At 44.9% G+C, this 71,914-nt stretch overlaps 1 protein-coding gene and 1 pseudogene across 1 annotated transcript; one reads left to right on the top strand and one right to left on the bottom strand.

The window, feature by feature from the left end:
* Positions 1-15,331: 15,331 nt before the first annotated feature.
* Resf1 (retroelement silencing factor 1) lies at positions 15,332-44,087 on the bottom strand. Its single transcript, XM_051155631.1, has 5 exons — positions 43,634-44,087; positions 43,181-43,222; positions 20,279-24,655; positions 17,923-18,006; positions 15,332-15,493 (listed from the first exon to the last, which is right to left on the bottom strand). Exons 3-5 carry the CDS (start codon positions 24,597-24,599, stop codon positions 15,336-15,338), a joined length of 4,563 nt encoding a protein of 1,520 aa, XP_051011588.1. The 5' UTR covers positions 24,600-24,655; positions 43,181-43,222; positions 43,634-44,087; the 3' UTR covers positions 15,332-15,335.
* A 19,851-nt stretch (positions 44,088-63,938) lies between these two features.
* LOC127197758 (EARP and GARP complex-interacting protein 1-like) lies at positions 63,939-67,963 on the top strand (annotated as a pseudogene).
* The last annotated feature ends 3,951 nt before the right edge of the window (positions 67,964-71,914 follow it).

Raw genomic sequence — 71,914 nt, 5'->3', positions numbered from 1 at the left:
TCGATATGCTGGGGTGGGTGGATAAAGGTGGGCTCCCCTTCTCTGGGGAGTAGGGGAGAGAGGACAGGGGAAACAGGGAGGGAGGGTGGGAGAGAACTATGACCGATATGTAAAATGAATAAATCATCATCATCATCATCATCCCTCACCTCGCATTGTAGACCAGGCTAACCTCAAACTCACAGAGATCCTCCTGCCTCTCCTCCCCCCGCCCCCAGCACTGGGATTGCAGGTGTGCGACAGGCTTGTAAAACAGGGTTGTTTTCCTTTTGTTTTGGGAACAGAGCCTAACTGGAGGTCATTCTTGGTGAAGAGACATTAGCAGAAACTTCTCAGCAACCCTAAATTTCAACTACAGTACAACAGGGTTATCCCGATAGTTTCTAACAAGCCTGGTTAGTACACTACTTACCTTGTTAATCCCACTGGTGGAAAGCTGAACTAGTACCACAACTTTGAGCCAAACTGAGCAAGCTTTACTCCGTACCCAGAGCTGGCCGGAGACCCTAGCCCTAGGCTGGGTTAGAGAGAATAATCCTGAGTCTGTTTTCCCAGAGCCCTTTTAAGGAAGTGTAAAACCACAAGTATTTGTAAGCATGTTTACAGAAGTGAGACAATAGCAGTTAGGAAAGCACAGAAAAAAATTTAAAAACAGTCATCATGTGGGTTGTGGTCACTGGTTAGAAAAGATTCTTAAAAACAGGTCAGGTTCCAGGAAACAGAAACTCAGCTCCTACAGTAAATGGAAGTTTATTTAACAAAACAGCTGTGATGGTTGTTCTTGGTTTTCAACTGACTAAATCTGGAGTGAATTACAATCTGGAAAGGGAAGACACACCCGCAACGTAGATTTTGAGACAGGAAGACAACAGGCCATTGATCTGGCTCTTGAGGCTGGAAGACACAGCTTTTAATCTCGATCTTGAGCTGGGATAACTCACACTCTTAATTCAGATTGACACACACCTTTAATCCAGATCTTGAGGCACATCTTTAGTCTGGGCCACACCTTCTGCTGGAGGCCTATGTGAGGAAAATGGAAGAAGGAAGGGTTCCTTTCTTTGCTCTTCGCCTGCCTGCACTCACTTTGCCAGAACATCCACTGGAGCCTACTTCTTCAGGGCTCTATCTGACGCAGAAGGCCAGTGGACCCGCCCAGCCTTGTAGGGCTGAGCAACTAATAGATTCTTGGGCTTTCCACTCACAGCTTGCCATTGGTGGCTTAGTTGGACGGCAGCCTGTAAGTCACTCATCCCAATAAACTCCCTGCGTCTATATAAACTCATTCCCTAAGTTCTGTGACTCTAGAGAACATAACTAATACAGAAGTTGGTACCAGAAGTGGTCAGAGGAACGGAAGTATAAGGGTGAATCTTTTACAACTTCCCTTTCTCTCTGGAATTTCTCTCTTCTGCAATTATGGCAGCTGTAAAGGTAGACACCTGCTGGAGCATTCCAGAGTTAGGTATCCATAGCAACCCTTGCTTATACAAATATCCATGCCTCTGTGCCTATAAAAACTCTGTGAAATTTTTCAATAAATGGGGTTTGATCAGACTTGCCCCCTTCTTCATGTCTTGTGTTCTGTCCCTATACAGGAAAATTCTCCTCCCGAGCATTACCAGACTCAAGGCAAAAGCAGGCTCTTAGAGAGGAGGTAGGAGGTAGGAGAAAGTGTGCTACACTAATAAGGAGTTTAATGATATTGTTGACGCATTTAAGCAGGCGTCTGGGGAATATGTGCGGGAGTAATTTTAAAGGTGTGGGATAATGGCGGAAGGAATAAAACCAGATCAGGCTGAGTTTATTGATATAGGCCCCCTGAATGGAGATCCTATGTTTAATATGGAAGCTTGCACAGTTTAAAAAAAAAATAGGGTATCAAAGGTTTGTTTGAGTGATTGGCTGAAGCACGTGTCAAAAGATAGCCTACTGACAAGGAGCTGCAGATGCCTGCTGTCCCTTGGCTTAGTGTTGGTGAAGGGATTGTAAGGCTCAGAGAAATTGCAATGCTAAAGTAGGTACTCTGTGTAAAACCTAACCCTGCACAGTGGGAAGGCCCAGGAGATGTGCCCTTCAGGAACCCTGCACAATGGGAAGCCGGGAACCAGCACGTGTGAAGAGTTTCGTTTGTCGCTCTTTTCCTTGTGCCAGACCTTAGGGTTGAAGATGCTGCTGCTCAGTTAGACAAATTAAACGCAATGGGTATAATTGGGCACTGAGGTAGCAGAGGCCAGGTGCCTTGGTTGGACTGCCAGAGGCAATTCACGTTAATCACAATGGAGACCGTAGACAAAACAATGTTCACAACGACCTAACCCATAATGGTCAGCACAGGTGAGGTGAATATTATAATGACATGACTTGTGTGGACCTTTGGTACTGGCTAATCAAGCCTGGTGTTTCCCGGCATGAAATAGATAAGAAGTCTACTGCATTTCTGTTTGATCTGTAGAAGCAGAAAAATTCCCAAACAAACAAATAAAAGGCTACATTGGATCCTGGCAAAAAGCAATCTCAGTCAGGGAATCAATTTCCAGACTTGAGCCAGTTTACAGACCCAGAACCCCTTGAATGAAGGGGTGGCCAGGTTCCCCTGAGGAAGGACCTTGATAAAAGTTTTGTGGAAAAAACTTAGAGATGTAGATTGTTAGCAACGATGGCTGTGGGGAGCTGTGCTAAATTCTGCCACGTCAGAAATCCCATGCTTAGGCTGCATGCTGTGACCTTCCAGTTGCTGAGCTCTGCTGGTGAGGTCTTTGTGTTCCAGGCCATCCTTGGACTATTTACCTTTGAAAGAAGTAGGGAAGTCCCTACTGAGAAACACCCAGAGGATTAAGGAAATCCTTTCAGAGAGCTACTTAGAAATAGGAAGTTCTTACAGGGAGCTATTCAGGCCATTGTGTTCTTTTTGCCTGGAAGCTAGGGAGAGAGGGATCAGAATAGATCCTATTGACCTTGCTATATAAAGTCTTACTTGTCAGCATTAAAGAGAGTCTTGATCAGAAATTTCCAGACCTGACTTGTTATTTCTCGTGTCTCTGTACCCTACTTTCAATTCCCACTCCATCTTTCACGTGAACCCTGGTTCGATTCATCCCGCAGGCCGGACACGTCAGATGACCACCCTTAGAAAGACTTTGGAGAAGTACACTGTTAATGAGGTTAAGATGTTTTTGTAAGTGGCTCTGATGTAGAAATCATAGGGAACAATTTGAAGTGCAGAAAGGGGCACTCTTAGTAGTTGAGCTAGGGACTTTCTGAGGTTAGGGAGCAATAACAGCGGCAGCCCTACTGGTGTTGACTGACATGATTCACCAAAGCTGTTATAAGGTGACAATTTCGGGCTGGTGATCATAAGGTGATGATTTCAGGCTGGTGACCATAAGGTGACGATTTCAGGCTGGTAACTATAAAGTGACGATTTTGGGCTGGTGACCATAAAGTGATGATTTCAGGCTGGTGATCATAAGGTGATGATTTCGGGTTGGTGACCATAAAGTGATGATGAATTTCTTGAACTCATTTTGTTCTCAGCTTCCTGGTACCATTTATTAAGAACTGCTAAGAAGCAGATGTGCATCTTGAGGATTTAAAGTAGAAATGGTGATTGTTTTTTTATATAAAAGTTTAGATTTATGGTTCTTTTAAGATTTTTATAATATTACTCTTTAAGATAATTGATTCTTTGTAACCATAAATTGCAGCCTGCCAGTAAAAGAGGAAGTTGCTGAAAAAAACTACCTTGCTTTCTTACAACTTTGTTAATCTGTAACGGGTTGCTTAGTTACAAATGTATGTGGGTTACTAGGAATAATTTGTTCTTCACATTTGTTTTCTTTACCTGTAATATGTTTTTCATGTAAAGGTATTGGGGAACATACTGTTTGTTCACAATCATTCACTAAAAGAAAAACAGGATAATTACTTTGTGATTTTTATACTGCTTGAAATATTTTTCTGAGATATATAAGCTCTGGGAGGAAAAAAGTTGTTGAACCTTGTTGAAGCTTGCTTCATCCATCAATTCTGTGTGTGTGTGCACGCGCGCGTGTGTGTGCACGTGTGTGTGCATACAATGCTGAAGATCAAAAGACAACTCCATGGAGTTGGTTCTCTCCTTCCACCTTTACTGGGCTCCAGGGATTGAACTCAGGTCATTATGCTTAAAAGTAAGTGAGATACCAGAAGAACTAAAATTGGATTTCTGGGTAATTGGGGCAAAGATTAAGAAATAGACCTACAGGAAATAATCTGGCCAGCTGCAAAGAGCAGCCCCCACTAGAGATAGCAATGCCTAGTGACTGACCCAAAGGGTCCCACCGGAGATAGAGCTGATAACAGCCCCAGTTTTATGGCCACATTCCTTCCTGCCCATCAGAGATAGCATTACCTAGCAACCGACCCATCCCATTGGGGAGAAAAGAAGTTAAGCCATGGGTGGACTTGGCACCCTTTTCTGCTTAAAGGACGTCCAAAGGATAAAAGGACCTCAGATCATGAGCTTGAGCTCACTCCCAAGACCTAGCATTTGGGGGGTTGGGTGTAACCCAGTTCAGAGCTGAATTAAAGATTCCTCTTGCATTTTACAGTGGTTTTGTGTGTTTTCTGGTTCTTTTTTGAGGATCGGTCTGGGCGCAACAGAAAGCACCCTTACCCAATGAACCATCCACTTCGTCCCCTTATTCCCCTTATTTTCACTGTTAATGAGACCCCTCTCCTTCCGTTTTAAGCTCTCTTTGGGACTTTTAGTATACTCTACCATTTTCTATCAAATGTTCTCTTTCCCTTGGTCATGGCCTTGAGGCCCCTTCTTATAACAAACCCCATTTCTGATGGAAAGTCAGCTTCCTTTCCATAACAACCACTGCTGAACTTCTTTTATCTAATGCGTTGTGATAGAAATGGCTCCACCGACCTGTCATGTGACCTTAAGGGAGCAATAGGCAGAGAACTTCCTAATGTCTCAAGAACCTCAGCTTGGCGTGGTCCCTACTGTTCATATTATTGACTCTGATTTCTCATTTGCCCATTAATTTGTTTGGACTCAGTCCTGACCTTTGCCTCTGTAACTTCGACTGTTGGTTAGCTCAAAGCTTGTGATTGGACCAACACGACTCCATCTTAAGATCAGAAGCCATCTTGTTACAAGGTCAAATTAAATTCATTTCTGCTTCCTGTAAAACTTAAATTTCTGGATTATGTCATGTCCCACACCCTTAGTTAGGGTTCCTATTGCTGTAATGAGACACCATAACCATGGCAACTCTTATCAGGAAAACGTTTAATTGGGGCTGGCTTACAGTTAGGTCAGAGGTTTAGTTCATTACATTAAGCCAGAGATTTGGGGACAAAGGCAAGATAGCCTGGTCCAAGAGGCCCCTGCCCTTCTCTTCTGACCAGGAGCCAGTGCTTTCAAAAGCCTGCATAAAACACTGGGCAAAGCCAGCTCCTAGTTCCAGATTCCAAAGTGACCACTGGACCAAGATTCACCTACAGAGCCCTGAACTCACCAAATAAGGCTATAACCCTAGTACCTCGCCTTTACAGCACAGCTCCCCCTATCAGCCCAACCTTTCACCTTCACTATGCTCTCCTGTGCGGTCAGTGAACCTGCCCAAGAGCTGCCTCAATAAACCTTCCTTTTTACTATAAATTCGGCTAAGTTTAATTTAGTATGTCAGTGGAGACGCCATTCAATCATCATAGGGGAAAGCATAGTGGCGTGCAAGCAGACATGATTCTGGAGAGGTACCTGAGAGTTCTACATCTAAATCGGCAGGCAGCGGGAAGAGAGTGACACTGCTCTTGAACTGAGCTTCTGAGACCTCAAAGATTACTTGATCCAGCCAGGCCACACCTCCAATAGTGGCAATCCCTGTGACTCTATAGGGGCCATTTTCATTCAAATAACCACAGTCCACTCCCTGGCCCCTAGGCTTGTAGCCATGTCTTTTTCTTTCTTTCTTTCTTTCTTTTCTTTTTTTTTTCTTTTTTCTTTTTTTTTTTTGTAGCCATATCATAATACAAAATGCGTTTAATACAACTTCAAAAGACCCATAGTCTTTAACAGGCTCAACTTTGTTTTAAAAGCACAAAATTCTCTTCAGAGACTCATCACAATCACATAACTATAAGCCCAACTGTAAAATCAAAATAAAGCAGATCACACATTTCCAAGATACAATGGCACAGAATATGCATTACCATTGGAACAGGGAGGAAACAGCACAGTGAGGAAAAAATGGACCAAAGGAAGACCTAAACCTAGCAGGGCAAACTCCAGGCTCTGCTTCTCCATGTCTGATGCCAAAGCACTCTTCAGATCTCCACTTCCTTTCAGCTTTGTTGACTGCAACGCACTTCTCTCCTGAGCTGGTTCCACTCCATAACGACTTTCCTCCACAGGTCTCCCATGGTTCTGGCATTTCCAACATTTTGAGGTCTCTGAAGAAACCAGATGAGGCCTAAGACCCTCCATTAAAGCTAGGTAAGCCAAAGTCTGTAAAATTCCACTGCTACAGACTGCCCCACCTGCGCCTCCCTACCAGAAACTAAGATTGTTAAAAACAGCTTCACATACCCCTCCCATCCAGGAACTGTGAAGTTTCCACAGCCTCACCTGCTCCTCTCTGCCAGGAAAACCCACAAATGTTAACAGCCCAGGCCACCTATCAAGGCGTAAAGTCCCAAGTCAAAAACAAAAACACTGTGGCACTCACCTGTTCTGAATTTACCAACCAGTTTAAAGCTCTACTTTTTTCTCGCCAATCCTGAAGTGTATAACTGCTGTTGTCTAAGCGGCCGAGTTACGGATGTATAAAAACCCGCCAAATTTGCTGTTTGGCACCACCTCCCTTCAGGTGCAGCGCATTGGATCAATCAAGCCTCTTTTGCAGGCTTGTGTCTCTCAGTTGGAACCTCCCACTAGTAGGATCCTTCCTCGGGTCTACAGTCTCCAAGACAACACAAGCTTCACACAATGGCCTCTCTGGGTCTCCATGCAGGGACTCCTCTGCCACATGCCTGGCCTCAGAGGCTTTCCTTAGGCATGGAGGAAGACTCCACAACTCTAAAGCCAGAGCCATGTGGGCAAAGCTGCTAAATTCTGATGCTTGCTGGGGCTAGGACATGGTGCCTTGTTTAATTACATCTTCGACAGCTTTCTGTGTTCGATGGTTTCCTTCACTTCCTAAGCTTGGCTGCCTTGGAACTTTATCTATAGACTAGGCTGGCCACAACTCAGAAAGATACCTACCTCTACCTCCTGAGTTCTGGGATTAAAGGCCTTTACCACCACTACCCCCTAAAAAACACCTAAGCTTAATCCCCTTTCACAAGTTGGAAGTTTAGTTAGGTGGGATCTTGTCCTATGGTCACCACTCTTTGTTCCACTCAGCATCAGGTTCTTTTTAGCCCGTTTATCTCCTTGTGAAAGAGAAAAAAAAATTCTTTTTCTTTTTTTTTGGTTTTTCGAGACAGGGTCTCTCTGTGTAGCCTTGGCCATCCTGGACTCACTTTGTAGACCAGGGCTGGCCTCGAACTCACAGCGATCCGCCTGCCTCTGCCTCCTGAGTGCTGGGATTAAAGGCGTGCGCCACCACGCCCGGCTCAAAGAGAAAATTTTTAATTAGCATTAAAACAACCAGAACAGCAGAGCTCTCAGCTCTCTGACTCATTAAGAGTGCAGGTCAGCGGGTTTGCTAGCCCAAGGCCCCAGATGATAAGTCACAAAGAATGCAGAGCTAGGAGACAAAGGCCTATTGAGTGCTCCAGGGACCTGCTGGCCATAAAAGATAGGGAGGATACACAAGGACAAATTCCTGAGAGAAACAGGTACCAGACATGGTCGAGTAATGAGCCAAGACCCCTCATCCGATCTTATGGTGTTTGCCTAATCCCCCCTTGAGGCCGGCACACAATGTTCCAGGTTTGAGTTTAACCAGACGTTTCGTTAGCTCAGATAAACATTCGCCCTCGGGTTCTGAGAGAAACAGGAACCAAGGACTGTTCCTGTGAGATGGAGTCTGACCTTACCCCAGATCTGCTTACACAATTTGCTGATGTTCGAAACAACCAATCGTCTGTGGCTGCACCAAAACTTCCCACTCCCCCCGGCCTTTGTCCATGTAAACCCCAAGCCCCTGGGCTTCTGGGTCAACCCCTCTGTCTCCTGCGTGAGATACGTGTCGACCCAGAGCTCCACCAATAAACTGCCTCATGTGTTTACAGCAAAACAGTCATTTGTGTGTCTTTGGGTGCGCACCATCCCGAGGCTTGAGTGAGGGTCTCCCTTCGGGGGTCTTTCACTTGAACACAAGACTTAGCTCCATTCCACTTCCTGGTGCCCCCTTTTTCCTCAAATTGTACTGTTGGACCCTAGAGTCCAATTCAGGAAGGGGGTCGCCACGAGAGACCACTCAAGTCACACAGGCTGGATATATAGGTAAAATTTATTACTGACACATCAGAAGTCCCAATTGTTGATATGTCAGGGTCCCTCAGCACTCGTGAGGTGAAGGACCTCGAGTAGCTGTTACAGGCTAGTTTTTAAAGGCTAAAACCACAAAGCAGGGGGGGTTGCTTATCAAGTTAGACCATATGGACATTGGCGTTGGGAGACCTCTTGTGGGGACTTGGGTGTGGGTCTCTAGGGCGGTTACTAGAAACTGTATGAGACCTTTGATAGTGGGGAGCTCGCATGTAGCTATTCTGGGAACTAGGGTGGAACTCCTGAGGCTAGCAGTAACAAGAACTGGGAGAAGCCTCGGGTCTTATATTTTATAATTTTACAATTTTATAGTTTCTCAGTACATTATGTATTTATTCTTGTTCAGTTTGCTCCTTTCCATTGCAGACCTACGTAAGAGTGAACACTAGTAACCATGTGACAAGCATGGCGGCAAGCAGGCAGTCATGGTTCTGGAGTGACACTGGGCCTGGCTTGACCTTCTGAAACCCCAAAGCCCACCCCTATGACTTACTTCCTCCAGCCAGGCCGCACCTATTCCAAAAAGGCCACACCTCCAATAATGTCACTCCCTATGAGTCTATGGGGGCCATTTCCATTCAGACCACCACACAAGGCCTTGACCCATTTTGTGAAATTTGACATATCTCGCACCCAATTAATTTGACTCACATTCTGACCTTACCCTGACCTCAACCCTTATAAGAGATTTGGTAAAGAAATCTTAAATTGTTATCAGCTTCTGTATTTTTACTTAACAAATTCTTACATTGCCAAGTTCCTTTGAAAATCCAACCTTCAGTTGGGAACTAACAGCCAGACCCTAGTACATACCACATGGCTTCCTGCAGACCTCTGGCAGGGTTATTTATCTAACTCTCATACACACAAGATACAATATCAAGATTCTTTTGTGGGTACTGGAGAGACGGCTCAGTGGTTAAGGGCATTGACTGCTCTTCCAAAGGACCCAGGTTCAATTCCCAGTACACCCACCTGGCAGCTCACAACTGCCTGTAACTGCAAGATCTGGCACTCTCACATAGGCATACATGCAGGCAAAACACCAATGCACATAAAAAAAAAAAAAAAGGTGAATAAAATGTTTTTTAATTTTTTAAAAATTTTCAAAAAAAAATTTTTTTTTCTTTTGCATGCCTGTTAGGTTTACCAACTGCCTCTGGGCCTTGATACAACTCCTTTAGACTTTAAATCCTTGGTAGCCTGAAAACTCATATTTATAGCTGTAGCCAGTACTGAGCTAGAACTTAGTGAACTACTGTCACGTGACTCCCTGGGCAACCAGTTCTATTCACCCCAGTAACACAGCAAAGAAAGGACCCTATGCGAGTCCAGCTGTCAGTGAGCTCCTTGTGGTTGCTTACAGGAACACAGGCGACTCAGTGACAAGCTATACATAGAGGAGTCTCCTCTTAGCAAGGGTTCGTCACCTGCATGTCCTTAGAGGGGAGCAGTCTCACGAGCCTGCCTCTTGCTCCAGATGGGAATGTTAAGAGGCCCAACGTAGATAGTAACACATGTGACGTTTCAAGATGACATCAACCACCCCCAACCCAGAGAAAGGGGCCTAACAGCAGCCATAGAAGCAGAATCTAGACAGAATTGGAGTAGCCTAGTCACATTTTAAGTACCTGTCAAGTTCCTAAAACAAGCTTTATGTTTTAAAAACTCGTGTGTGTGAGTGTGTAGTTGTTTGAGTTTCAGTTGTTCTTTTTAGCTTTTTTTCTGTGTTAGGGTGTATTTCCTGTGCACTACATTAGGTGTCACATCCATGCACATATACATGGAGACCATAGAAGGCTGGTTTATCAGTCTCCACATTTTTGGTTAAGACATGGCCTCTTACTGAACCTGAACCTCACCATTTTTCCTTGAACTACCAGAATATGCCATCTCCACCCCTCAACAACGGGGTTAGAGGCACATGCAGCCATACTGCCTCTTGCTTTCATACCAGGCTCCCCTCTTGCCACTAAGCCACTTCCTCAGCCCCTTTCTCCTTTGTTTTATCATACAGAGACAGCCATGTAACCAAAGCTGGCCTCAAACTCAAGATCTTGTTTCAGACTGAGCTACACAACACTGTATCTAACTGTATCTAGCTTTTTTACCCCCCCCCCCCCCACCTTTCAACAACTACAAATTGGCACTGTGCAGAAAGGCAAAAAACCAACAGTAAACGACCAGCAAATCATGAGGAAAGGCCAGATGTTATGATATTTCCCGGCCCGCGGGTCCAGTTATTAGGAGGGCGAGCGAGGAGGGTCACGACCTATGGATAAAGAATGGCAAGAGAGAGACAGGGCTCAGGAAAACTTTGCTTGTCAAGAGCCGTTTATTGTAAGGGGGTATTCAAATTTAAAGTAAGCTTCAGGGAGGGCGGGGGTAGGAAGGAATGCAGTGGAAAGTTACAAAATCTTCTGGGCCAGGCCCCAAGGGCAGCAAATGGGGAGGGGGCAATTATTCAGAAGTCACGATACACCGAACATTCTCTTTCTCAAGGTCAGGCTGGATCTTCTGTGGTTGCCAGGCAGAATAATTATCTCAAGTATGCAGACAGCTGTGGCTTTCAGCCAGCAGGGCCTCTCGGCCAGCTGGGGCAGGTCAGGCAAGGTCCTACGCCTCCTGACAATGATATATATAGTCCCAGCACTCAGAATGCTTAAGCAGGAGGACTGTCAGTGCAAAAAAAAAAAAAAAAAAAAAAAAAAAAAAAAAAAAAAAAGCAAAACTAGTTGTTTTGGGGGTTTTAGTTGTTCTTTTTAGCTTTTTTTTTTTTTTTTTTTTTTTTTTTGAGTCGGGGTATATTCCCTGTGTACTCCACAAACAGAAGCCAAAGCCATGGCTCAGTGGATAATGGCACTTGAAGCCAACTCTGACAACCTTAGAATTCACATGGTAGAAGGAGAACAAACTCCCTAACCCTGTGCTCTGAGCTCCATAGGCCATCATATGGGTGGGTACACGCACATAAGTGCAAAATTTCTTAAGGCAAACAAACATTTTTAAAAAGGATCAGCCAGACATAAAAAGTTAAAGATGAGCTACACAGTTAGTTCCAGGTCAGCAAGGTCTGAGTGAAACTCTGAAGAGGGAAGCAGGGAGGAATACAAGGTGGAAATGAGTGCATAATGGTGAAAGAACTGTTTTCTTTTCGACATTTAAGATAGTGACACCTACATGTTGAGGTTAAGTGAAACAAGGACCAAGCAATTAATTGACATAGCACTTGACAAACTAAACCAAGCCAAAAATCCCCACAAACACTGAACATTTCTTTTATCCTATAGCTAATGGAGCCCTTTTGTAGTGGTGGTGCTGTGGTTAGAACCCACGGCTTTACACACACTAGGCAAGCATGGGTTTACACACACTATGACCCAAATCCTCAGGCCACTTGAGCACTTCTTTATGTACGTACTGGCCCATGTTGTCCCATTTAGTAGTCACCAGTCACAAATAACTGAGTATCTGAAATGATTATACAAACAAGTGCTTGGAATTGGTCAGGTATGGTGGAATGCCACACCTTTCATCTTAGCACTCAGGATCTCTTGTGCAATTCAGGACAGAACATGAACTCCTAAGGTTCAGATCACAGAACAGGGTCAGATGAGAATCAGTTGTAACTACATAGTTCAAAAGTTTGCTTCCAACAGCTTCAGGAGCTTCGGGGCCCAAAAGCCTGAGAGTGGAAGGAAATTGGACACAACTTTACTTTCCAAGGATATGTGTTCCAATATGGGAATAGACTCACTTACTGAACACTCACTTAACAAGTTCCAGGTTGGCTAGGGCTAAACAGTGAGACACTGTCTTAACAAGACAATCACACACAAAAACAAAAAAATTAACTCCCCCTCCCCAACTTTATGTGCAGAAGCAAAGGAGAAATTAGGCATATTAGAGCTCCAACAGGCCATTTACTGTGGCACTCATGAACCTAACCTAGGTACCCTTAGAGGTGAGAAAAATGTAACAATGAAGATTTTGGGGGGAGGGGTGCTCGAGACAGGGTTTCCTTGTAGCCTTGGCTGTCCTAGACACACTTTGTAGACCAGGCTGGCCTCGAACTCACAGCCATCCTCCTGCCTCTGCTTCCCAAGGGCTAGGATTAAAGGCATGTGCCACCACACCAGGCCTACAATGAAGATGAAAACCCGGCCAACTGCAACAAAATGGTGGAACCAGAATGTTTAATGAGTTAAGCCTGACACTTAAACAAGTAGCACATGTGCAAAGTTTTAAAAAGCCAAACAATAGTCTTAGAATAGCAATTGCTTAAGACTGCTTGATGGGAGGAAGATGGATTTGTTCAGTACGCATGTGGAATATCTCAGCATAGCCAAAGTACAGATTCATCTTAATATTTTAACATTTTTTGTTTTCCCCATAAATTTCAACATGTTTTTGTTTTGCTAAGAATCTGTCAGGGGCAGGAGAGACGGCTCAGAGGTTAAGGGCACTGACTGCTCCTCCAGAGGTCCTGAGTTCAATTCCCAGCAACCACATGGTGGCTCACAGCCATCTATAATGAGATCTGATGCCCTCTTCCGGCCTGCAGGTGTACGTGCAGGCAGAGCACTGTATATTTAATAAATAAATACATTTTTAAAAGATCTGTCATATTAGAGAAGGAATATTCTAAATAACTACTGCCCAGAATTGCAAACATGGGAATTAACAGATCTCTTACTAATAGTCAACACAAGAATTATTCTCTTTCATTTTTTCTTGAAATTGATTCAAACTTCAATTTGCTACAAAAACATCCATTGGCACTTAACAAATCAGGCTCTAAACTTAACATGTAAAAGTCACTTCTAAAACAAAAACATTAACAATTAAACAACAATGCTAACAGCAATGTAACTGTTAAAAACAGGATTTTAAAAATTAACCTTATGGAGAAATGGCTCTACAGTTAAGAGCACTTACTAAGCTGTCAGGGGACCCAACTTGAGGTCCCAGAATCCACACCTGGCATCTCACAGCTGCCTATAATCCCAGGTCTAAGGGGGTCTAATCATCCTCTGACCTCTGCAGGGACCGGCAAACACATGCACATTCACAAGTGGCCACATAATTAAAATGAATAAATCTTAAAATGAGAGATGGGAAGTTGGCTCAGCAGTTAAGAATATTTGTTGTTGTTGCAGAAGACCCAGGTTCAATTTACATCACCCACCTAGCAACTCAGAACCACCAGCTGACTGCAGACCCAGGGGCTCCATAACCTCTTATAACCTCAAGGACCAGGGATCTATATGGCGCCCTTACATACATGCCAAAGTAACACTCACACACATAAAATAAAATAGAAAAACACGGTTCAGACTGAGGAATGGCGGAGAATGTTTTGTTTCTGCATCTCTTCGGGGCTAATAACTTATTTACTACAGCTGTTCTCGTGTCTGCTTGTGCAGTCTTTCTGTGGCGCAGTACATTGTTAAGAACGTTTGTCTTCATATGCCCCTCTTTCTCTTGACTGGAGAAGGATCTTACTCCCTAGTCCAGACTATTTTTGAAGCAGCAGTGATCTTCCTGCTTCTGCCTTACAGACACATAGTTTTTCCAAAGAGAAAAAGCATATTAGCATTTTCAGATAATCATGTATATGCCTTGCATAAAAAGCTGGTATAAAAAGCAGCTGGTATAAAAAAAAAGCTGGTATAAAAAGCAGCTGGCATGCAGGTACTTCCTACAAGATTGGTGGCAATATGGAAGATGAATGTACAAGGAACTTCCTGCATAATTCTATTAAAATTCTGACTACCTTCCACTTTCAATGTTTTTCTTAAATAAAATTTATATACACAACATTAGAACTTAAAAAAAAGAACCAGGACTAGGGGTGTGGTTAAGTGGCAGAGCACTTAGCATGCATAAGGTCTAGAATTCCATTTCCACGACTGCAAGAGAGAAGAGTTTTCTAAAAATAATCAATGCTCTCCCAGAAGTAAACGTCGTGTCCACTGCAGCTCAGGGCCTTAGCGTTCCTTAGAGTGCGCCATCGTGCCTAACATACCCACATGTCTATTAGTGAGAGTAAGAAACCAAAGAGAAATGGAGCCACGAAGATTTAAGCTGTAGTTCTTTAAAAAATAAATGTTTATTTCAAGTATGAAAAGTAATGTCAAGACATCTTCCAAAAACTCCATTCAGTTTAACAAAAGTATAAAACAAGACTTCTGAGAAAACCCTTTACAGTAAGGTACAAAATACTTAGGAGTATACTTTGACATTCACAGTGGGCATTTTCTGAAAAATAAATTTTGCTAATGTGCTTAAAAACAAAAACATATTTACAGCCCCAGTCCTCAGCTAATGAAGAGTTACCTCAGGACAGCAGCTTCTCAAAGTAAGACTTAAGTAAGCCACCTCATGGTTTTCAGTTGCTGCTGCTGTTTTGTTTTTCGAGAGAGTTTGATGTCGCCTAAACTGACCTCACTGGACTCACTCTGCTGCCAAGGGTGACCTTGATTCCTGATCCTCTTGTCCGTCTGTCATATGTGAGGATAACATGTGCACCACTGTGCCAGCAAGACTTAAAACAGCAACCATGTTCCAACAATGTAGCACACACTTTGCACTTCCCAGAGAAAGGCAACCTATTTCTTTTGCCTGCTCACCAGTAGCTAATCCAGCATTTCAGTCAGACATTATCAGTGAAAGATATAACATAAGCTGTAACTGAACTCCTTGGCTGAGAAATCCAAATGTAATAGTCCTGAGATGCTTCCAGCAAGGGAGCCTGAGAAGAAAATGCTAGGGGTTTCCTGGTGGCAGAAGCAGGGCACTATTTAACTGGGCTGCTCCCCAGGCTGCGGCTTCTCTTCTCCGACTATTTAACTGGGCTGCTCCCCAGGCTGCGGCTTCTCTTCTCCAGGTACATCTTTTTGTAGGTCCGGAACATGACGTCTGAGTCTTTCACTGGGTTTTGTAGTGTTTCAAACTCATTGGCACTCAGGCTTCTCTTAGAGAGTCTTGAAGCAGCACGATCTAAGAAAACAAAAACGACACTTAATGTGCAATACAACAAATACATAATCAAGCCGAGACAGGAAATGTACAGTATTTATTCGTGGAAACAGAGTGCAGAGCTAGACAGCTGTAACAGCCCATAATCTCTGCACGTTCAAGGACGAGGATCTTCAGCCCAAGGCCAGTCTGAGTTACAGGGTGACAGCTTGGCTCAGAAGCCAGAGGAGCTGGAGACGGAGTTCAGTGGTGGCCACCTGAGGCAGGTGGATCTGAGTTTGAGGCCAGCCTAGTCAACAAAGGAGTCCATGCCAGCCAAGACAACACAGTGAGACCTTGGGTCAAAAAAATCCAAAAAACAAAACAAAACCAAAAAAAAGTGCGTGTGTCGGCCGGGGGGTGGGGGTGGAGGGTGTGTGGGGGGGGATAAGTTAGGTTCCCACCACGTACACTATGACACTGCACCCACATGCACAGAGCTTCCCAATACACACACACACACACACACACACACACACAATTAAAAATAAAAACAAGCTGGGCAATGGTGACACACGCCTTTAATCCCAGCACTTGGGAGACACAGGCAGGGTGATCTCTGTGAGCTTGAGGTCAGCCTGGTCTACAGAGTTCCAGGACAGCCAGAGCTACACAGAGAAATCCCATGTCAAAAAAAAAAAAAAAAAAAAAATCAAATACATGCACGCACCCACACACATACATACAACATACAAACAAATAAAACCAAACAAAGTGGAGAAAATACAGAAAGGTGGCCAGGTACATGACTATAGCACTTAAAAGGTGAAAATAAGATGATCAGGGTTCAAGGCCAGCCTGGGCTATTTAAGACACCATCTTTAAGAAAAAACACAAAACAAAACCAAAAGTAAGCAATAAAGATTGTGGCCATTTCCCAACAGTGACTGGGAGCTTTGCTTCTCCAGCTGCCTGGCATTTAGAGGCCCTTCTCCCTCCTCCCTTCACCACACTACAGTCTGAGCCTACTTTAGCCATTCCTTTAACTCGCTGGCATTGGTGCCAAACCCACAACGTCGAGAATGTGAACCAAGCACTAGACCTCCTGGGCTATATGTCCAGCCCATTTTATGTTCCTTCTTTGAGACAGGACTTTGTTCTATAGCCCAGGCTGGTCTCTCTATAATCCTCCTGCCTCATCCCCTCAAGTACAGGGGGTTACTAGCAGGCGGATCTCTATGAATTCAAGGCCAGCCTGGTCTACAAAGCAAGTTCCAGGACAGCCAGGGCTACACACAGAGAAACCAAACAAATAAACAAAAAACTCATTCTGGAGCTAGACATGACTCAGTGATTGAGAGTGCAAACCACTTTGGTAGTGGACAGAAGATCTATTCCCAGCACCCATGTTGGTGGCTCAAGACTATCTATAAATCCAGCTCCAAGGGATCTCACACCTCTGATGGCACTCATGTGCACAGACCCAGAGACCCACTAATTTAAAATAATACACTAATTAAAAATCTTTTAAATCTAAGTATCTTTTTAAAAATATCCTATTGTTGCTCCTGGTAAAGCTGTTTATTTCTAATTTCAAGACTCTGAAACTATCTTTGCCTTTTAAACTAAGACACAGCTCCTCCTCCTCTCTACCTTCTAGTTGTCAATGCAGAAGCCAAGACGGGGCTCACGCGTGCACTGTGGTTACGCAGACAGTGAGGTCCGGTACACCGGGCCCGACACGCACAGAACCCTGTGCTCTACTCTCAGCAGCACAAACCGTCAGCGAGTGGGCACAAAAGTAAGAGTGTGAGAACTTCACGGTGAGTACGTGCTAGCCCAACCTCACCATGAGGTCAGCTGCTGAGCCCAAGCGCCAGCAAACAAACCAAAGCTTCCAGCATAACTAGCTTTTTGTCCTTGAAAATACTTACCTCGCTATCCTCAGGGAAACTGAAGGAAGAGAGCAGGTTCAAGACCCTAGTCTAGTAATGTAATAAGCCAGACGACAAGTGGGAATGGCCTTGCCTACCTTGCTTAGGGAACTGAATGAATGAGCCTACAAATCACCAAATGGAGGCTGGCAGGGTTCCGCGAGGCCACCAGCCTGCCCCAGATCCCAGGGAAGGGCTTACCCACAATTACATATACTATTCTTATTTTACATGTCACTTGAGAGAATGCCAAAGTTGAGATCAGCTCAGATCCAGATAATTCAATACTTTTATCTGCCCCCACTTGGGGAAAAGATTCCCTTACCTAATTCACTGTGGTAGTATTACTTTCCTGTTAAAAGGAACTAGACCCTGGCTTCCTACTCCATTCTAAAAGAGAAAACAGACAAACACCAAGTGGTTAAAAGAAAGATTAAGAATAAACCATGCCTTGTGATAATATTGTAATTATACCCATGTTATATACAAGCTGGCAACTTAAAAGACAAAACAAAAAAGGAAACAAATGGTGTTTACCTGTTTCTTGACTTGATTCAAGCATCTTTGTCCTTGTAGGGATGCATTTTAACCAGTCTTCTTTTGTACTTTTTATTCCTGAAACTGTTTAAATATTTGTTTTCAGATATATAGCCTCTATTCCTCCTCTTTTAGCATAATGAGAAAAAAAAAAGCCACCTAAATTTATCTAATACAAGTCATGGGGTAGCTTATATGATACACCCTATGTATATAGCCTTCTTTATTATCAGGGCTTGAGGAAGTTGAATATTTTACAACCTTTTTGGTTTTAGTTTTATTGTTTTAAGACAGGGTCTCATTATGTAATTCTAGCAGGCCTGTAACCTACTATGTAAACCAAGCTGGTGTCGAATTCACAGAGAGCCTCTGCCTCCCAAGTATTGGAATTAAAAATGTGTGCCACTGCCAGGCGTGGTGGTGCACACCTTTAATCCTAGCACTAGGGAAGAAAAGGCAGGTGGCTCTCTGTGAGTTCAAGGCCAGCCTGGTATACAGAGCAAGTCCAAGACAGTCAGGACTACAAGAGAAACCCTAGCTTGGGGAAGAAAGAAAAAAAGAAAGAAAAAGAAAAAAGAAAGAGTGTGCCACCATGGGTAGCCTTGAAATCAGACATTTTAAACAAAATGTTCATATTCTATACCTAACACCTTACACAAAGAAACACCATTTGGGGGCTAGAGAAGTGGCTCAGAAGAGCACGGTCTGCTCTTCCTAAGGTCCTGAGTTCAATTCCCAGCAACCACATGGTGGCTCACAACCATCTATAATGAGATCTGGTGCCCTCTTCTGGCCTGCAGGTGTACATGCAGGCAGAGCATTGTATGCATAATAAATATTATAATGACATCTGGTGCCCTTTTCTGGCCTGCAATCACACATGCAGGCAGAATACTGCATAAATAAAAAAAGAAACACCATTTATGATATAGCTTCATTCACCTCAAAAGATAAACAAAAAGTCACATAAACTAAAACTTCAACTAATATTCTGTGTTTTTCCACTCTGTATTAGCTGTGGTACCCACAACCTTCAACCTTCTCTTGTGACCACAGCTGCTCATCCATTTTCCCCTTTAGTTGCCACCCATGACTCACAATTGCTACTCTGGCTTTTTTTTTTTTTTTTTTTTAAATACTGACTTTAGTTTTTGAGAGGAGGTCGCATAGCCATGTCTGGCCTTTAACGCCCTGGATTCTTCTGCCTCCAGCATTCCACATGTACCACTGGCTAGTCATCATTCAGACTTTCGTGACTAATTTGAGATTAATTTGTCCTAAGTAATTAGAGCTGCCACGGGCCTTCTATTTTATAGGTAGATTAGATGTTACCATTTTAACTTTGGGTTAACACCATCATCCTTAGTTTCAAAAATGGAAACAAACTAACCAGACATTAACAAGTACATTACCTCCCAACATTTGGAACAAAGTTTCACATGCAGGTTGCTTTGAAATTACAGCTGGGCGGTGGCGGCCCACGCCTTTAATCCCAGCACTTGGGAGGCAGAGACAGGAGGATCTCTGTGAGTTTGAGGCTAGCCTGGTCTACAGAGGGACTTCCAGGACAGCTAGAGCTGTTATACAGAGAAACCCTGTCTCGAAAAGCAAAACAAAACAATACAAGGAGCTGGAGAGATGGCTCAGAGTTTAAGAACACTGTTCTTCCAGAGGTCCAGAGTTCAATTCCTAGCACCCACATGGTGGCTCTCAACCATCTAGAATGTGATCTAATGCCCTTTTCTGTCATGGAGGCAGAGCACTGTATACATAATAAGTCAATCAATCTTTAAAAAAAAAAAAAGAGAGAGAAAAGAAAGAAAGAAAAGAAAAGAAATTACAAGTACAAAGGGAAACTAAAACCAAGACTATGGCTGCAGCCAAGGTTCTGTGGTAAAGTGACCATCAATACCACAAAAGCCAAAACTTCTTGAAATAAATTACACAGGACACTCTTAAAACTTATACCATAAGAAATGCTTTTCACAGTGTAGTTTCTTAGGGACTAGATAGTTGTATTCAGGAAACATTCAGTTTAGTTACTTGCCAGTACTAATTTATTAAATTTAAAACAAAGGACAATGAACATCAAACAAACGCTACCCAACGAACACTGACTCGCTGTCATCCCAAGCCTAAGCCATCCCACTCACCCACTCCCAGGAATTACACCTCTACAGTGCTTCTTCACACGAAACTATGGCTGGGCCCTGTGCCTACTATTCTACTACTTGGGAGATGGAGGACAAAAGGATCAGTTAAAACCAAGCGTGTTGACACAGTGGTTTAATGCCAGCCTGGACCATGTGTGACTGTCCCCCCACACCCCCCAAAAAGGAAGAAAATCATACTGGACCTTGCAGAGGTGCTTGCTCCTTCCCAGGCCCAGGCTTTGGAGCATCCTGCTTGTCAACAGAGCTTGTGTTCCTCAATATCACATCTGGACATAATTTAAACTCCAACATACTGGGCTTGTCTGTGTCTTTCATCCTGGGAACATATGCCGTACTCTTCTTCCCCTCTTTACTAAGCTTTTTGAATCCGCTGTCCAATTTGGTGAGACATATGCTTTCCTGTTCTGTACATTTGAATGCAACTCGATTCAGGTACTGTTTCCTTTGTTCCTTTACCTGGCTGGACTCACTACTTATCGATCTTTCTAACTTTTTTTTATCAATACAGTTTTTGTCAGACTTCTTCCAACCAAGTTTTCCTTTACTTGACACAGCATGTGTCCTAGACTCCTCAGCATGGTGGGTCTTCACACTTTTACCATGGGTGGTGGAACTGTGTTCCGGTTCTTTTGAGGCCTCTGCACTGACTCTCTGGCCCTCAACTAACTTGACGGAGCTTGCTAGTGCTGAATGCTTACTGGACTTCAAGTGTTCAGAGTCACATGGCACATTTTCTACACAGGTGTTTTTGGACGCCTTATTCCCGGTTACACGTTTGTCTTTCTGGCGTTGTAAATATTCCTGCACAGTTATAACTCTAGCACTCTTAGAGCAGCTACCCTTGGAGTCTAAGGACTCAGAACTCGGCACTGTCTTTTCTTTAACACTGGCTCTTTCCTTTGGGTCTCCTGTCAGGGTACTACACAATTTGAGTGTGCCCCCAGCATTTCTGTCCTGCTCCTGTTTCTCATATTTCTTCTTTTTTATATACATATCTGGACTAATCACGTGGTCCCTCTTTCTTTTTTCAAAATATCTCAGCCTAGAGCCACCTGCTTTGAATTTGAATTTTTTCTTTTCTGGTGACACTGACTGTGTTGAAGAGTTATTCCTCCTGCACAGATCTTTATTTGGCAAAAGTCTTACATGTGCTTTTACTGGACCTGAGTCTTGGGACATCTGTTTTTTCTGTTGGCTCTCCTGAGACACTTGTTTAGAAAATGATGGTGTATTTTTATCAGAGTTGGAAGTTATCACATGAAATATTTTGGGGGTTGTTGCTTTATTGCTTTTTGAGGGGTTTGGTGTGTCACATTTAGGTGAAACATTTGTTAGCTTTTGCTCCGTTTTCTGTGAGCTAACATGCTCTATTTTTAAAGTACCTGGTCTATCTTTATAGCAGTTAATTAAAAAATCACAGTTTAATTCCTGTTCCACCCCTGGTGAACTGCTGTCTTCTGTTTTGGATGTTTTTATTTTTTCCCCATGCATTTCAGAAAAATGGCCTTTCTCAGGCACTTCAGCTAGGGGAGTGTTTGGGTTATTAGAAACAGGATTGATTTCAAAAACAGTAATTCCACTATCACAGGACTGCTCTTTTTGTTTGCAACTGTTAAGGTCTGAAGAACTCTGGTCTTTCCTTTCCTTTTCCGTGGAACCGCAACGACACTGTGGCACGCCTTCATAAACCATAGACAGCCAGCCCAATGCACAGCAATGAATGGTGTCCTTCTCTAGGTCCAACTCTCCAGGGTCAGGGTTCTCTTCTCTGAGGGCCTGAGAGTCACACGGGCTCTTTGCTCCCTCAACACCTTTTTTATTCTCAGGTTCTTCTGATGTGTCTAAGTCGCAAGCCTGATCCTCTTCGGGAAATAATTCTTTGATTTGTTCAGAGTTTAATACTGTAATTTTTATTTGGTCGGTGCTATCACCAGACATGTTACCAGTTTTAATACCAGTTTGATTTTCTAAGATTTCGTGTGTCTTTTGTTGGTCCACAGAAACTTTATGTCTGGGAACAGTTTCAATGCCATAAGGGAACTCTCTTAAAAGTTCTGACAGCTGGTCATGGAGGTATGAGACAGGTTCGTTTTCGTCATGAACGTCACTTACTGCAGGAAGACTGGAGGCCTCATCAGTTTCCTGAGGGTGAGTGTCCTGCTGCACAGCAGCTGATGAGCACATATCCTTGGCTGTGCTTTCCTTCCCACCAGGGTGCTCCTTGCAGCTTTCCTCTAGAATTTCTCTGTTTGCTTCGGCATAGTCACACAATGCAGGCTCTAGAGGCTGCAGCGGCTCTGGCTGCTCAGTTACTTCATGAGGAGCTTCTATAAGCTGCACACACTTATCTTTCTGAAAACTAAAGTCTTTATTTTCAGTGGTGTCTACTTGTTCTTGTTGACTATTAATTACCTGATTAGGTGATGGTTTCAGGGGCTCATTTTGTACACAGCTGAATATCTCCGCTATCTGGGAATTGTAAGATACATCACCTTCTGCAAGAGAACAGATACTTTCAATCTGTAACATGGGCGCGCTCACAGCAGTGCTATCCCTCGGATTAGGCAGAGCTTCAGCACCCAGGGAAGAAGTTTTTATTAGGCTGCTATCAACTACACCTGGATCACCCTGTGTTGGCTTGTGCTCACGAGCAGGCACAGAAACCTCAGCTGATATGGTACTACTTGCTAACGCTCCCGTACCATCAAAAGGCAAAGCAGTTTCTGCCTGCTGGTCTTGTAAGCTACGAACACTACCTTCCTTAACAACTGGATACACAGTTTCAGGTAAAACTTGAGCTGCTAACTCTTTCCCAGGTAAGGCACTGGTATCTGAAAGAACTAACGGTGACACCACAGCAATCTGGAGCTCTGTTGCTTTTCCAACAGCTACAACTGAAGAGTCGTAGCTCAGTGTGAGAACTGGCAACGCTGTCTGTGATGAGCTCATCATTTTCTGAGGACCCCCAACACCCAAACAAAAAGCTCCAACTTCCTCTGTGGCGCCTGAGCTGCCAACCGCCACAGCACTGGCTCTTGATGTGTTACAATCTTTTTCTTCTACAGGTTTTGGAACATTTTCTCCTGTGGTTTTTGGAGGTTGGTTTTTCCAAAGAGAAAGACATGTTGCTAGCAATTCCATGGAGCAGTGGTTGTCACTTTTAGCAGACATTTCTCTTGTTGAAAACTCAGAAGGCTGAGTTGGTTCAATGTAAGAAGTGTTGGCTGTTTTACTACAACCAGCTGCCATCAAAAGACCTTTATTAATTTTAATTTTTCTTGCAAGTTCTGAAAACTTCTTTTTGATTTCTACAAGTGATTTAATATCTCTCACCAGCTTTTCTTTTGTGACGTTTGTGTCTATTGCTTGATTTGTATTTGGATTGTATGAATATTTTCTTTTCTCTTGATTATTTTGAAGAAAAGTCTGAATACCATCCCCAGAAGAGCCAACAGATTCATTGTAAGATGGTTTGGTGTTTATTTTCAACTCGCAGAATTTTCCAATGGTGTTGATTTTTTCTTTAGTGTTCTGCTGCCACTGCTGTTTAAAGCCTCTGTAAGGATCTTTCTTTTTTTCAGGTGAGTGCATTTCTGAACTCTGAGGAACTTCCAGAGATAACTGTTTATTAACTAGCTGAGAATTCTGCACATGTGGGCTTCCATACCGACAGCTGTGAGGAAGGGTGGAGAGTCCTTTGTTGGTTTCTGCAGCACACTGGTATGACGACACAGGTACAGGGAGCTTTGTTTGTAAGGCCTGTGTGTACGTTGAAAACTGATTGTTTTTGACTTGTAATGATGTAGTAGACGGTACAAAGGTTTGTGGCGAGTAAGGGCACTGCTTTGGAGGAGGCCTGTACTCTGGGTAAGTGAGCTCATTGGATGTGCACTGTGTCCAGGCAACCAGTTGATCTGGCTGATTGACAGAGTGGGTAAGTCCTTGGTTTCCTTGATAATTTCCTTGATATGTTATAGGAACTTTTAAAGAATTTGAAGGAGTCATTTGTAGCTGCACAGAACAGCTATCTAATGGGACAAGCGGACTCTGTGGTGCATGCATATAAGGCATATTAGTCCCTCCACCAGGGTTATGGGATGTGCCTGCTTCCGTATGAGAAGGCATAAAACTCCTCACTGATGGGTTCAGCCAGCCATTTGGCATAGCTCCTGATGACACTGTTTGCAAATTGTGGTTTTGTTGTTGGGGTCCTTTAACATTTGCACACGTGACTCTTTGCAGTGAGGACTGTGAGGCCGCCGCTGTCCTATTATGCACATTAGAAACAGAGCTCTGAGGAGACAAATAACTTCTGCCATTCAGAGGTGGCTGTGAAGCAGAGTTTGAATTAGTGGGATACATGCATGCTTCCTGGTTAATGGCAGGATAGCTGAAAGAGCTTTGAGAAGCTGTGGGAGTCATTAAAAACTGCTGCAGTATAGACTGGCTTTTAGAATAGGACGGGGCTTTGGCAGCACTCTCTGGTGTTACATTCCAATTCATAGTGGATCTGATTTAGTAGTAGTATTATAAAGTCTGTGCTTCCGAATGTCACAAATCTGTAAGAAATACAAATAAAGATTGTTTATTAAAAACTTTTCTCTCCACCCCTGCCCCCCTTAAAAAAAAAAAAAAAAGGACAGTCTGTAGACCAGACTGGATTCAAACTTGTAGCGGATCACTCTGCCTAGACAGAATTTCAAAGAAAAATAGAAGCGAGCCGTGTCCCCGGTAACTGCAGAAGAACCCCACGTCAATGACTGCACCCTAACTCGGAAAGAGAGTTAGTAATGAAGGCGGCAAGAGTAACTGAGACAAGTGCCAAGACCCGTGAAACCTGCAGATCCATGCTCAGCAGCAACCTTGTAACATGTAAGTGGCACTTTTTGATTTTACTTATTACTTTTTGAGGAGTAGGTGATGGACTCTAGAGCCTTAAGCATGCAAAGCGCGCGCGTGTGTGTGTGTGTGTGTGTGTGCGTGTGTGTGTGTGCGTGTGTGTGTGTGTGCGTGTGTGTGCGTGCGTGTGTGTGCGTGCGTGCGTGTGTGTGTGTGCGCGCGTGTGTGTGTGTGCGTGCGTGTGTGTGTGTGTGCGCGTGTGTGTGTGGAGAGAGAGAACGCCTATTTTTACTTATTTTGATAATTTCTGTATTCTACGCAACCCATACTAGTTGTAAGTCAAGGCTTACAGTAAAATTTCTTACTGCACATCCTCAACACATACTTCTTTTGGAGTACACTATTATCTTTCCATAAAAATGTTCATAAATAAAGCTTCCCACTCCACTCTCAACTACTCAAGAAGCTAAGCAGGATATAAAAAATGTCTGGACAATGTACTGAGACCCTACCTAAAAGATGAAACAAGACCTGAACCATCTCTTAAGACAAATAGGACCAAACACACTCTCCTGCTTGTCTGTTTCCTTAAAACACACAGGCTGGTTAGCATAGTTCACTAACAATGTATCCACCTGCATAGCATTCCACTTATGGCTCTACCGCTCCTGAGCCAGGACTGGCTGTGCAGGTCTGTAATCCCAGCACTCAAGAAGCAAGTTTACAACCTACCAAGGCTATACAGTGAGTTCAAAGCCGACCAAGGGAACTCAGCAGAAAGTTCACACTGTGAGGGTCCAGATGATCTGCAGTTCCTTTCTCAAGCACAAACCCTGACTGAGGTGTGACTACATGACTTCTGAGAGCTGCAGGCATGAGATAATGTCTAAGCAGGAACGCCCTCCAACACATACGAGACCACAAGAACAGAGAAGTGTGAAAGAGGAACTCAGAGACCAGGAGAAAGAAGTCTATCTTTAGTAAACAGCTGAACTGCCATAGGAGCAACTGTGGAAAACTGAACACTCTTCAAGTGCAGCCAGTCACAGTCCTGTGTCTGTCTACACTGCCCTCCTCTCCAGGACCCTGGGTTAGGCTGTGCTAGCTGAGCCATAAAAGAAAGAGAGAAAGAAAGAGAGAGAGAGAGAGAGAGAGAGAGAGAGAGAGAGAGAGAGAGAGAGAGAGAAATATCCTGTGATCTTTGTCCCTAGTACAAAACATTAACTACATTGCCTGCAATTCCCTGAGTGACAGGAGCACCTTATCTTTTTTGCTCACATCTGAGTTTAGATGATGAGAAGAGCAAGACACCAGGAGGCACTCAGCACTCTCAGCCCCACCCACAGCTTTAGAAAGAGCAGGAAGAGCCAGAGTTTAACTCTGCAAACACCAGTATTGACAGATTTGACACAGGAGGTGCTGAGAGGGTAGTGTGCTCTGACTAGAGATGGGAACTCCACCTACCCTTTAAAAAGGGCTTTCCAGAGCCACCTCGTCCTTCACAAGATACCCCTCAATTTTACCTATCAGTCATCAGAAGTGCATGATTTCCAGGAATGCGATCTGGGACTGTCTTGCCAAATTGAGCCTTTTACCTGCTAGAATTAGAGGAAACAGGATTGAACACAAAGGCAGGCTACCCAGAAGCCATGTGCACAAAAACCAGAGAAGTTGGCAGGGAGAAAGACAAAACTTTAGGAGGAGATGTACACTTTAATTCTGGATTCCAGGCTACAGAGATGAGAGTGTTGGCTGAACATTTCACTATGTCACATATAGAACAAAATGTTATCAATATTTTACCACTGCCCCAGTTCTGGACAGAGCTCTCAATATCCTGCACAAGATCTATTTATATTTAGCCTTACTGAATCTTAACCTTGTGGTCATCCTCCTGCCTCTCTACTCAAGTGTGCTGGAGTTACAAAGCATGTTGAATCACGATGGGCCCCCATGTTGGAGGCTGAAGGATGGAACCCTTTGGCCAGCTAGCCTATCTGAAATGGCCATGCCTGGCTTGTTCAGGGCGCTGGGGTCTTCTTAACTAGCCAACACTCACACCCTGTACATCTGGTTGTTTCATAGGAGCATGTGTGGGCTGGATGAGAGTGGTTCACATAGGCTCATGTATTTGAGTACTTAGGACGCACACTTGGTAGAACTGTTTGGAAAGGGTTAGGAAATGCAGCCTTGTTAGGTTGTGTCACTGGGGGTGGTGGTGATATTAATGGGGGTGTGGTTAATGCAGGTGGCTTTTGAAACCACACCCTTCCCAGTTAGCTCTGCCAAGATATAAGCTCTCAGCTACTGCTCCAGCACCAAGCCTGCCTGCCTACCGCCACGTTCCCTGCCAAGATGGTCACAGACCCACCCTCTGAAACTGTAAGCCCTCAAAACATTGAATTTTCTTAAAATGTATCTACTAAAATATATTTTACATATTCAGGGGCATAGTATAATTTGATACATGTTATCAATGAAGAATGGTTAAAGGTTAAATGAGGCAGCAAGCCCTTCCACTCATATAAATATTAGTCATTATTTTGGAGGGAGATTTTAATCTTGTTATTTTTAAATTTTCATAAAAATTGCTGAAAGATGATGTTTATCAAATATTGGGTGTGGTGGCACATACCTTTAATCCCAGCACTTGGGAGGCAGAGGCAGGCAGATTGCTGTGAGTTCGAGGCCAGCTTCAAGGTCTACAAAGTGAGTCCAGGACAGCCAAGGTTCACACAGAGAAACCCTATCTCAAAAAAACAAGAAAAAAGAAAGAAAGAAGCTAGGCAAAGTGGAGGTGCCTGAACTCATAGCACCTGGAAGGAAGGATAAGGCAGGTATATCATGAATCCAGGCCAATGTGGGCTGCACAGCAAAGCTGTCTCAAAAAACAAACAAGAGTTAGGGAGACCGCTCAGTGGGTTAGGGTTAGTTCTACTTGTCAACTTCTCTCAATGAAAAATTGTCTATATTAGGATGGCCTGTGGACACCTGCATACATTAAATAAATCTAAAAATAAAAAGTAAATTTTAAAAGTAGAATAGGATAACGGGCTGTGCGGTGTTAACAGCTGCTTTTGCTTCTGTAAATCCTGCCTATTGCTGTGGGGAGGGAATCAGGTGGTCTTTTTATTGTAGTAGGGCAGGAAAGTAAGTAAGGGAGTAAAAGCGTTCCTGCCCAGCGTGGACCCCATGGACAGCTGTAGCACACACCTTTCTGATGTCCACTTTTGACCTCCTTGACCCGCTTTCTGCTCAGCATGCTGTCAGCTCTAAGGCTGCTGTCCTTCTGCTGGTAGTAAGAATAAATTCATTTATTGTAAATTGAATTGTGTCTAAGTATTTGGTCTTTCCCAGTGGACGTGAATACTGCAGTTTTATCACAGCAATAGGAAGAAACTAGAACAGGCACATGAAAGGCATAAAGTTCATCTTGGAGAGCCCGAACTCCACATCAGACACTGTCCAGCGGACACCAGTGTCTACTGTGTCATCAGAAACCTCTGAACACTTAAGAAAAACCCATTTAATAATAGTGATGATGAGGAGGAGGAGGAGGAGGGAGAGGAGGAAACCAGAAATGAAGACACAGCAAAGATGAAGATTCACGAATGAGCAGCTATGTAAACAAGAGATAAGAACAGGGGGATGAGGGATGGGGGGACGGGGGGGACGGGTCACGACAACACGGTTCAGCGGCTAAGAACTAAGTAGTCTTCAGAGGAGCTGGGTTCAATTCCCAGCACTCATACGGTGGCTCACAACCACCTATGACACCTCCAGTCCCAAGAGATCCAATGAGCACTTCTGGCCTGAGGGTACTAGGCACACACATGATGCACACCCATACATGAAGACAAATACCCGCCTACACAGAGTGAATTGATTTTTAAAATAATGGACAGATGGAAAATTCAGCCAAGCTTGTCTGTCTAGCTAATTTTTCCTGGCCTCCTGGGCACTCTTTCCTCCTGGTTTTGAGGCAGGATCACCTGTGTAAAGGCTGACAATCTATTATCCTAAGAGACAGGCCAGAGACACTGTTGTGGCTGGTTCTTACAAAGAAACAGAGGGCAGAGGACTGAACGGCATCTCCAGTCTGTGGCTGGCTTCATAGAAGTGGGGTTTAGAAACAGGAGGATGAGAACAGTAGAGAGACTTACATCAGGGGGCCTTTGCCTCCTTTTCTTCAAAGGACTCAGCCAGCTAAGAGCTACACTTTGAAGCTCTGGGTTCTGTGTCCCCGTAGGAAAGGACTAGTTAACACACCAAAAGTCTTCAAACTGCCAGTGATTTTGTTGTCTCTCTTTGTCTGGGTGCAGCGCGACAAAACCTGAGTCCCTTGCTCATGGCCCTTAGCTCCTAGCGTGGGTCACTAGGCTTCTCCTGCACAGACACTCTTGGCTTGCCAGCCTCTATTCCTTAACAAGGCTTCACGGTACAAATATGAAGTTTGTACAAGCAGTACATACACCGAGGTGGTTAAGATGAAAGCGAGTACTTCTAATTCCTAATAAAAGTGTGTGTGCACACACATATCCCTGATAAAAATCAAAATTACAGATGCCAACAACTCAAGGTAATGTCACTTTTCAAGTATTCTGAAAGTATGATTAAGTTGTCTGGCCTTCTATACCCTTAACCACGGGGGTGGGGGGCGCTTTTGTATAATCAATTTTCCAGAATTTTATATTACGACACAACTCTAGTTAATTAACAGTTAACCTTTCAGATTTTTATATGTACTAACAATTGTAGTGGGCAAAGTAGTATATATCCATAATCCCAGCATCAGAGGCTGGAGAAAGGTCATAGCTTTGAGGCTAGTTTTGTCTATACAGCAAGATCCTGTCAAGAAAAACAGACGAACAAAGGAACAAGAAAGAATTGTACTTGGATGCTGTTAACTACGTTACGCTTTTTAACATATTAAGGTAAGCAGATCCCCACTATCAGTGGCACCTGGTTATCGTGGCTGGAACAGGTAGGTATCTCTATAATCGACAACAAAATACAATCATATAGAAACTGCAAGTTTAACCAAGGATTAAAAACAAGAGAAACTGTGTCAGTACTGACTCTGCCATGTTTCCAGTCCCTGGGCACATAGTGACAGTCTGCCCAGCACTTACTTTGTATTAGGCATTCTAAATAATCTAGAAAAGAAGTTCACAGGAGGATGTGCAGAATTTACACACAGATACAGATGTAGGCATTCTCTGCTTTTGGTACCTCAAGGAGTCTTGGTTTAGACCCAGAGCTGAGAATGGAGCACAATGATAGAACACAGAAGGCACAGCTTCAAAACAATCCACAAGGCTAAGGATTGGTCAGTCAAAACATGAGCTACTGAAAAGCCAACTGGGAAGTGGGTCTTTCTTATACCAGATGAAGAGGAGGGTTGTAAAGTCCTATCAACAGGAACTAGGGAGGCCGAATAACACTCTGTGGCTGTCTCTCCAAGGCTTATTCTTGGGGTTCTAAGTGAGCTCAGTGACCCCACAATCCTCGCAAGGTATACAAGACGTGGGTGGCCTAAGCTGTGCTGATCATCAGTAAGAGCAAATTATTATGTCAACTCTTCAAAAAGTTTTTGAAGAAACCAACTACAATACAAATTCTATTCCGAAGCGTGGGCCACTCAATCACATGAGTTAATGTCAGTTAGCAACAGACTGCGTATATACCATGCAGTGTGGCTTTACTCAATGCTGTGCCCATCACAGCTGTGTTGGGCTATACCCTATTACTGGCATTAAACTTTAGAGAAAACATACAGAATTTTGCCCAACATCTTGTTTTGGTATTTATCCAAAGGAACATGACCCACTAGAGAGGTAGAGACCTTTTTAAAGATATTTATTATTTATTTGTGTTTGTGTCTATGCAATATATGCACAGGTGGCCTTGGGTCAGAGGAAAGTGTGAAATCCTCTACAACTGAAATTGCAGGATCATGCAAAGCTGCCCAATATGGATGCCAGGAACCAAACTCAGGTCCTCTCAAGTACAGCAACTGCTCTTAACTACTGAGCCGTCTCTCTAGCCATGAATAACTTTTTTGAGAGAAGCTCTCATTCTGTAGCTGAGCCTAGCCTCAAAGTCAAAGAAATCCTCCTGTCCCAAGTGCTGGGATCCTCCCTAAGGTACTGGGATTAAAGACAAGCACCACTATGCCTAATTGGTGGTATTAAATATCTATAAAATCTGAACAACTACCTCCAAGTATACTGTGTGGTGGGGAAATATACGCCTTCAGGGACAATATTCCTACCAGCATTTGGGAGATAGAGGCAAGAGGATCCAAGCTCAAGGCCATCCTGAGTCACCCTTTCTCAAAAAAGAAAAACAGACTGACAGAGGCAGTCAACTGACTCTGATAGAACACAAAACTGAATCAGACATACAAAATTTTAAGCATAACTCCTTACAAGGAACAGGCTGATTCTGCCTCTTAGGGTAGACAGAACTCCTTGTGCACAACTGAGTAATTCCTGTTAAGAGGTCCAAATGGTTTCAAAGAGACGCCTAATGGGATTGTTTTCCCTGTTATTTATAAGTCAATACAGCCCATGCTCCAGGATCTACGCTGGTTATTTAGATTCTGCTCAGTTAGCTGATTACAAGAACTTCAGCACAGGCTTTCCATGAGCCTGGGAGGGAGAACCTAGCTCTTACAACCTGAAGGAAGCAGTTAATGATGGAAAAGGACTTAAGTATCTTTTCTTTCCCATTACCCAGACTCTACCTTCTTGACTGACAGCCCAGACATGCTGGGTCACAGTGTGATCCAGAAGTCATGCAGGGTACTGCCGTGGCACCAGGAGACCACAGGCAACCATGGCGATTAAAGCAAGCTTGATATTTCTATTCATTACTAGATTACCAAGGATTTGGTAATCAGCAAAATGAACTTGGAGTAGCTAATGAGTGACAGGAAGAATCCCCAGAATTTCCATTTTTCACCTTTTAAGACTTGCAGAGCTGGAGCCAGTGAAATGTCTCAGAAAGCAAAGGAACTTACTACCAACTAAACAGAAAGATACTGAGCTCCATCCATAGGGCTCACATGGTAGGAAGCAAGTTGTCGTCTGGGCTGTACATGTTCAATTTGGGTATTCAGATGTGTAACTCCCACCTCTATATTGTATGTATGTATGTATGTATACACACACACACACACACACACACACACACGTTTTAAGATGATTTGGAAGAATAAGATAGGCATCATGATATTACCCACTTGTAAGCTGAGGCAGGAGATTCACAAGTTTGAGACCAGTCTAGGCTATATAATAATTTCCAAGCCAATAAAACAACATAGTTGAGAAAACGATAGGACATTAAAAGGCTGGGGTTGGAAAGATAGGAAGAACTGAAGACTCAAGTCACCCCATGATAATACTCAAGTCACCCCATGATAATAAGAGTCAGACAGGCAAGCATCCACATCTGGATGTGAAGATATCCAGAGTGGAAATACCCACTACTCTATGTAAACTACCCTAAACTAGCTCCTCAGCAGGACAAATTGTGAGACTCAGTCATTATTCTGCTGTAAAGAGACACCATGACCAAGGCAACTCATAAAAGAAAGCATTTCATTGCGGCTTGATTGGTTTCAGACGGTCAGTCCACTGCCATGGCAGGGAGCATGGTGGCAAGGATGGTCCTAGAACAGAAGCTAAGAGCTACATCCTGATCCGAAAGCAGAGAGGAACAGAGGAGAGCCGGAGACTGGGCCAGCGACACACCTCCTCCACGGACCCCCTCCTAATACTCCTCAAATACTGCCACTCCCTGGTGACATCAAATATATGAGCCTATGGAGGCAGTTCTTATTCAAAGCATCACAAGCACACTGTACTAGCTTTCGCAATAGTTATTTTGCCAAAATACCTTGTCTCTTCATTTCAATAGCCTCGAGTGGAGAAACAACAGAAAAGAGGTACCAGTTACTCAAGGGCATTCCTCTCACACCTGGCACGCAAAGGGAGTTCCTAGTCTCTCCAGGACCAATTCGGTTCAGAAGAGAACTATAAAAGTTTGGCTGGGCTAGAAGGAATGGAAATCATTCAGTTGCCAATTCCAAAATTTAAGCCACTCTCATCACTGTTATGTGTTGTGTGCCAGAAGCACTCATGAAAAGCCAAAGGGAACTAGCTCTGTGTCCTTGCACAGGGGCAGGCTTGACAAAGTCTGGGGCAGGACAGGGCCAGAGGGCCTCAAGGGAGTTAAAGTTTCAGTTCCTGGAAACAAGACATTCCCTCTGAAGAAGACTGGGGCTATAGTCTCAGGGACACTGAGTTCTCAAGATATCCTGTATCTTGGTGCAACACGGCTTAATTAGCTGCCAGATGACAGTCATCCCACTGTGTAATCGCTTTCTGCTAACTGTCCCACCTTCCCCATGAGTAACGTATGTACGATTGTTCTTTGCCGGGCCTGGTGCTGCAATCCCCATACTTCCTGGGGCAGAGGCATGTGGATCTCTGTGAATTTGAGGCCAGCCTGGTCTGGCTCCAGGACACCCAAAACCACTACACAGAGAAACCCTGTCTTGAAAAAAAAAAAAAAAGATGTTGTTGTTCTTAATAAACTTGGTTGGCATAAACCCCCAGCCTGCAACATCCCTGTGTTCTTTACTTCTCAATGTCTTCACCTTCCCTCTCAGGAACCTGTCACTGGAAAACAAGCTGCTGACCGAGATCAGGCATGTAGAATTTAAGCACACAGACTTGTCAGGGTTCATGCAGTTGGTCTTTGGTGGTATAGTGAACAGTAAATTTCCGTCATGATGCCTAGCCCAAGCTGGTCTAGAACTAATTACGTAGCAGAGGCTGACCTCGTACTTGTGACCAACAGACCTCAGTGTAAGAGTCCTGGTGCTACTGGCCCATGCCAACACGGCCAGCTAAAAGAACAAAAGCCAAAGACCGTGCGTGCTTGCGGTGTTTCGCGACAAGGTCTTACTCTGTAGCTCTGGTTAGCATTAACCTGGAACTCGCACTATAGACCAGTCTGGCCTTAAACTCAGAGCTCAACCTGACTCTGCCTCCCAAGTAGTGGGATTAGAGGTGTGCATGGTCATATGGTAGAGCAACATATCACATTCAAACCTTAACAATTAGGCAAAAAGCTGCACATGAAGAAATGTTTAGGCTCAGATGGCTTCAGTATTCACATGAAACCTTTAAAGGTTTAAATTAAACTCTAACAGGATGTACTATAAAACACAAGAAAAAAACCCACCTGGACGAATTCTCTGAAGCCAATAGTATCATGTACAAAATGAAGACCATCTCTCACAAATACAGATATAAAAACCCCTCAAGAAATATTAATGCAGCTGGGTGAGGTGACACATGCCTATAATCCCAGCACTTGGGAAGGCAGAGGCAGGCAGATCTCTATGAATTCTAGGACAGCCACGGCTACACAGAGAAACCCACTCTCAAAAAACAAAACAACAACAAAAACAAATGGCAAAACATAAGTTTGAGCTGGGCCTGGTGGCTCTAACTTGGAAGATGGAGGCAGGAGGATCATCCTAAACTGTATTGTGAGTTTAAGGCCAGCCCCCACTACATGCCACCTTTTCTCAAAAATAAATAAGTAAACTACTTTGGCTAGGTTAATAATAAACACGAGATTAATAATAAAACTAGCAAGTGTGGTAACATATGCCTCTATTCTTACCACTCTAAATACAGAATCAGGAAGCTCCCTCTTGAGGATATTCTGTGCTATACAGCAAGCCATTATTATGTCAAGAAAACAATGAATGAAAAAGGAAAAACAGCTAATGCATTTCTATATCATTAAGTCAGAAACTAGAACTTATTCCATCCAAAGACAACATTAAGGAACCAGGAACAGTGGCCCACATCTAATCCCAGTGCTCAGGAAGCAGGGGCATCCTGGTCTACATACTGAGTCCAGGACAGCCAGAGACTCTTAAGTCAACAAAGAAACGAAAAACCACCAACAAAATCTTGCAGAAGACCCAAGCTCCTAGCACCCTTACCAGGCAGCTCATAACCACCTTCAATTCCAGCTCCAGGGGATCTGATGCCCTCTACCAGACTCCAAGGGCACCTGCGTTCACATAAATATACCTTTCCTTACAACCTTTTTAAAGCCTTACTACATTAGTAACAACTAAAACCACCAATCACATTGACATAAGTGTTATGAACAGACTGCCTACAGCAATCTAAATTAACTCTAAGTAACTAGCAAGGTCAATCAAAATTGTTCAAATTATTTTATCTCATTGTTCCTCTTTTTTAAAAAAAACCAGGGTGTGGGGGGGGGGGGGAAACCTGGGCTGGAGATGGCTCAGTGGTTAAGAGCAGTGTCTGCTCTTCCAGAGGTCCTGAGTTCAATTCCCAGCAACTACACAGTGGCTCACAACCATCTATAATGTGATCTGATGTCCTCTTCTGGCACACAGGTGTACATGCAGGCAGAACACTCATATACAAATAAATATTTTTAAATCAATCATTTCATTTGAAGCAACATTTGATTTCTAATTCAACCTGATTCTCCCAATTGATACACTTTATTTTGTATGTAAATAAAAAGCTTAGTTTAGCCTCATCTGTAATTTTTTGGTCTAAAACTGGCTAAGGACCCAAGGCAGAAAATAGCATAGCTCAAAGATAGTTTTCACTCCTTTAGATCCATTTGTTGGCTAGTTCTAACCTCACTGGAGAGGCACACCTCTCTAGGCCGGCCCTAACCACACCCTCCATTGCAAGCTCATTTAGCACACTGTTAGAACCCACTGTCCCTCCCTACATCATTAGCATGACTGTGGCCATTTTTGTTTCAGGACCATCAGCAATAGCTGCTGACAATGCCCTGACCATCCTGCGACACTTTCCACCCAAGTATGAGTCAACTGTTGGCTTTGCCATAATAAGCTGACTCTGGAAAGCGTCCGGGGTCACAGTCTCAACTACAGAGTCTGTGTTTTTGATCGATCAGTCTTTAAGTGTGAGTTCAATAAACCATCCATATATGACTGAGATAGATGTCTCAGTGGTTTGTGTGGCTATCCCTGGACCCTAAAAGAATTTTAAGCACTGCTCCTCTCGCGACCCCGTAATTACTGGTCCTGCTGGACGGGACACATTAGCAGAAGAGGCTTTCTAACAAAGCGTTATGCTCATGGCCTGGAACCCCAGAGATCAGTGACCACTGAAAGGCAAGGCCTGGACCCAGGTAACATACCTGCAGAAGCTGTGGGAAGCTGAAGCTATTGCCCTCGCTAAGATGGCGCCTGGCAACATGCCAGGCAAAATGACTTGCAATTCTGCTCCTGGTAAACAAGTCCTTATTTGGGTTGTGGGCCATGCTTTGCTCTGACGTATGCATCCCGCCTTGTCGGGAACCAATTGGAGCTACCGACATAAGGGCTGCTGATTGGATGAGGCATAGCATATTAGCGGGGATCCGGGGTTGGAAAAAAAAAAAGAAGCTTGCTGAAAGAATTCCTGAATAAACCGCCTGGAGAAGAACGCTCGGGTCTTGTCCTTATTTTCCGCTAGTCGGAAGGGTCGCGACAAGAAGCCACAGGCCCATTAGCAGAAGAAGCTTTCTAACAAAGCGTTATGCTCATGGCCTGGAACCCCAGAGATCAGTGACCACTGAAAGGCAAGGCCTGGACCCAGGTAACATACCTGCAGAAGCCACAGGCCCGTCAGTGTTCGGAGCCAGCCCAGGGTCATTCAAGGCTAAAAGAGTTTACTGGCTATAGAAAGATACTGATGCCCCGTTCCAAAGCTAACTTCCTCCTTTCAGCCCCTGCAGATGTTGTTTAGCAGGTTAGCTCGGGACTTTCCGAGAGATAGTTAGCTAAGATAAGATAGAAACTGTTCCGAGACAAACCACAGGATGCTCCCCTGATGGTATCATCTGGAGACATTCTCTTGGGCCCCTCCTACTGCTTAGTTCCTGCCTCCACCCCATATAAGCTTCTGCTTTTGATTCAATAAACGGACCTTGGTAGGAACGCTACTTGGTCTCGCCTCTTTCTTTCCGGTCTCATCCCTCAGGTATGGCTCCCCTCGTGACCCCGTAATTACTGGTCCTGCTGGACGGGACAAGTGGCACCCAGAGACCCTTCGTTGGCAACAGTTCGAACCGCCACAGTCAAGTTTCTCGCCGAGGTCAAACTGAAAGTACCTCCGATTGTCTCCGGTGCGGGCCTGCCGCTCACAAGACCTCTCCACACTTAGGTAAGTGTTCATCTCTGTCAATACGATGGGTAAAAGTCTCTCAAAGGAGGCGCAATTTATTCGCCATCTTAAAAGCTGTCTCAGGGAAAGAGGAGTTAGAGTTAAGAAGAAAGACCTTGTACATTTTTTCTTATTTGTTTCCCAAGTCTGTCCCTGGTTTGTCATTGATGGTCCTAATATTAATCCTGACCATTGGGACCGTGTTCATCAAGAGTTAAGATTCCTATTCTTCCCAACATGGTCCTGAGACTGTTCCTCTTCAAACTTTTAATTACTGGACTTTAGTTAAAGATCTTATCTCTTCTGATACCCCTGACATTTCTTCCATGGTTGCTTCAGCTGAGGCCTTCATTCAGCCCTTATCTCGTTCCGCCTCCTTGGCCTCCCTGGAGTCGCTCGGCTCCAAGCTGTTATAGCCCCTAAAATCCCCCTGCCCCTCTGTTGTCGTAGGCATGGGGGATGACCCTCCCCCCTCCAATAAGCCTTTATATCCTTCCCTGTCCAAGCTCTCTTTAGCAGATGATGCTCCCACAGACCAGGGCCCTGCAACCCAGGCTTACCCTGTTGTTAAGACAGTCCCCACCTCCGATGATTTAAGCCCCTCTGAGGAAGCTATCTTAGAGGAAGAGGCCGCCAAGTACCATAACCCAGGTTGGCTGCCCCTTTCCTGCCGCCCCCTTATCGGCCCCCTCCCTTTATTGCCCCCGCTCTTCAGCCTCACCTTCCTGGTAAATCCTCCTTACATTTGGCTAAACGCAACTTAAAGGTACAGATTCAAGACCTTAAAGAGGTTCTTACTCTTCAAAAGGAATGCTCTGAACTTTCTATGGAGGTCCAATCCCTCCAAGATGCCCTCCGAAAAGCTCTTCTACTGCCCTCCCCCATGACAGGGGCCACAATTCAGCGTCCCAAGGCCCCCTCTAAAAAACGCCCTATGCTAGCATTTCCTGTGATGACCCAGCTTCAAGCCAATTCCAACGAGTCTTCCGGCGCCGAGGCCTCTACTGAGGATTCTCCGCCACAAGGTAACAACAGGGCCGATGACTTTGAAGATACTGATGGTCATGGCTCAGATGATGAGCAACAGGGGGGCTCTGACCCTTCCCCTTCAGACCCTAACCCAACTTTTAAGCCCCTAAAATTCAAGATCCTAAAGGAACTCCATAGTGCAGTTAAAAACTATGGGCCCTTTTACTCTTTCTCTGCTTGATTCTCTTGCCCCCGAGGGCTACCTCGTCCCAGGGGAGTGGCTCAAACTTGGCCAATCAGTCCTCCAGCATGGACAATATTTACTCTGGAAGGCTGATTTCATGGACCGCTGTCAGGAAACAGCAAAAAATAATCAAAGAAAGTCCACTTCCTCTTCCTGGACTTTTGATAAATTAATGGAGCAGGGCCGCTGTTCTTCAGAAACAAAGCAAGCGGCATTGCCTCCCGGGCTTCTAGCCCAAGTTAAAAATGCAGCCTTGGGGGCATGGTGCGCTCTACCAGGGAAAGGCTCTCTTACCACCCCATTAACCAAAGTAGTTCAGGGCCCCCATGAACCTGACAGTGATTTCATTGCACGTCTACTTGAGACCGAAGAGAGGGTCTTGGGGCCAGACGAATCTGAAAATAAGCTTTTAAAACAGCTTGCTTATGAAAATGCTAATGGTGCCTGTAAAACCGCCTTGCGCGGCCATACAAGGGGTAAGGACATTAATGATTATATCAGACTCTGTGTTGATGTTGACCCCTTTGCCCATAAAGTATCCCAAAGTGTACATCTGGCAATAGGAGCCGCCCTCCAGGCGGCCCATTCTGGCCCCAAAATTTCCTTGCCCTAGACAAAAATCACAGATCAACAGCGGATTGCTTATGGCCCACTACAACCTCTCAGACTTATGCCCAAGCCTTATGGAAAGATCCACTCACTTCTCCGTGGCAGGGTCCCGACCCTATTCTTATCTGGGGACAGGGGCATGCCTGTGTCTATGACTCAATGGAGGGGAATGCCCGTTGGCTACCTGAGCGCCTAATTAAACAGATTGATTCACCCAGGGAAGAACGCCCTGAGGAAAGGCTTTAATTGTGCTATGACGTCATTCAGCCTTTTCCTGCTCCTGGCCTGCCTCGGACGTGCAGCCTAGTCTGCCGCATATCAGATGTACAACTGTACCTGGGTAATTATGAATGGGGCAGGGGACATCGTTAACTACTCTTCCCCCTACCACTCATCAAACACCCTGGCCTACTTTAGAAGTGGATTTATGTATGCTGGCCTTGGGAGCCAGTGAGGCCTGGGGAACCCCCCCCCCCCATTATACGCCACAGAAACAGCCAGTGGACGCCAATACCCAGTATAGGCTAGAAGGCTGTGGCAACAAATGGGCCAGGACCCTATTACACATGACTCCCATCTATGTATGCCCAGGTACTCACAGAGATCGGTCCCTCGGACATGAGTGTGGCTTTTCCAATGATTTCTTTTGTGCCTCCTGGACCTGTGAGACCACGGGAGATACCTATTGGAATCCCTCGTCTTCCTGGGATTATATAACTGTTAAAAGATCCCACTCCAAACAATTTCGATCCTCCAGAGTCCGATACTGAGCGGTGCAATAAAAAATGGGTGTAACCCCCTTGTGATTACCTTTACTGACAAAGGAAAGCAAGCCACATGGGAGGATCGAGGCCTAGAATGGGGACTTAGGCTATATGTATCTGGATATGATCCTGGCCTTACTTTTAAAATTAAACTAATGAAGACCATTCCCAATTCAAAATCAATGGCCATTGGCCCAAATCAGGTCTTACAGAACCAGCGGTCTGATATGGATGCACGCCACCCAACAGCCACTGTTACACCCCACACCACCCTGTTTCAACCCACCATACCTCCCAGTCCCTCACCTTCTATTAATATTATCCTGAGCATGGTTAATGAATCCTGGTCTGCCCTGCACTCTGTTCGTCCCAACTTTGCAGATGATTGTTGGTTATGTTACCATACTTCCCCCTATCCCTTTTTAGGAGGGCATTGCTATCCTTGGCAATCTTACTGTTACTAACGACTCTTCCCTGGTTGGTTGGAACCCGGAGGCCAAGGAAGGCATGACCCTGGCCCAGGTTTCAGGCCTGGGGCTCTGCATCAGGGGACCCAGGATGCGTTTACCCTCCATTATTTCCCCTTTGTGTAATCAGACCCTTGAGGTCAATGGCGGCTCCACCTACCCAAACGATACCTATTTGGCATGTTCCACTGGCCCAACCCCGTTTATTGTGGTACAGTCCTTCTTACTCCAGCATGATTTCTGTGTGCTTGTTCAACTACTCCCTCGATTAACAGTTTATTCTACAGATGAGTTTCTCCACTTCTGGACTCCTCCGGGTATACCGTCCAGGGTCAAGCGCGAGCCTATTACGGCCGCAACCATCGCCGTCCTGCTGGGGCTCGGAACCATAGGGGCTGGGACAGGCATCTCCTCCCTGGTGCTCTCCAACCAAAACTACCATAAACTTAGTGCAGCCATAGATCAAGATATTGTTGAAATGCAGACTGCTATGGCTGCCTTAAAAGAGTCCCTCTCCTCCCTCGCGGAGGTGGTTCTCCAGAATAGGAGTGGCTTGGATTTGCTGTTTTTACAACAGGGAGGATTATGTGCAGCACTCAAAGAAGAATGCTGTTTCTATACTGATAAAACCGGGATTGTAGATGATAGCATGAGGAAGGTCAGAGAAACTCTAGAAAATCGCAAATGGGAGCGAAATAGAGCTGAATCCTGGTATAAAAATTGGTTTTCTGCTTCCCTTCTTCTAACTACCCTCCTCCCTTCGCTGCTGGGGCCTCTTATAGGGTTCTTGCTACTAATTGCTTTTGGACCGTGGGCTTTCAGAAAGATTACTGACTTTGTCAAATGCCAGGTAGACTCTGCCATACAGGGACCCACCCATGTGGAAGTTCATTACCATAGGCTCGAACAACTCGACCCCGAAGTGGATGACCATGCCGCCTCTGATAATGCGGCTAAAAAGGGCCTTGATTTCAACAAGCTGAAACCTAAGGGCTTGAGTCAATTGTTCATTTGAGAGGGTGCGAGGCTAAGCACTGCAGAGACATGCCAGGCACCTCGGTAGGTCTCTAAGGAGCACGACTGACTGCATACAGGATGACGAGCATAAAGGATGTTACTATCCTTTCCCTGTCCTCCGCAAACGCGTCTGGGAGGTTGGGGACATGTGTGACCCAAAAAAATGGCCACGCATTGACCTCTGAACGCAATGCCCATCTCGAGGGGGATCAGGCCTCTTCTCTTTCTCTCTCTGCTTCTACTTAATAAAGAAGGGGGAGATGTTCGGAGCCAGCCCGGGGTCATTTAAGGCTAAAGAGTTTACTGGCTATGGAAAGATACTGATGCCCCGTTCCAAAGCTAACTTCCTCCTTTCAGCCCCTGCAGATGTTGTTTAGCAGGTTAGCTAACTTCTTCCTTTCAGCCCCTGCAGATGTTGGTTAGCAGGTTAGCTCGGGACTTTCCGAGAGATAGTTAGCTAAGAAGATAGAAACTGTTCTGAGAAAAACCACAGGATGCTCCCCTGATGGTATCATCTGGAGACATTCTCTTGGGCCCCTCCTACTGCTTAGTTCCTGCCTCCACCCCATATAAGCTTCTGCTTTTGATTCAATAAACGGACCTTGATAGGAACACTACTTGGTCTCACCTCTTTCTTTCCAGTCTCATCCCTCAGGTATGGCTCCCCTCGTGACCCCGTAATTACTGGTCCTGCTGGATGGGACACACTGGCAGAAGAGGCTTTCTAACAAAGCGTTATGCTCATGGCCTGGAACCTCAGAGATCAGTGACCACTGAAAGGCAAGGCCTGGACCCAGGTAACATACCTGCAGAAGCCACAGGCCCGTTAGCAGAGGAGGCTTTCTGACAAAGCGTTATGCTCATGCCCTGGAACCCCAAGATCAGTGACCACTGAAAGGCAAGGCCTGGACCCAGGTAACATACCTGCAGAAGCCACAGGCCCGTTAGCAGAAGAGGCTTTCTAACAAAGTGTTATGCTCATGGCCTGGAACCCCAGAGATCAGTGACCACTGAAAGGCAAGGCCTGGTCCCAGGTAACATACCTGCAGAAGCCACAGGCCCGTTAGCAGAAGAGGCTTTCTAACAAAGCGTTATGCTCATGGCCTGGAACCCCAGAGATCAGTGACCACTGAAAGGCATGATTCAACAGCTAAAGAGTTCTTGCGGTCTTGGAAGATGGCCTGAGTTCAGGTCCCAGCTCGGTACATACAACTGCCTGTAACTCCACTTCCAGGGAACCCTTCTGGGCTCCACACTCCAAACACACAAAGTCACTTACATGTGGGCAAAATATGTATGCTCATAAAACAAAGCAAATCTTCAAAGAACATTTAAAAATAATAAACAGTCCCTGGTACTACATTCCTATCAAGAGTAAGAGCTAGCCTCTGCCTCGACAACTTTAATTTACCACCTGACATAGTATCTACGAGGGCAGTAATCTGTCCCAGAGTCCCATCTCCAACAGTGCCAAAATTATAAAAATAAAATGAAGTGAAAAGAAAATTTTAAAATAATCCTCTAGCCCCTATTTCACAAAGGCAAAAATAATAATAATTGTTAAGTACCATATCAACAGCATTCTTTCTTAAGCTTTGTCATCAAATCTAGGGTACCATCGTTCTGTAGGGGGTTAGTTTGGTTTTGGGGGGAGGGGTTGAGTCTTTCATTAAATAGTATTGGCTAAACTGGAATTTGCTATGTAGACCAGGTTAGCCTTGAACTCAAGACATCTGCCTGCCTTGGTCTCCCACATGCTGGAATTACAGGCATGCAAATCATACCAGGCCAAGTTTTGTAGGTTTAACAGTGCTGGTTCGATAATATTCTTTATTCCAAAATAAATCACTCCACGGTATAATGTGAAATCATTCAGTAGTGTGACTTTTAAAAGTGGCGGTCTCATCTGTAAATAAAATTTTACCTTTTAGTCTCTTCCACGAGGAGTATGTTCACGCACTTGATCCTAAGAAAAGCAAGGAACATTTTTAAGATTAAAATCTACTTTCCTTAAAGTGGTAATGAGAACATACTAAATCTACTGAATTGGTATTAGGTGTGCCAAAAACGAAACTACCCGAAGAACCAAGCTAGTCTCAAAACATTCCCTGCAACTAGAACCCAAGCGCGCTCCTCCAAGTCCACTATTGTCCTATAATTCCAAAGCAAGAACAGTTCTTTAGCAATTTTATTGGATTGATAAAAGAGAACTTGACTGGAGCTGAAGTGAGCAGTAACTACGACCTTAGCATACCTGCATTTTAACAAGAAGCAAACTTAAGATTCCCCTTAAACAACACATTTAGCAGACAACTTAAATCCCCACCCAAGTTCTGTAGCTGGCCTACTGAATGCACGCCAAGCTCATGCACTTCACCTGTTTTTCCATTTTTCTAGGAAGGTCCTCAAAAGTATCACAAATGCAAACTGCTTCCGAGATGCTGTGGGCCGCGGCGCTCACCCAGGCCTGGGCGCTTGAGGGCGGAGCGCACGGCAACGCCGCCTGGTCGCAGGGGCGGGTGCGCGGCGGAAAGCGAGCCAGAAAGGAACCGAAGAGCAAAACAAAGCTCCGCTTCTGCGTCCTAGACGGGAAGGACGGCGTAGCGGCAACAAGCCCGCCTGCTGGCCACCTCCGGCCGACAACCGCAGCCGCGCCCGACCCTACCGCGCTGCGAGCGCAGCTGCGCCGGGACCCCAGCCACGCGCCCCGACCCGCGAGCGCAGAACAAAAGTCGCTGGGCGGCCGCCCTGCGGTCCCGCGGGTGCTCGCTCGCCCAGAGCTCAGACCGAGGCCTCCGCCGAGCGCGGACCCGGCGGAGCTTCGGTGGCGGCCTGGGTCTGGGCGGATCCAGCTGGCTCCGCGCTCCGCCCACGGGCGCCGACGCCACGGCCCGGGTCCTAGTGCCGGACGGGCAGCTGCTCCTTCTGAAGTCTGAGAGGAGAGAGAAGCCTGGCCCTGCACCAGGAATTTGCAGAGAATCACCTGGAATGAAAAGCCGAGCTCTGGCGGAAATATTCCGGATTCGGTCGGTTTGGATGGGGCTGAAACTGCATTTCAGAAAAGTTGCAATTCTGTGAATGGTATTCTCATAACCAATGATCTCCAGGTGGGATAGCATCATCTTCTATAAAGTACATGAAGAAATTTGCACCCTCTGCTGTGTTTGGTGGCGAGCACCTTTAATCCCAAGCACCTCGGAGGGAGAAGCAGGTGGATCTGTTATGCCCAAGTCACGGAACCGTCTTAGACCTCCAGAGAACAGCCAGGTGCAATTCGCACAGGGTCTTTTTATTGAGCAAACTCCGGAACAAGGGCTGCCCGTTCCCCAAGAGCTGAGGAAGGTGGCAGCACCCCCTCCTTAAGGTACAGGGTTTATACAGGCAAAAAAACCACAAACCCAAGCCTTGGTGTTACATAATTGGATAAGGGATATAGGGGAAGCTGGCCTTAGCGCTGTTAAGGTATGGGGCAGAGGGCCTTTGAGCCGTGCTGCAGGGGTACTCTTATCTAAATTTTCCATCTGCTATAGCCGTTACGTTGTGGGTTTTTCACATAATTGGGTAAGGGGATAGAGGGGAAGTCGGCCTTGAGCTGATAAGGTACAGGTGAAAGACCCCAAACCACCATTAATAGTTTAGCAGCAGTAACACCATTTTGCAAGGCTGAACCAAGTGCAGGGTTCAACCCCCCTCCCCCAAGAGGGAGGGAACGGGGCAGTAAAGCAAGACAGGGCAGGGGAGAAAAACAAGATGTTTTGCCAAACAGGATATCTGTGGTCGGCCACCTGGTATTGCCTAAGGCCCCTGATGTCCCAAGATAACCACCCACTCCCCCTCCCAATTTCCTGGTACCGAAAAACAGCCATGACCAGGACTTGAACCCGGATGAATCTAGCCTCATTTGAATCACCCAATCAGAACCCTGTAACTATGCTTCTCGCTTCTGTACGCGCGCTTTTTGCTCTCCTGACCCTATAAAAGACCAATTCCCCAGCTCGAGGGCGCGCCAGTCCTGCATTGACTTGGACGCCCCGGGTACCTGTGCAGCCGATCGTCTGGTCTCGCTGGTCTCTGGGAGGGTCTCCACTGATAGACCACCTAATTGAGCGGGGGTCTTTCACAGGGGAGGGGGCTTTTTTTTAGCTCTCAGATCTTTGTGAGTGAATGAGTCCAGCCTAGCCAACATAGGATTATAGAGAGACCTTATTTTGTAATGCCCAAGCCGTGAAACCCCTAAAGACCACCAGAGTCCAGCGGGATGCAAATCACAGTCTCATTTATTGATCAAGATCAAGCTCAGAGCCTGGACCATTAGCTCCCTCATGAGTAGGGAAGATGGCAACCCCTAGCGTAGGGGGACAGGGTTTGTAAGGGGAAAAAACTGCAGGCGTCGGTTTCCAGGCCTTGCTGATACATGATAGGTTAGAGAGGTACAGGAATGTTGCCCTTTAAGCTGACGGGCCGGAGGATCAGGGCCAGACCGCAGGGGGACATTTTTTGTTTATTCTGGTCACTGTGACCTGTCCTATGTAGCTCTGATTGTTTGGCCCCAGGTGCAAGCTCCTAGGAACGGTTGCTACCTACAAGTTTGTGGCTCTCCCTGGAAACTCATGAGGAACTCCAGGTTGGGGGCTGGGAGGGTGGGAGTATTCTCAGGTCCTGAACATAAAATGGCATTGGTTTGGTTTCTACGATCGCAACCTAAGAAAAGAAAAATACGTAGAAAATGCTGAAGTGTTCTGACAGACCCAAACACGGCACAGGTTCTGCTGCCCACCCCTTTTGCTAAACCATTAAACCCATTCGGCCTCTTCGTGCGACTCACTCCTGAGGCTGATCACCAAGGTCTAGCTATCAAATTTTCTTATTTGGGTAAACTGACTAACATGTCCAATCAGAACTTACTGACTCGTCCTGTTATAAACTTCCCCTATTTTCTCCTTAAGAACCACTCCTGCAGCCGGGCGTGGTGGCGCACGCCTTTAGTCCCAGCACTCGGGAGGCAGAGGCAAGCGGATCGCTGTAAATTCGAGGCCAGCCTGGACTACAAAACGAGAGTCTAGGACAGCCAAGACTACACAGAGAAACCCTGTCTCAAAAAAAAAAAAAAAAAAACAAAAAAAAAAAACCCACTCCTGCAGGGCCACCTGCTGCTGCTCCTGCCTGACTCAGATAGGGGGCAGAGGCCTTAGTTACAACTTGTCATTGTTAAGTCGGCCACCACTCACCCATAAGATCGGCAAGAGTGTTTCAAGAAAGCAAAAATCCGGCATGCAGGGATCAGCCACTTGACAGAGCAGCAGGCATGGATGATGTCAGCTCTCAGGCCTTTTTATGGGTAAAGAGGGGAATTCCAACAAAGAGTTAGGCAATCTAAAACCTGATTGGTGGGCAGAAAGGCAGTCACAGGGGTCAGTTTTTGATTGGCCTATGGCCAGGTGGCAAGTGAACTGCATTCCTGTGTGATGAACGTTGAACCACAAAGTAAAATACCTAAACCATATAAGGGTGTCAAGCACAGATGGCCAGCCTTGAGATAAGATTTCTCCACATTCCAGTGGTTATCTCTGGGCTGCCTTTCGGGAAGTTGATTTTTATGGTCTGTTCCCGGAGCAGACGTCTCAGGGTCAGGCCTAGGTCAGGCTTAGTCCTATAATGGAGACCAAGCCCAAAATGGAGTTAATGTCTTCTTTCATCATATACATGGTACTTTCCTGAGCCTTTTGAACCTTGGGTCTGAGCTATGTTGCTCAGTAGGGGGGAATCAGAAGACAGGCTTAGCTGCTACAGTTGTAGCCCGCTAGCTGGAGATAGAACTATGGGGAAAGTACACCCTGACCTTGACTCCAACGGAAAACTACCCATCCTCTGGTTTGACCTGGAGCAGAGCTCAGAGACTTGGAAATCCCCGGAGACTCGGCGGTTTAACTGCCAAACAATGTTTCTATTTCAAGAGACTTTCCAAAATAAGCTCACTGCGCATGCTCCAAAACAACAGATAAAAGGCTTCCCCTCAGTTCAGCCTTCTGTGAGTCTTTCTGCTCAGATGTAGCGAACGTTCTGTCCTTCTCCTCCAATAAATCTCTTCTGTAAGATTTTGTTCCATGGTGTGACTTTGTTGTATTCCTTGGCTCCTGACTGCCAAGATGCCCTTGTGCCAGAAAAACCCTTACATTGATGTCGTAACTTGGAAAGGCCCTCCTGGAGATGCCTGCACTCCGTTTTGGGTCTGAACCACACTGGGACCCTCACTCTTTATCTCCTGCCCACACACCGCAGACTCACCTTCTGGTTCACCCATCACTTGGCACCTCAACCACCATGGATAATTCGGTAAATTTCCACTTTGGTCGGTGTGAAATTTCCCGAAGTCTGAGGAAATGACCATTGAGTTTCTGGAACCCTCTGTTACTCATAGAGGTGAGGGGACGCCATGGTGTTATGGCGACGGCTGGCCCTCTATCCCTACACACACACAGACCCTCAGAGATGCAATCCTGCAACTTCCTTAGGCTGGACTGGACTGTTGTGACCCTTTCATGCCCCCTCCTCCTTCTGCCTCCCAGGCAAGAGCTACCTGTAATCCCAAAGCTTCTCTATGCCCTTGTGGCATTATGACACTTTGGACCAATTCCTTTCCTATGGTGAGACCTGAAGAGATAGAAAAGTTGTTTTTCAACCCTGGCCACTCGGTACCTTCCAAGATGGCCTCAGGGCTGTTCTAAAACCACACCCTTGTACCTGTCCCGAGCAACTGACAGCACATGATGTCCTAAGCTGAGCTCTTGCCCCCTCAAGGATAAAATAACTAGTAACCAATCATTTTAAATGTCAACTAACCAGTCAAGTTTGTACTAACTACTGTTTCTGTTAAGAGTATAAAAGACCCAAGCTTTGCTTATTCGTGATGTCCAGCTCAATAGAGCTTGGAAGACCCCATCGCAATGGATCAATAAAGCATCCCTTGCTGTTTACATTGGACTGAACTCTCATGTCTCATTGGGCTCCGGAAAGTAGGACCTAGCCCCCCAGTTCTTACAGACCTTGTTCCTGAGCGTGTTTTTTGTTGCCTTTCAGCAAGCTTTTTTGGGTCATTGTGGAAAGCCCTGATACCAGATCCTGAGTCACACCTGACCCTGTTGAGTTCCACGACAACATACTAAATGGCTTGGTACTCTTTTGGTCCTCCTTGAGGATACCCACCCCGTGGGACACATCCGTGGGGATAGTGTCATCCAGAGCTTCTCTTCACCCTTTAGAAAAACCTCTATCCGCTCCAACTAGCACCCAACATGTAGAGTCCCAAAACTATTCACTTTTCCAATCAAATTTGGCCTAAATATCCCTTAGATAACAAATAAAAATGGCTGCCTATCTACACTCTGGGTGCCAATATTTTTTCAGATGAAGGAACTGGGAAGAGATCCCCCATGCCCTATGATTTCTACCCCAAGTCCTCTCTCTGTTCTTCCTGTCTCCCCAATTCATCCTAGCTGTGAAGCACAAATCACTTCTGATCCAGCCGACAACCCTCAGCTCCTTCCTCTGTGTCCTCCAGTCTCTCCTCCTCCCTCTCCAGCAACAGGCCAGCCGAATCATCTCTCTGTGGCACCCACATTTAGCCCACTGGCAGCCTTCAGCCCTCATGCTGCCTGTTCCTGCTCCACCATGGGACCTCCTTAGCCTGCCCATACCCAGCCTAACCTAGCCCTGTAATACTTACCTTTTTAAATTAATCTAATATTTGTACCAATAAAGACTCGGGAGGTGTAAACTGAGATTAAAAACCTGCTAGCTCAGCGAGGTTACTTTATTATCTGAACTATATACAAAATATTTGCAAGCCTGATTCTACAACTCAGACGCTAGCCCTTTAGAAATCTTTCTGGGCTGGAGAGATGGCTCAGAGTTTAAGTGCACTGACTGCTCTTCAATAAGTCCTGAGTTCAATTCCCAGTAACCACATGGTGGCTGACAGCCATCTATAATGTAATCTGATGCCCTCTTCTGGCATACAGGCATACATGCAAATAGAGTGCTTATATAGGTAAAATAAATAAATAAATCTTTAAAAAAAAAAAAAAGAAAGAAAGAAAGAAATCTTTCTGTGTTCTTTTAATTAGCTAGTCTACCTTTCTCTTGAGCTCCTCCAAACCCAAGAGGGCTCCTTAGCTTTCTTTTCTGGAACTGGTTTACTTGTGTCATGCAAGCTGATTCTCTGCTGTTCCTGCAAACCCAGAGAGAAAATCCCTATTGCTTACCCAGAGCTCCTTCCATGAGGCCTCTTCCAAGCCAAAGGAAAAAGAGCTCTCAGGGGCCCAATTGCTGTATAGTGGACTCTCCCGTGCCTCCTCTACACCCTGGGCAGGCTGAACTCTATCACTTTGGGGAGGGGGTGGGGTAGTGTGGGGTGGGGGCTCCAAGCCAAGGCAGTAGGAGCTGAAGTATGTCATCTTTGAGGTGGGGCAGCTCAAGGCCACCCAGCTGACTTTGCCTCAGGTCACAGAGCAAAGACCACAAGACCCCTCCCAAGCAACTCTCCTTAAAATAGGCAGGAACTTTCCAATCTTTAGCATTCTTGTCTGTGTCTGTGGAGGCTTCAGAGGCACACCCAAGCTGCACCTCTTCAGGACACACCTAGCTGCATCTGCCATCTAGTTAAGTTTTTATATTTTGCTAATAGCTAGGCTTTCTATGTATGATAATCAAATACCCTGCAACATAGCCCCAGTTCCTTTCCCCTCCACCCCCCCTTCCTCCCTCTCTCCCTAATAGAAAAGCAGTTGGGATCTTATTCTGCTAACCAGTCTACTTTCATTAACAAGTTCCAGTATATCAACCTGACAGGGTGGCACATGCAGATCTCTGGGAGTTTGAGGCCAGCCTATTTACAAATTGATTTCAGGACAGCCAGGGCTACACACAGAAAAACCCTGTCTTGGAAAAACCAATTATTATTATTATTATTATTATTATTATTATTATTATTATTATTATTATTATTATTATTATTATTATTTTGATATATCACCCAACCTTACAACCTTACAACCTCATTTTCCATGACATTCAGACAATTCTCACCAACAGCTTTCACCCCTAGAAGCACATGCTGAACAGATAGAAAAGTTGTTGTTTTTCAACCCTGACCACTCGGTACGTTCCAAGACCGCCTCAGGGCTGTTCTATACTTTCTGAGAAAAACCACACCCTCATACTTGTTCCGAACACCTGACAGGAAATGATGTCCCAAGCTGAGCTCTTGCCCCCTCAAGGATAAAATAACTAGTAACCAATCATTTTAAAGGTCAACTAACCAATCATGTTTGTACTAACTACTGCTTCTGTTAAAAGTATAAAAGACCCAAGCTTTGCTTATTCGGGGTGTCCAGCTCAATAGAGCTTGGTAGACCCCATCACAATGGATCAATAAAGCATCCCTTGCTGTTTGCATCGAACTGGACTCCGAGACCTAGCCCCACGTCTTACAATGCAAATGAAATTCACCAAACTAAGGCTGCTCACCCAGTCAGGGCTAAGGCAGTCTCCAACTGGGACCTCAGAAGGAATTACAATACTCTAAAGTGAGGGTATTCTAGCTAGGGATCAATGTATAAATTGCCTCCTGCCTGGTCTCTGTTAGGCTATCATTAAAGCAGTAAATTGTGAAGAATCTAAGAGGTCTTCCAGGACAAACATAAAAGTGCATATCAGTTCCTAGTAAAGGCCCCTCTACAATATACCAATCTGGACCCCAAGACAATACAAAACCTACCTCTCTCAGAATTTCCCTGACGTTAGAGCCAAACTTAAGTTCCTAGAGAGGGGATCCCTCATTCCACAGGTAGAAGTCTTAGCAGTGGCCTTTAAGGTCTACTACGGATGAGACTAAAAAGCCCCACAACAAAAATGCCTGATGTTGGTTAAGGCTTTTTGACTAGCCATAGCAACTGCTGAGGCTCTCTCATCTCCCAAAGCCTGAGAGCATCTGGGTAGCCAGAAAAGTCACTGGCCAGGCCTGCCTGACCCCTCATAAACCACTGTAGAAGAATTTTAATCCAGCAACATAGCTGCCCTGATCATATTCAAAGACCTTCAAGGTCTGTTTGATTTGGTTGAAGTGCAGACACTACATACACCTTTAATCCCTCTGGCTGGAATACAGACACATCCTTAGTACACACCTTTAATCCCAAACAATGACATCCAATTGAGGGACAGACAAAGTGACAATTCTGAGAAAGACTAGACAGAATGGGGTACACCCAGCTCTCTTAAGAACAGCACAGGAAATAGAGGCTATTTAAGAGAGCACTGGGGGAGGCAGTGCAGTGGAGTTGAAGTCAGTTCATCAGTTGAGTCAGTCGCTTGGGAGTCAGTTGAGAGTCAGTGCAGTGGAGTTGAGCTCACAGCAGTTCAGCTGGTGGCAGTTGCGTTCGTGGAGTTCAGAAGCAGTTTCTACTGAGACAGGTTGCAGAAAGAACAAACCAGGCACAGGTGAAAACAGAATGATCCCAGGGAATGAGAAGGAGCCCGAAGATTAGAACAGATTGCTAGAATTAGTTTGAGGCCAAGCAGAGCAACTCAATGAGAGGCTGAGAGAAGCCAGTTTGGATCAGTCAACTAGGAGAGGAGTTTGAGTTAGAACAGCTGTCTTGAACCAGCCAGCCAGAGTTCAGAAAGAGCTAGAAAGAGTGAGGTCATTCAGCAGTGAGCCTCTGAGATAACAATTTCATCTAGAAAGTAAGAGTTATTTTTACTAAGGATTTTACTAAGGATTTCTATTGCTGTGAAGAGACACCTTGACCATGGCAACTTTTTGTTTTGGTTTGGTTTTAGTTTTGGTTTTTCAAGACAGATTTTTCTCTGTGTAGCCTTGGCTATCCTGGGCTCATTTTGTAGACCAGACTGGCCTCAAACTCACATCAATCCACCTGCCTTTGCCTCCCAAATGCTGGGATTAAACACGTATGCTACCACCGCCTGGCTGACCACAGCAACTTTTACTTTATTTTTTTATTTTTTGGCTTTTCAAGGCAGGATCTCTCTGTGTTAGCCTTGGCTATCCTAGACTCGATTTGTAGACCAGGCTGGCCTCAAACAGTGATCCGCCTGCCTCTGACTACCAAGTGCTGGGATTAAAGGTGTGTGCACCACGCCTGGCCATAGCAACTTTTATAAAGAAACATTTAATTGGAGCTGGCTTACAGAGGGTTAGTCCATTCTCAGAGTGGGTTTTCTGGTCACTGGATTCTGTTTAGCAGGGATTTGAATGTCTTTTGAGTGTGGATGATATTTAAGTTGTCTTATGTTGTTCCTCTTTATTGGAAAGCTAGCTCTGGAGTTGGGTTATAATTCCTCCCTCCTCTAGACCCAAGAATGTTTGTCCAAAGGTTTTCTCCAAAATCTCTGTTCTGTGTTAGGAGGGCCACCGGCTGTGACAGAGAAAGGAGAGGGCTTTAAAGGGACTTGCTTTGCAATGACTGTGCTCAGTGCTTAGTATGAAGCACTCACCTCTGTTGGGGTGACTTTTTGTGCATCACGTGAAGGTTGTCTTTTTTTTCATTCAAGTGCTTATTTCTGTGGGACTTTAGTATTGTTCTGCATCATGTTTTGTAAACACTCCCTCCAACACCTTTTGAATAGTTTAATAAAGAGCCGAATGACCTATAGCGAAAGGCAGGAAAGGGAAGTGGGACTTCCAGGAGAGATGGGAACTCTGAGAAAGAATTTGAGGTGGAAAGAGTCTCCAGCCAGACTCAGAGGAAGACACAGGTGCTGGAACCGAGGAAAGGCAATGAACCATGTGGAAGATCTTAGATTAGTATAAACTGGTTAATTTACGTTAAGAGCTATTTGGGGAACAAGTCTAAGCTAAGTCCAAAGTTTCATTGCCTCAGACTGTGTCAGTCAGGGTTAGGTCCTTGGCAACAGGACTTTCGAAGTGTCAGTGGGCAAAGATTGACAAAATGACAAACAGACAAACCCAGGGGGAGTTTGAATCTGAGTTTATTTTACAGGCAAGCAATCTAGAATTTTATACACATCTTTTGAAACAGAAAGTACTTTGTGGTCACATTTTTTTTTAATGGAGTAGTTTCAAGAGAGTCAGTGAAGCAATCAGGCATACACAGTACAAAGTACAGAGTGCAAAGTAATAGGGTTGTCATCATTTTTAAGTTATTAGCTTGGTATCAGTATGCATGTGCCCTCTTTATCAAAGGTCAATGTTCTCTCATTATGTAAAACATCTGTGTGCCAAGACAGTTTTTTCTTAGTTTTTTTTTATATGAGTGCCACTATCTGGAGCTTTCTTAAACACTTTATTTGTAAGTCATAATATAAATTATTAACTGATGATTAATTCTCAGCCATATTTATTTTAACAAGTGGAGCAGAACTTGGTGGTGAACTCCGGGCCTGAATGGTCCTTGGCTGCAGTCCCATGTTAGGGAGTTTCATGGAAATGGTCGTCATGTTTCAAAAGTTCTGATGTGAGAGTAGGTTAGGAGAAAAAAATAAAGACAGAATATGCCAACACAATGAGTAAAAAGAAGGCTGCAGTCAGTTACTCCTGGCAGGAACATCAGACCCATTCCAGGAGGTTCTCCCTGGGTAGAGGTCATCGCCTTGGGTTGTGCAGTAACACTTGTCACACAGACTCCACTGGAGGGGTCATGACATTTCATAATTAATAAAAGGTCTCCATGTCAATACTGGGAGCTGGCAGTCTTAAGATAGTCTGGCTATATTTGACTACCAAAGGTTATACATATCTCTGGCAAATGATTAGATGGAAAATGTGTAAATTCTTAGGGTCTAATAAAGTGCCTAAAAATGTGAAAGCTAGTGTTTTATGGTATGTAAATACAAGTTGTAAATGTATAAGAAAACAATTTAAGGTAATTAAAATTGTTTCAGGTTTTTCCCTCTCTGTTTTGAAGGTCTAGAGTTTTAATATTGATCAAATGGAGTTCTGATAACTTGATAAAACACTACTATTTTCAGTCACAAGCTCAAGATCTTAGTCTGTCTTTCTTTCTTTCTTTCTTTCTTTCTTTCTTTCTTTTTTTTTCTTTTTCTCTCAAGACAGTGTTTCCCTGTGTAGCCCTGGCTGTCCTGGACTCACTTTGTAGGCTAGGCTGGTCTCGAACTTATAGATATCCACCTGCCTCTACATCCCCAGGCCTTCTCATCATGCTAAAAACATCTGTGACTAATCTATGTTTAGCTCTCTAAACAAAGGAAAAACTGTTCATGCTTTTTAACCCAAAGCTCTTGCTAAGACTTGAAGGTGTGACATCTGTTAGCTGCTTTTTCTACAATGAATTTCAGTAGAGATTGCAAACATTGGCAATGCTAATATATCTAAAACTTTTATCTCTTCTTATGAGCAAAACTCCAGGTAAGCCTCAGGTAGTTAGGGAGTCATAAGGCTTGGGTAGTGGTCCTCACTCTCATTTGGTAGGATTAACAATATGCCCTGAAGAAAGAAGGTTTAGTGACCAGTTTAAGAAACATTAAATTCTTGTCTTTTCTATAAAATACTGTAAAACAAACCCTGTATCTACCCCCTCCCAAACTACTGAACTCACAGGTTCTCAGACTAATTTTAGTGAGAAGTCTAATCTGTACTCTATGCCTCTTCATTTTCTGTGCGAACTAAACAAAAGCTAGCTTCCCTGAAAAGAAGGCCCCTGCCCCATGCTTCAGCAGCTTTGGCAGCTTAAGGCCAACTTCCCCCTTATCCCCTTACCCAACTGTGTGAAAGACCCACAACGTGGCAGCTATGGCAGATGAAAAATTTAGATAATAGTCCCCTTGAAGACTAGCTTCCTCTATACCCCTTACCCAAATACATAATGCCAAGGCTGAGGAAAGCCCAGCTTGCAGTTTCTGCCTTTATAAGCCTTGTATCCTAAGGAGAGGAGGCTGCCCATCTTCCTCAGCCTCTGGGGAACGGATGGTCTTTGCTCCAGAGCTTGATAAGTAAAAGACCCTGTGTAAATTACATCTGGCTGGTCTCTGGAGGTCTAAGAGGGGTTCGTGACTTGGACATTTTAGTTCAGGAATGTATGCCCAGCCAGATATAACTGTTGTGGAGTTCCTACCAGAGAAAACCACTCAGAAACAGTCTACGAGCCAATTGAAAAGATTTATTCTAGCCAGCTAGTGACTGCACCTGGGTATTTTGGCTCCAAGTGCAATGCTAAGCCTTTCTCAGAATCCATAACTGAAGCAAGAAAACTATATCCTGGCTAGAATGTGTGTGTGTGTGTGTGTGTGTGTGTGTGTGTGTGCGCGTGCGTGCGTGTGCGCGTGTGTGTATGTGTGTGTGTGTGTGTAGGAATTCTGGTAGAGTTATTGTATCTAGGGTAAATAGAATATAACAGTTGTTTTTCACTGTATCTAGGGTAAACATCAGAATGAACAGTTATTTTCTAGAAGTCCTTAGACCTTGGAGAAATCACTGTGGAAAGCAGTGGTTCCTTTCTGTGATCTACAGAGTTGCTTTGCTAAAGGAACTTTACAGTCTTGGCATGACTTTGGTCACAAGACAATACTAGCACACCTGGAGTGTCGCATTATTGGGTACTGCAAATGGTATGCAATAAGGACTAAAGTCACAGAGGTGTGATGTTCATGAAACATGTAGATTAGATCAGGAACGTTGGCATGAGGAATTTGTTTTACTCAGAAAACAACCTCTGTATAACAATCAATAAATATGCTTTTTTTACAGCTATTTGAGATTCAGCCCAGAGAGGCTAGACCTCCCTGCTGCCAGTAAAGCCCTAATTCATCTTTGGTTTTTTTTTGTTGTTTTTGTTTTTTGTTTTGTTTTGTTTTGTTCAAGACAGGGTCTCTCTGTGTAGCCTTGGCTATCCTGGACTTGCTTTGTAGACCGGGCTGGCCTTGAACTCACAGCAAGCCACCTGCTTCTGCCTCCCAAGTGCTGGAATTAAAGGCATGCACCACCATGCCGGGCTTTAATTCATTTTTGAGTGGCCCTCCTTCTTTGATTGTTGTGTTGGACACTATTAGAAGGTGTGGCCATTTTGGAGTAGGTGGGGCCTCATTGGAGGAAGTGTGTCACTATGGGGGGTGGGTTCTGGGGTCTCCTGTGCTTAAGCTTCCCAGTGTGGAATCCAGTCTCCTTCTGCTGCCTTCAGATCAAGATGTAGAACTCTTAGCTCCTCCAGTACCATGTCTGTCTGCTTGTTGTTATATCATGTAGAAGAGCTTTAATTCATAACATGGCTACTCTGGCAAGATCTAGGATCTGGATAGAATACAAACACACCTTTAATTTAGGAGATAGAGGCAAGCAGATCTGAGTTCAAGGCCAGCCTGGTATAGAGCAAGTATCAGGTAAAGAAAAGCTTAAGTCCAGGTGTGGTGGTACATGCCTTTAATCCCAAACAATGAAGGTAAAGTTTGTTTGTAGAAGGAAGCACCCATGTTTGAAAATGATGTTTAATTGAGTGGCAGAAAAGGTGATGAATCAAAGAAAGATTTGACAGTATAGGATACGCCCAACTCTCATGAGAAGAGAGAGGAAAGGGAAGCGACTTAAGGGGCAATGCAGAGAGAGACAGAGAGGGAGGGAGAGAGAGAGAGAGAGAGAGGGAGAGGGAGAGGGAGAAGGAGAGAGAGAGACAGGGAGAGGGAGAGAGAGGGAGAGGGAGAGAGAGAGAGGGAGAGAGAGAGAGAGGGAGAGAGAGAGGGGGGAGAGAGGGGGGAGAGGGAGAAAGAGAGGGAGAGAGAGAGGGAGAGAGAGAGGGAGAAGGAGAGAGAGAGAGGGAGAGAGAGAGACAGGGAGAGGGAGAGAGAGACAGGGAGAGGGGGGAGAGGGAGAGAGAGAGAGAGAGGGAGAGAGAGAGGGGGGAGAGAGACAGAAAGGGAGAGGGAGAGAGAGAGGGAGAGAGAGAGGGAGAGGGAGAGAGAGGGAGAGGGGGAGAGAGAGAGAAAGGGAGAGAGAGAGAGAGGGAGAGAGAGAGAGGGAGAAGGAGAGAGAGGGAGAGGAGGCAGCTGTACTGGTACAGCAACAGAGAGGCAGGTTGCAGAGAGAGAACAAGCTAGACTCAGGTGAAAACCAAACGAACCAGAGAATGAGAAGGAGGCAGAAGATTAGATCAGATTGCTGGAGTTAATTTGAGGCCAAGCAGAGCAATTCAGGGGCCAAAAGAAAAGCCAGATTGAATCAGTCAGCTGGGAGAGGAGTTTGAGCCAGAACAGCTGAGTTGACCCAGCCAGCCCAGAGCTCAGTAAGAGCAAGAAAGGGTGAGCTTATAAAACAGTGAGTCTCAGAGGCTGAAAACATTCAAGGCTGGGTTAGATGAATGAAGGCTAGAAGCTTCCAGGACTAGGCCTGGGCTAGCACAGGGAGGCAGTAATCCTCTGAGACAACAATTGAAACAGGTAAGTAAAACTTTCTTTTACATTGACAATAATGGACTAAACCCCTGAAACTGTAAGCCATCCAAAATTAAATGTGTTCTTTTATAAGTGTTGCCATGATGATAGTGTCTCCCTAACTAAGACAATTGTCCCTTGTGGCTCTTGAACACTGTTATACACATACAAAGGGGGTTTATTAGAATGACTTACAGGCTGAGGTCCAACTAACACAGCAATGGTTGGCTGTGAACAGAAGTTCAAGAATCCAATTGTTGTTCAGTCCATGAGGCTGGATGTCTCAGTCTTCAGTACATTCTAGAATCCTGAAGAAGTAGGCTCTGATGCCAGTATCTAGATTACAAGCATATCTTCCTTCCTCAAAAATCAAGATTAAAAGGGGATTTTTCCCACTTCAAATAAAGCAAAAATCCTTCATAGTTGTGTCCTCCATTTTGGGATTTTAGTTAATTCCAGACATAGTCAAGCTGACAACAAGAACAGTTTCCTTCCCAATGTGGCAAGTTAAACAAATTTACAAAAGCCAAAATATGCAAAATTAGTGAAGTCAAGTTGACTTCTGCAAAAAGCCCACCTTCTTTAGCTGTTTTTCTTCCTGGAATTGTTTTTTGAAACTTCCCCATTTCAGCCAGGAGTAGTGACACACACCTTTAATCCCAGCACTCTAGAGGCAGAGGTAGGCGGATCACTGTGAGTTTGAGACCAGCCTGGTCTACAAAGAGAGTTCCAGGGCTACTACACAGAGAAACCTTGTCTTGGGGATGGGAGGTGTCTCCATTTCAGTTACTGGCGCTTTATTCAGCAAGACAAAGTTTGTTGGAAGTACCAAAATGGAGTTTGCATAGTCAATTTACAGCCCTTTTCACATTCCTCACTGGTTCTCTGGGCGTGCAAGTGGTGGACTAATCCTGGGAAAGGGGATTACATTGTCCACTTAGGACAAGAAGTATTACCAAACTGATTCTTTGTCTGATAGCCAATCATACTGTTAAGGGTCTAAAGGCCAAGTGTTGGGGCCATAAGGAAGAGGATTAAGGGGCCAGTGATGGCAGAGACCAGGGTGCTCAGCAAAGGCAACCAGGAAAATAGGGATTGATACCAATTATCAGACTCAATGTCTGTTCATTTCCCTCTCCTTTAGATTACTTCTGACCATTGCTAGGCCTTCCCTGATGTTTCTAGACTGATTAGCATAGAAACAACAAGTTTCTCCTAAACTCATGCAAAGGCCTCTCTGCTTCATAAAAAGGTCTAGCCCCCGCCAGTTTTGTCAGACTACATCTGAGAGGGAGTCAGCTTGGCTCTCTAGCCTGGAAACACAATTCTCCAAATGGCCTAGATTTAAGTCGATGTGGGAACTGAGTTCCCTAAAGCTTTAGTTCCCAATAGTCAAGGCTGAGGTGCCTATGGTAATTGCATTGGTTATTACTGTCCTTATGAGGATCCGGACCAGAACTGGAGCTTGTTTAACCCTTGTTAACACTGATTCGAGGCCAATATGAGCTCTCCCCTCTCCCCTGTCTATAGTTGAGGATGTATTGTCTATAATGGAGTGTAACACATATGGGGGATAACAGATCAGTATACATAGAGGGGGATATGCATTCCAGTGAGACAAAGGAAGCACAGTTTGTCAAACCATTAGTATAAGAAACCTGGGTAGTCTCAGAGGCATTATAGAATATGCAGTCCTCAGACCAGCATTTGTCTGCTTGGCATTTGAACAGACATTGTTATAGAGTGAGGAAGCCAGGTTACAAGGAGAAGACATGACATGGATACCTTCTTGCAGCTCTTCTAACTTTAGGCTGTTTCCATTCAGAACTGGCAGAGTCCTCAACTGGAGAGCGTGCGTGGCTAGACCCGCTCCTACATAGAAAGAAGGCTGTGGATCCAGTCTTAACAAGCAGTCCTGCCTTCATTCTGTGTCAGAAGTGGTCAAACAGGCCTTTCATAACACATATATCGAGGAAGGAGAGGCTTTGACTGAAATGGAGTGTGAGTCTAGGCTCTCTGGTGGTTCAGGTAAACATGGCAAGTAGGGCAAGATCTCTAGAGCTTTGTTTCTCTTTGGGGATTGGAGGAACATACCAGAATTGGACCCAATGGGAGTCACTCTCCTGGGTGGACATTTTTCTGGAGAGTAAATGAATCCTCCTGGGTCCTTTCCAGTGGCATAAATCCAGGTTCCCCATCTTCTCCCTGTGACCCAGCAGTGGGCACCTATCCAAGCACAAGCCTTGATCTTGTTGATCATGGGGTTATGTCTTTTACTGTTAGAGGGTTGAAGGAGGTTTCTCCATTTCTATGTGGATATAGGGGGTTTATGTCCCCAGGGACATTCTGTTCCACAACCCTAGGCAGCATAGCGATAATTACCATTTCCTGGATAGAAAGATGGATGATTTGCAGAACACCCATAGAACTAGGAGTCTTAAAGTTCCCTCTTCAGGGCACCAGAACCATGACCCATCCTCTTAGACCCCCCTTTCATCCTAGCCCCCTAAAAAGGCATGGTCATGAGGGTACAAAGATGCACCAGGAAAGTAGGTTGGCCATCCAAAGTCAAGTTGAAAAGAATGTTTCCATTTTCTATTCGTCTCACTTCCCAAATCCAAACTTCTAGACTATGGAGGCCATAGGCCCATCCCCCAGGGAAAGGACAAAAGAAATGTGATACCCACATTTAAGGATCTCAGGTCAACCTTATCTATAGGGGTCGGAGATACTTGTAGCAGTCCATCAGTCACTGCTCCCCATGGCCTCCTTCCGTTGGGAGTAAATAATCCAGGGGTGAGCAGCTACTTTGACAGTGGTTGGGTTTGTCACAGTGACTGTGCAAAGTCTCTTCTAGCCTGGTTCCAAGATATGGGCAGGGGTTCTCTTTATCCAAACAAAATCTCCTGTTTGGAACTGGTGGGCACATTCAGAGGTAAGAAATAGCAGAATTTCCTTCTCGGACTAGCTAATGGCCTGGAGAGCTTCCTGCACAGACTTGAGAACAAAGCAATTTACACATTTCTGCCTGGACATATCTTGGAGTTTGGGAGGACGGGAGGTGGCTTCCCAACCACTTTTTTTTTTTTTTTTTTTTTTTTTTTTTTTTTTGGTTTTTCGAGACAGGGTTTCTCTGTGTAGCCTTGGCCATCCTGGACTCACTTTGTAGACCAGGCTGGCCTCGAACTCACAGAGATCCGCCTGCCTCTGCCTCCCGAGTGCTGGGATTAAAGGCATGCACCACCACGCCCGGCCTCCAACCACAATTTTTAAAGGAGTAAGCCCCTCCCAGTAAGAAGGAGTACACGGAGCCCTGAGCAGGGCAAAGGACAGGAGGTTGGCCCAATTTTTTCTCATTTCCAAGACCAATTTTGTCAGAATACCTTTAAAAGTTCTATTCACCGTTTCTACCTTGTTGCAGGATATTTGATCCCATTGTAATCCCTGAGATTGTAAAGTGTAAATCCCTGTTTCTCGTGTGCATTGAGCCTTAATACACACCTTTAATCCAAGAAAGTTCTGTTTATTGTACACGGGTGATTATGGTGTGGCTCAGCCCTAGCACTCACCTTTAATCCAAGAGCTTTCTGTACACAGGATTGAATACAGTTAACCCTAGGTCAAGAGGCAGAAACAAGAAACCAGCTGGCAGGGATTAAAGAGTAGGAGGGACTCTGAGTTAAAGGGTTTTAAAGACAGTTTATAGAATTAAGTAGAAGGGGCTTTTGAGCTCTTCGCTTCTTGGACTTTAGAGCTCTAGAAGCCTATAGGCACAAAGTAATTTCCAATTCATGTTTAGTACCTTTGTCAGACATTGAGATACCTTGGCTGTTTTAAAACAGGACTACTCTCTGATGTAGCCATATCTGATGGAGACGTTGAAAGTCATGAAGCCAGCACAGCTGTTTGAAGATTCAACAAAGCTGAGCTGCCGGGTGCAACATCATTGTACCATCTTCTGATTTTGGTTTTGATCTCCCCACATGTTGCATGCTTTGGGGGCTTTTAATATCTGTGCAATGTGCAGATATTGGATTAGTGGAAATTTTTAATGAACCATTTATACCTTCCCCCAAGAGTACTGCTCAAAAGCTTCCCCGGGAGAGTCCTGAGTATACCACCTCTCCCAGTTTTAGGGGAAATCAGCTTATTTGACTCTACTCAGATGTCTTCCTTGTGCCCTGGAGGTTGAGATGCACATAAAGATGCCAGGGACCTCTTTATGAGGCTCTGGCTCCAAGATATTCTTGAAACATCTGCCCCTGTGCATATTTAGGAACAAGATAATCAGATTAAAATAAACTTAAAAGGGTCACTAAGGTTTGGTGGACGAGAAGAGTTGATGGTAGATCAAGTTACAAGCCTCTTCCTACTATATGCTCAGGCTGTTACAGGCATTTAAGGCTGGGGGCTGCATATGGTACGCCTCCAAGGAAAAGATACAGCATCAAAGTTAGATTGGCTGGAGTTATCTCTGGCCTACACAGGTGCTTACACTGATGGACAAATAACGGTGTGGAAAAAATGATAAAAGAGTGAGGTATCAGGACCTCCCTTTCTTAGAAAAGTTACCTTGTGCAGAACTACTGTGATGGCACATGACCAAGGAACAAAAGAATACCAAGATTAGACATATAAATAAATTCTACGAAGACATAAAATATAAACAGTGTGTGATGCCAGAAATTGAATAATAACCCTAACACCTTTGGCCTGAAGATTGGGGGACAGGGGGCTATTGACAATTGGTACTCTGATCACTAAAAGTTAATAATACACCGCTCAGGACATGGTGATCTGCCTGGGCTGGATTGGAGGGTTTCTTCCTGTTTAGTGCCTTTGAAACAGTAAGAGCTGCCAGCCTGAGAAGGGGCTGTTATTTATCATATATCCTTGCTTTGGCCAAAATTTGCCTCTAGATTATTAAAACTTGGGGTTGCGGAGTTAGTAAGGGAAATTACTAATGATGACTTATGACCCCAGACATGCAAGAAGAAATTAAACACATGTCCAGGGTGTCCTGGACTTGCTTTGTAGACCAGGTTGGCCTTGAACTCACAGCTATCCAACTGCCTCTGCCTCCCGAGTGCTGGGATTTAAGAGCATGCGCCACCACACTCAGCTTGTCTCTTACCCTTTACCTCCTCTCTCTGAAACCTGTGAACTGCTGGGACAGGCTTTCGGTGACTATCAGACCATAAAGCTAGGGGAAGTCCAAGCCTTGGGATTAACTCCTGAAGACATTCTTCTGTAACTACTGGGGCAATTTCTGTGCGGCGGTGGGGGGGGTGGGGAAGGCTGGGGGGTCGGCGTGCAAGGGTGTTGTGTCCCGCAGGGTTCACCTGAAAGAGGGAGTGGGGATTGAAAGTGGGGTACAGAGACTGGAGAAATAACAAGTCAAATCTAGAAATTTTTGCTCAAGACTTCCTTTAATGGGGATGAGTAAGACTTTATATAGCAAGGTCAATAGGATCCATTCTAATCCCTCTCTCTCTAGCCCCCAGGCAAGAATACAATCACCTGAATAGCTCCCTGTAGGAACCTCCTTAATCCTCTGGGTGGCTCCCTGTAGGAATTTCCATATTTCTTTCAAAGGTAAATAACCCCAAGATAACCTAGAACAAAAGATGTCCTTCAGCAAGGGTCAGCAACTCAAAGGCCACAGCATGCAGACTAAGCACAGGGATTTCTAACATGGCAGAATTTAGCAAGGCTCTCCACAGGAGGGTAGGATTCCTCCCATCCTGAGACATCCACAAACACCAGAAGGTACTTAGAAACAGAAGGCCTGAGTTCAGTGAAGTCCAATTCCCAAATCCCAGGCCCATTTTCTCAAGGTTGGATCCCTTATGTGGTCTTTGCCCTTCATTAGGTCTTACCAGAGCACACGTGGCACATTTGGAAGTGGGGTTTTTAATTAGGCTCTCCAAAATTTGAAATAAAACCTTTGTCTGAGAAGTTCAGCAATTTTTGTGGTCCCTAGGTGAGTGGCCTGGTGGAAAACTGTAACCAGACATTTTCTCAGACTTATAGGGAAGGAGGTGTCTGCTGCCAGCAGTGTCCACCATCTTTGTTCATCTTGTAGAGTCAGTTCCTGTTTTGCTGAGTCAATCTCACCTGGAATGTATTCTGGACAGTCTAATAAACTGGGCTCCATCAGAGCTCCCTAGTGTTGCAGAGGGCCCACTGATTCTAAGAGTGTCTCCCAGGAGGCCAACTCAGCCTCTGTCATCTGGAGAGTCCCCCTGTTGGTGGTCTTTGCAACAATGGCCACAATTTTAGGCTACCAGAGAGCCTCCACTAAAAGTAAGATTTCTTCTCTTTTTTTATTTCATTTCCTACTAAGGTAAGTAATCCTTTCTCCCTCTATAGAGACATGAGCCATGGTGACTGCATATCGGCAATCAGTAGTGATAAACTTGTCTTTCCCCAGAAGAGTGCCTGAGTCAATGCAAAAAACTCAGCTGGCTGAGCTGAGGTTCCCCTGTTTAGAGCTTGTGCCCAACTAGTGTACCTTGGGTCACCACTGCTGTGCCTGCAAACCTGATTCTGCCTGGGACAAAGCTGCTCTTGTCTATGAATGACACCTTATCTGATGTTGCCAATGGGACATCTATCAGATTAACCCTGGACTGGAGCAGGTCAGTCACCTTAAGGCAGGTTGTGCAGGGTCATCGGCCAGCTGGAGACTGGCAGCAAAGAAACAGTTTTCACAGAACAGCCTCAAACACAGTTTACAGGGACCTGTTTGTTTGTTTGTTTGTTTTTGGAGACAAGGTTTCTCTGTGTAGCCCTGGCTGTCCTGGAACTCCATCTGTAGAATAGGCTGGCCTCAAATTCAGAGATTCATCTGCCTCTGCCTCCCAAGTCCTGGGATTAAAGGCATGCACTATCACCGTCACCCCACCGCATGCCCTGGGCCGGGCTAGACAGTATTCCCTGATTGATACTGGTTTGTTTGTTTACTTTGGTTTGGTTTTTTTGAGACAGAGTTTTCTCTGTGTAGCCCTGGCTTTTTGGCATATTCTCAGTAGACCAAGCTAGCCTCAAACTCGGATACAGGGAGGTTTTAAAAGCAAAGAACACAGAAAAACTACATCCTGGTTGGCAATTGCAGAGGGACATAAAGCAAGCAAGCACTTTAACACAGTGGTTCTCAACCTTCCTAATGCTGTGACCCTTTAATACAGTTTCTTATGTTGTGGTGACCCCCAACCATAAAATTATTTTCATTGCTACTTCATAAGCGTAATTTTGCTACTGTTATGAATCATAATTGTTTTAGTTCAGGAATAGCTGCACAAACCGCTCAGACACCAATCTCAGTCAAATATGGGTGGTTTATTGAACGCAAACCAAGATTGATTATGACCAGTGACATAGTAGGCTAGGGACTCAAACCATGACGCTGGTCTGCCTTTACAGCAGGCTTTTTATAGGAAAACCAAGTGTAGAAGGCAGAGGAGAGGGCAGTGATACATTTTGGCTAATTAGACCAAGTATTATCAGCTAACCTTTAAGCTGATTGGATGGGGTGAAGTATAGGGAAACTTAAGGACTTTCGAGTTCCCTCTCTTGAGGGTCTGGGGCTTCGCAGCTCCTTACCATTCCCATGAGAAAGGATTGTAGCTGGTATTATGGTTTAGCTCAAGCAGAACATATATTTATCATCTCTGTCATTCTTGTATTCTAAGCTGCAAGTATTGAATTGTCAGCTAGGGAAGGCAAAATGGCTGTTCTTATGTTAAGTAGCAAGACCTAGGTATGCCTAGACGGGGCTCAACAAAAATGTAAATATTTTTGGAGATAGAATTTTGCCAAAGGAATTGTGACCTTCAGGTTGAGAACTACTGATTTAACAGATAAAAAATAAAAATAAAATAAAACCTATGTAGTTAGCCTGGGGCATTTCAACTCAAAGTTTCTAGAACAGCGTTGGGTACTTTTCCATGGGACTTTTCACAGCAGGGGTATAAAACAGGGTGTCAGTTGACACAAGATGAAGGAATCTTTGTCCTATCACAGCATTGTGTAGGGCCAGGCATGATAGCACATACCTTTAATCCCAGCACTCAGAGGCAAGAGTCAGGTGGATGGATGTGAGTTCAAGGCCAGTCTGGTCTACAAAGCAAGTCCAGGACACCCAGGGCTACACAGAGAGACCCTGTCTTGAAAAATAAAAACAAAACCAAACAACACTGTGTAGGAAGTAGTGACCTTCTTCAATGAGAAGCTATGTGGCCTTGTTCCTAGAAATTCCCCAACCATAAGCTCAGCTGTCCCCAACTGCCAGGTACACTTTCAAGATTAGCTAGAACTGCTTATTAGCAAAATAACTTGAGTCAGAGCTGACCACCCTGTTCTACCATCCCTACCCCCACCCTCCAGCCCATGAGCTAATTGCAGTTTTTACCTTTATAAACTGACTGTGGAAAACAGGTCAGTGTCACAGTAAGACTCCCAAGTCCTTTCTGTGGCCCTGGTTGCAATCAGCTTGGAAAAGGTGTTCAATAAACCGGCAATATTGCACTGAGATTGGTGTTCCAGTGGTTTGTGTGGCAGCTCTTGTCCTGCAGCATTTGGAGGCCCCAGTGAGATTGTCTAACACCGTCATCATCGACTACTCCTCAGTCTGATAAGTGAACACCACCAAATAGTCGGCTCCTCAGTAAGGAGATAAGTTTTTCTTGGTTTCTGTTTTGTTTCTGGTACAGTCTAGACCCGGCCCGCTGGGGTTCGACTAACGCTCGGGAGGAGAATGTTCTTGTAGAGAGACAGAACACAAGACACAAAGAAGGGGGCAAGTCTGCATTCTGATCAAACTCCATTTATTGAAAAATTTCACAGAGTTTATATAGGCACAGAGGCATGGGTATTTGCGTAAGCAAGGGTTGCTATGGATACCTAACTCTGGAATGCTCCAGTAGGTGTCTACCTTTATGGCTGCTATAATTGCAGAGAGAGAAATTCCAGGAAAGTTGTGAAGGATCTGGTTAGTCAGGAAAAAGCTCCCAGAACTGCTGCTCGCAGGCAGCTGGCCTTTAATCTGATTTTATCAGTAGTCTCACCGGAAAAGGAGTAGCTCGGGGGTCTAGAATCACCAGCCCCCACAATAAACCACAACAGGTGTCTAACTGCCGACCTACGACAAGGTCAGCTGGTTTCTGGTAAATGGCAGACTACTGGAGAAATAGGAACCTAGGCTCCGACAAGATGGCTGAACATTGCCATGTAGCCCGTCCCCTATAGGCGACTAGAAAAATGCTGGATGTGGTGTTAATTTTTTAGTCTGGAGATGAAGGATGCTCCACTTTTCCATCTGGTATAAAGGGGAGAATTACAATCCACCACTTTGAACGTGGGTGGGACGCTCACCTGAGAGTCCCCAGCACACAGCGCTCTGTCTTTGAAACTTGGTTTTGTCGGTGTCTGTCCATGTCTAAGTCAGTGTATGGCTGTAGTTTTCTTGAATTGCTTGAATGTGGCTCTATGTTTCATATTCCAAGGAAAAGCCTAACTTCATATGCTGGCTACTCACCCTCTTAATTTTAACTCATTTCAAGGATTTTCAACAACAACAAAAAAAAGGAGCGGAACTGATAATCTGCCTCTGCTCTTGGAGCCCTGCACCTGCAGTGGAGAGTGACCTGCCTGGATCAAACTGACAGCAAGCCACATCCTGCTACGGGACCTCCAGGTGAGTTCAAGCCAAGCAGTGCTGGCCAGCCCAACGATATTGGAAGGAAGGGGACAGCTCAATGCATTGGAGCCCACATGACAACTGTACTGAGGTGGCCATAGCAAGTGACACCACCCTGCAAGGCTGGGACATGTAGAGTATGAGCCAGATAAACTTTGTAGAGAACATCGGGGGCAGCTGGTGTGTGACCTTGACTTCACTGCCAACAAGCGGTACTATCTCTGTGGAGATGACTACAGTGTGAAACTCCGGGATGCACAGAATGTCACCTAGGGGACCACTCCCACTGGGTGAGGAGTTTGTGCTATGATCACTTTTATGACCGGCTGGTGGATAATGATGATGTCATTGACACCACCCCACCAGGAACAGCATGTTTAGAGGAATACAGATCCCTTGCAGGACAAGGTTGTTGCTATCTTTGAGGAACAAGAAGACAATGTGCATCCATGGCTCTTTGCTTCCCTGCGTTGTGACTGGAGGATAGTTTTTACCGGAGTCCTCAGAGCACTGAAGTACTACATACAGCTCGAGTGGGCCGTGGCATTCCTAGTGGGCCATGGCATTCCTAGTGGGCCGTGGCATTCCTAGTGGGCTGTGGCATTCTGAGTGGCTCAGAACACTGCTGGGTGGTCCTTGGCAGATTCCCAGAAATCTGCAGCTATGAGGTAATTCTCTTTGTACACAAATACCTCTGTGGGAGAGCCAACATTGCTTCTACAGGAGCTCTAGGGGAAATAGCTGAGCTTTGGCCAGAAGCCCATCTGAAGCTGTCAGCACAGTGCTCAGCGTGAGGGGGAGCCATGCTGGACACAGCTGGTGTTCCCATGGGAATCACTGGCTGCCCAGAGTCTGCTGCATTTCTGTTTTCTGGTCTAAGAAACAGAAATGTTGGGGGTTTAAAATTTTACCAATGTGTGTGTACCCCCCTTATTATGCCATATTCTCTCTCTCTCTCTCTCTCTCTCTCTCTCTCTCTCTCTCTCTCTCTCTCTCTCTCCTGTTACAACTAAAAAAGAGTACATGGGGATGCAAAAAGGACTCTTGGTCCTTAGGGTGTGGCAGCTCTCTAAAGCTCTTCCAGAAACCAGAGTGCAGTCTCTAGTCTTCAACAATTCACCTGTTCTCACTGTGTCTATATTTCCACAGTCCTTTGTTATCTCTGCTGTTTATATATCCAGTCACTCCGAACCTCTTCATCTGCTCCCACCTGTTATCAGTTCAGCCAACTCTACTCATGATAAGTCTTATGAGTAAAGTTGGGTATGACGGTGCACACCTTTAATCCTAGCGCTCAGAGAGCAGAGGCAAATGGGTATCTGTGAGTTCAGAGCTATTCTGGTCTACATAGCAAGTTCTAGGCCAGCCATAGTCACATGATAAGATCCCACCTCAAAAAAATAATAAGACTAAAAGTAGACAAGAAAGTGTGGTAAGAATAATTGAATTTTCATGAATCACAACACAGATTCTAGTTCCAGTCACAAGCTTTTTAGAGCCACTGGGAGAAGTGCTTTCTCCATTCCCTTAGTGAGAATGGATGTAGAGTGAGCAGGGCTATGTGGTTTCCTGAAGTTTTTCTTAAGTGATGTCCTCCAAGGCTGATACAAATTGTCTAGGGTAGTCATGGCTGGAACAAGGCCTTCTAAGAAGCAGTACTGGTTGTGGTGGTCCCCTAGAGAGGGTGGGGTGTTCCAGAAGTAGTCAGGGTACCAAATAAAGGGCTACTTGCCTGGCAGTTTCCAGTTCAAGGTTTCAAACACACAGGAAGATTCTGTAAGCTGCCATTCAGATAAACAAATGGCCCAACTCTTGGCAATTTCATTCATTCACAAACAAACCTGTACAAGGTGCTTACACTATAGACTTAATGGGCTCTAGAGATTGCTCAGTGGTTTAGAGCACTGGCTGCTTGTTGCAGGATATTTGATCACATTGTAAACCCCGAGGTTGTGAACTGGAAAAACCTGTTTCTTATTGTGGTGTGTCTCAGCCCTAGCACACATCTTTAACCTATGAGCTTTCTGTAACCAACCCAAGAGACTTCTGTTTCTTGTAAACAAGTAGTTGAGGTGTGGCTCAGCCCTAGCACACACCTTTAACTCAAGAGCTTTCTGTAAACAAGGGCTAAATAAAGTCAACTATAGGTCAAGAGTCAGAGAAAGCAAGAGATTTTTCCTTCTGGGACTTCAGCTGAGTAGAAAGGTCAGCTGGGTGCTTTCTCTGCCTCTCTGAGCTAGCAGGTTTTCACCCCAACATCTGGCTCCTGAGTCTGTATTGGCTGCTTTTGTAGAAGACCTTACCTAGGTTCAGTTTCCAGCACCCGCATGGCAGCATACAACTGACTGTAACAGTTCCAGGGCCTTTAATGCTGCTTCTCACTTCTGAAGGCTCCTACACACATACATAGACTTGGGCACACTTTTTTCTTTCTTTTTTTAATACTTTAGGAAAGCTCAATACCAAAGAAAGGTTCTTAGTGGCACATAGTACCTAGCCACTAACAACATTACATGTAGTGTAAATGCTGGGTTCAATTCCCAAACCCAAATCTATTTCAGGCTGAGTATAATCACAGAAACTTGTAAAGGCGTATGAACATGTTACAGGGCCTGACAAGAATTCAAACTAACTAAACACGACACAAAGAAAGATGGAGAAAGCAAGGTTTAGCAACTAACAGTACACATGCAAAAGACCTGCCAACAAAATCTGTGGTTCAGTTCAGTTTGTTTGTTTTTGAGACAGTATCTTACTATACAGATCAGGCTGACCTGGAACTCACAGGAATCCTGCTGCTTCCACCTCCCAAGTGGCAGGATTGACGATGTGTAACAACACACCAGATGACAGAGGCCTTTTAATCTATGCTGCCTACGTGTGTGTGTGTGTGTGTGTGTGTGTGTGTGTGTGTGTGTGTGTGTGTGTGCACGCGCGCGGGCACATGTAGTGTAGTGTAGTGTTAGCTGTCCCAGAATTCGCTCTATAGATCAGGCTGGGCTCCAACTCACAGAGCTCCACCTGCCTCTGCCTCCTGAGATTAAAGGGGTGTGCCACTGCTGCCCAGCCTGCGCGCTCAGTTCTGCGTCATTCTCTGCTTCTCTGTTGGTAGGTTTTATGATGCTTCCTGCCCTCTGCAGGCTGACTTACAACCTGCTTGAACTAGAAGCAAAACTCCCTTTTGAGGTTCTTTGGGTTCTTGTGGTTGATCTCTTGACTGTCTGTGGGTTGACACCCTGTTGCTTCAGGGTAAAACTTCTGATACTTTAAAATTGAGGCCTTACTGTGAAGCCAAGGCCAGGGTTTTGCAATAGCTTATCAACAGGTAAAAACTAGAATAGGGCTTGCGCTGTGCGGCAGGCTCTTCTCCCAGTGTTGTGCTCGTGCCTCACTTCTACTTAGTAAGAAATCAAAAGAAATCAGAAGTGGTCAGGTACAGTGGTACATGCCTGTAATCCTGACACTTGGAGATGAAAACAGGAAGATCTGGAGTTCAAGGTCATTGTCTGCTACAGAGTATTTTCCAAGGCAGCTTGGGCTATGTCAAAGCTTGTTGTGGGGGTAGGGGGTTGGATATATATATTCCTGAGTTCAATTCCCAGCAACCACGTGATAGCTCACAACCATCTATACTGGGATCTGATGCTCTCTTCTGGCATGCAGGTGTACGTGCAGGCAGAACACTCATATAAATAAAATAAATAAATAAATCTTTAAAAAAAAAAAAAGATGGCTCCGAGAATAAAAAGATTTCTAGGCCTGACAAACTGAGTTCAGTCCCTGGGACCTATATGGTAGAAACAGAAAACCAACTCCTGCAGGTTGTCCTCTGACCTACACGTGCGCACGCACGCACACACACACACACACACACACACACACACACACACATATACACACACACACAAGTAAATGTAAAAACAAACAAAAAGAACCATTGCTTAAAAAATAAATTAAAAAGCAAAAGTCGGTCAGACAGCTTAGTTGAAAAGGATGCCTTGTTGTCAAGCCTGAAAATCTGTGTCGGGTACCTGAGAACTGCACGGTGATAGAGGTGATGGTTTGTTTGGCTCACACTTCCACATCGGAGTCCGTCACTGAAGGAAGTCAGAACGGAGGGTCCAGGAAGCAATATCAATACTGAACCAAGGTACTGATATCAAATCACTGATTACCGTGTCTGGGACACGATAGAAAGCTCCTTGGCCTCCCTTGTGGAATCCAGCTTGTCCCAAGGACAGCTAGCTTATGTTTAAAGATAATAAAAAGTCCAGCTTGACTCAAGGTCTCAGCCTGTGCCCAGGGTCCAAGGGCAACCAGTTATGTCTAAAACTATTCCACTGTTCCTGAAATGTACTAACCCCTCCCTGCTAGCCTGCTAAATTCTGCTTTTGCAAAAAGCACTTGCTCTTGCTTTTTGAGGTCTGCAGCTTGAAAGAGCTAGACAGCAGCCCTAGACGTGTCGGCTCAATAAAATTCCTGTGTGTCTTGCATCGACATTGGACTCTGGGTACCGATTAGAGATCTCTCTGGAGGTCTCAG

Source organism: Acomys russatus, chromosome 13, assembly GCF_903995435.1.
Source record: "Acomys russatus chromosome 13, mAcoRus1.1, whole genome shotgun sequence".
In the NCBI taxonomy this organism is placed as follows: Eukaryota; Metazoa; Chordata; class Mammalia; order Rodentia; family Muridae; genus Acomys; species Acomys russatus.
The sequence above is the reverse complement of the archived record's forward strand: the minus strand, read 5'-3'. Positions and strand labels throughout refer to the sequence as shown.

Coding starts and splice junctions, on each gene's coding strand:
- Resf1 (XM_051155631.1), bottom strand. CDS start 24,599: ATGAATTGGAATGTAACACCAGAGAGTGCTGCCAAAGCCCCGTCCTAT. Junction 18,007..20,278: donor GGAGCAAGCACCTCTGCAAG/GTCCAGTATGAT, acceptor ATATTTAAACAG/TTTCAGGAATAAAAAGTACA. Junction 15,494..17,922: donor TGAATCAAGTCAAGAAACAG/GTAAACACCATT, acceptor TTGTTTTCTTAG/ATCGTGCTGCTTCAAGACTC.